General features: G+C 39.0%; 2 protein-coding genes across 4 annotated transcripts in view; both read right to left on the reverse strand.

The window, feature by feature from the left end:
• Positions 1-21265, reverse strand: part of pleca (plectin a) — a 148861-nt gene extending 127596 nt beyond the window's left edge. For 2 of the 3 annotated variants that reach the window (XM_067426698.1, XM_067426697.1), the window contains exons 1-4: positions 21109-21265; positions 20241-20278; positions 9673-9960; positions 3905-4097 (exon numbers count right to left, since the gene is read on the reverse strand). In XM_067426698.1, the coding sequence (XP_067282799.1) occupies positions 3905-4097; positions 9673-9960; positions 20241-20278; positions 21109-21265 (676 nt within the window). Of the gene's footprint in view, positions 1-3904; positions 4098-5511; positions 5695-9672; positions 9961-20240; positions 20279-21108 lie in introns of those variants that run through there. The other variant, XM_067426701.1, reaches the window with a different exon arrangement.
• Positions 21266-24245: 2980 nt separating this feature from the next.
• Positions 24246-56078, reverse strand: eif3eb (eukaryotic translation initiation factor 3, subunit E, b). Its single transcript, XM_067425804.1, has 13 exons — positions 55964-56078; positions 55067-55184; positions 53785-53902; positions 53617-53659; positions 53426-53530; positions 51460-51585; positions 50927-51051; positions 39399-39525; positions 36640-36741; positions 34870-34979; positions 28895-28997; positions 25084-25218; positions 24246-24633 (listed from the first exon to the last, which is right to left on the reverse strand). Exons 1-13 carry the CDS (start codon positions 56051-56053, stop codon positions 24595-24597), a joined length of 1341 nt encoding a protein of 446 aa, XP_067281905.1. The 5' UTR covers positions 56054-56078; the 3' UTR covers positions 24246-24594.
• Between the last annotated feature and the right edge of the window lie 16011 nt (positions 56079-72089).

Raw genomic sequence — 72089 nt, forward strand, 5'->3', positions numbered from 1 at the left:
ATGCATGCACTTTGACAAAAGACAACATTTTGCCCACATATCTAAATGTAGGAAAGAAGTTGAATAAGCCCTATTTCTAAAAACGATGGAGTGTTTCTTTTACCGATGATATTAGCTGCAGGGCAGGGATTTCCAGTAAAGTGGTTTGTGGGCTTTTGTAATTTGCTTCTTATATTTCTCTTTTTATAACAGACCACACTTAACACCCCAAAACCCTAGAACCCTAGAACCCTTTTAATCAGAAACCTACATACAACAAATCTGGTTTTAGTTGTTAACACACTATAACACTACTGAAAATAAAAGTTGTATACAAAATATACATGACGAGTATTTATAATATAATATAATATAATATAATATAATATAATATAATATAATATAATATAATATAATATAATATAATATAATATAATATAATATAATATTACAAAGCAGGGCATTGGGTTGGATTTATTATCTTGTGTCTGTTAACTATAACTCCATGTCCCCCCGTCAGTTCAGTGTCAGAGTATGTTATGCTTGCCTTTCCATGAAACCTATAAAATTAAATGAAAAAAAGAGAAAACAACACCCCTCTCACCTTTCTCTGGTGTCTACACAAGTAAAATTCCAGACATTCTGCCTTCTCTAGGGCTCACACTAGCCAGAGGCAACCGTGTGAAACCTGACCCCTGCAATGGGACGGCAGGGTCAGAAACTTCAGATCTGGAGTTAAAAATATAAAGAGCTAAGAGTCACAAATTAGATTAGTGTATTCAGATGCAAAGTATAATGCATTTCAGCATGATACATCTAATATTTTGTAATTTATGTATTCCTAGATGAAAAATGAATGCATTGGCAATATTTATCCCAATAATAAAAATCTGAAAAATAATTGAGGTTAGAATAAAGGCCACTGTGATTAATGAATCAATATTAACAACTGTTACTACAGTGTCAAGAAAGTATTTTGGTCATAATTGTCCAGCTCTACAATGAATACAAATGAAGCATTTAGCAGAGCAAAGTGAGCAAGCAGATCTGCTGACTCACTCTTTTCCACAGCGCCACAGGATGGCAGCCAAGTGCAGATCAAACTTGGAATATTATCAAAACATCCTGTGGTAATCGACTTGAGGATAAATGTGATTAATACTAGAAACGTGGTCATGTTTGAAAGAAAAAAGGAAAAATCTGGTAGAGCAAGGAAGACTCTAGCAACCCCAAAGTCGAAATGCAACCCTTAATGCACTGAAAATCATTTTGGAAAAGCGTGAGCCAAATCCATAAACATTAAATGCTTTAAAGTTTCCTGAAACAGTCTCAAAACACTCAAGGTCTATGAAAGTATGGATATAGTTCATCCAAACTATACATCAGCATCCTGCTTTCCGCTGTGAGATAAAGATGTCAGTAAATCAGAAGAAAATTCTCCACTAAAATAAGACATTTATGGCACAAATGAGGAAGGAACATAATAATCTTCTTATAGTGGCAGAAACTTCTCTTCGTGTGCATGATGCAGATCAGAAGAACTATATGAGATAAGAGCACTGCAGTCCTCCGACCACACCCTTGCCTAATATTGTGCGAGTGCTGTGTGTGTATGGTGTGTTATGCACTCACACACAGAATAACTGCTGCATCAGACCTATTGCAGCATGGCAGGGTCACAGGGAACAGACTTACTGCAGGTTACCACCAGATATAAATATCCACACAAGCAGCTTTTTATATAACAAAAAAACGGCAGACTGTAACATGCTTCTGAAAGTTCTTAATGCAGTAAATGTTCTATTTGAATATAAAACCTCAGGAAATCCAGAATGCCATGGGGTGTTTCCCTCCCAAGCAAATAGTTAATATCCTGGAACGGTTTGGTAGTTCTCTAAATAATAGCGCAAACACACACACACAGAGAGAGAGAGAGAGAGAGAGAGAGAGAGAGAGAGAGGAGAGAGAGAGAGAGAGAGAGAGAGAGAGAGAGAGAGAGAGAGAGAGAGAGAGAGAGAGAGAGAGAGAGAAGAGAGAGAGAGAGAGAGAGAGAGAGAGAGAGAGAGAGAGAGAGAGAGAGAGAGAGAGAGAGAGAGAGAGAGAGAGAGAGAGAGAGAGAGAGAGAGAGAGAGAGAGAGAGTCTTCTATACGGAACTTCAACGACACCTAAGCAAGTAATACTCCTTGTACATAATGGACTCTAGGTTTGAGTTTATGATAGAAAACAGTGCATTTGTCTATGCTAACACAGTTAGTGAAGCCTCTGACACTCTAATTCCATCTGTAAATATTTTAAATGACTATATGAATGTAGAAGCTATATGAATGGATGTTAAGATGTAAAAGCAACCGGCAGAATTATAGACAAACTTGCTGAACAATGTGTCATGCGGTTATGTTGAAATAATGCCATAATTTCTGTGTGATTTCAAAAAAGATATCAAGATACACTATATCATCTTGCTGCAAAGAGCATCTTTCTCCATAGACTGCAATTCAGAAAGGCGTCATGAACTCTGACTAAGGCCGTTCACATTTTCCATTGTTCTGGTGTTTTCACTTGTAAAATGCAGTAATTGTGAATTTTGCAGTTTAATTTGGTCATGCAGATTTGCTACATTTACAAGCAGAACTTGGTTTGACTTCTGCGTGAGCTGTGTTTCATACATTGCTACACTACTGCTACACTATTGCCCATGAAATGTCACTGACATTTGAGCGCAGCTTAAAAAAAATATTATGGAAAATTCATTTGGAAATTTCCTTAAATGATAGTAGATTATAGTTGCAACTTGCAAATGGCTTTTACTGCATTTAAAAACACAGATGACCTATAATGCTGTTTTACACTTTCAACTTTCTTAGTGTGTAATGCAGCTGTTTTGCTGTGTGTAAGGTCCACTTCAAAATGAGTTAATTTCTATATCAGTAAGCACTGTTTCTGAATTCCCTGAAATGCCTAAATTGTCTTTAGTTTTCTTCCAGGAACGTATACATCACTACATTCCTCATTTAAATAATTTCCAGGCCTCTATTATTTAAATTTTTAAATAATAGAGGCCTGGTTTAGTTGTGCTAGTAGTGTGTTGAGACCATAGACTGTAAAAAAATATGGACGTAGTGTCCATGATGTCAACCATAGGATTCTGAAGAGCAGTTTTGAAGCGTAATGTAGGGTCAAGCTGGCCGTTGCCATCTTGGCAGTGCGTCATCGCGTGTCACTACTGGATAAATGGGCAAAGAGGCAGGACATGGGCGGAGCTGAGGTGACGTGATGACTAACAGACAGCGGATAAATGGTTATCCACCTGTCACTCAAAGTGACCACGCCCTTAATAATGCAGAACTTCAAAGCGTTATATAATGCAAATTAATGAGTTCAACCCCCTCACAGTTGTCATGAAGGGCAAAATTAGTCATACCAAAACCACAATTTGTACCAGGCTGTAAACATGTTTTTTTTCTGCTGTAATAGTGGGCATTTCAACATGGGCCTCAATGAAATTCTGCTCCCAGCTGGAGCCTGGAGGCCAGTCAAGGAATTGCAGTTTAAGTCACTTCCATATTGGCTTCAACAGAAACAGGGGGAGGTTGCCGCTTGGTTGAAACACATGGTTATGGTAAATGCCGTGACATTTCCGAAACACTTTCGAAGAGGTTGACAAATCACAGCACACTGGTAGAGCCGACCAATCAGAGCACACTGCGCTTTTCAGAGGGAGGGGGTTAATAGAGATAAGAACTAAACAGTTACTTTAGACTGGGATAATGCTGCAATAATGTAAAATATGTGAAAAAATAAGGTGTTTTTTGAACATTAAAGAATGAAAACCTATTCCAGTAGACCCCAAAAACAAAATCATTAATCTTTAAAAGTAAACTCATGTTGTTTTAAGTTTCTTTGCTTAAAATGTCAAAACCAGACCTGCAATGCGGATGACAGCTCTCTCTGCGGCGTCCAGGACATCTCCAGAGGCCGATTTGGAGCGTTTGACACGCTGGTGTTTAGCGAGGTTCCATGGTAAGGTGTCTCCAGGAAAAGATGAGGAGCCCAGGTCACTCGCGCTCTCCTCCGATGCAGACCGCTCCAGTATCCGCCGACGACCCCCTGACATGGCCTGGGAATGGTGAGAGCGTAAACGTAAGTGTTAGAGATGATACAACATTATTACACAATGCAGAATCAGACAGCTGACGCTCCTCAGGAGGATGTGGAGGTTTCAGTTCTGCTAGGTCACTTAGCAGCCGCTGGCTGTTTAGAGTCACTAGAAGACACTACAAAACTCTCTCACAGCACATCATCAATTATAGACTCAAAACATAATGTAAATATTTATTCATAAAATCTTAAGAGACTACACCACAACAGTGCAATAAACAAATACGATTGTATATTGCTATTTGCAGTGTGTAACAGAATTTAAACCTGTGGAAGTAGCTTGTAGTATGTGCATATAATGAATGTTACTTAAACAAGAAATTGAGACGTTTCTGCTGCCTTTCCTGGAGAGGGCGGAAAACCTTGTCTGAGACTGATTTGAGGGTAATTGATTACTCACAAGTTGCTAAGGCAACATGAAGGTGTTGTGAAGAGCATGTTTCAGTGGCCCCAAGAGGTTGGTCTGTAGAGACTGACAAGAGTAAAATACAGGGCGGTGATTTAGAGAGGTTTGAAAAGGTTAATGAATATAAAGACTGGACCTACCTTTTTCTTTTAGTAAATATTTTGCAATAATAGCCTACTATGGATTTTCATTCAGCAAGGACTAGCAACATTACATTAATAGTAATGTTACAATAGATTTATATTTGCTGTTCTTTATGCTGTTTTTGTCCACATGAAAAACTTACCAACCCCAAACTTTTGAATGTAATTTAGGCCTATAAAACAAACACACCGCACATATTTGTTTTATTTTATAGTTTAGACGATTATTAGAGTAGTGAGTTTAAGTATCCAGTCGACACATTTGGTTTACCGTAGTATAGGCCTGAATGATTTGATTACTCCATTCGCATATTTACTTCACACAGCTGTCCTTCGTGTGCATAAACTGCCATGGTAACACTGTGGATGACATACATAGGCTACGACCTGAACAAACGCAATACTAACGACTTTTAAACCATCTAATTTACTGACAGAAAAATCCTGTCCTTGTTTACGTTTCACGTGCGCTGCAAATTGAATCGTTCTCAGCATGTCATCGCGCGCAGAAATAATTTCGTCATCATTGCTCAGCAGATTCAACTATGCGGCAAACACACCGAGCATCCTCTGTCTAAACAACTGCTTTATATCGGTATCGCGACTCTTTTCACAGCCCATCTACAGCATCCAGCGGTTTGCCCTCCCATGATCTGTCAAAACCCCAATGTCAGTATCGCCGCCCCGCATATAACGCTCCAGTGAAAAGATGCCAAACTTAAAGCGTCCCGCCGGCGGATAACGCATATTCAGTGAAGCAGCCTGACTGCAAGATGCAGCGATAAGGAGAAATGTACCTGCAGACAGTGCAGAGTGGAACTTACCGGAGAAGAATCCAGCACGAACGCGCCCTAGTTATGAATGTCAAGTGATTATACCGCTGGATGCTCTGCTGTTTGTCCGTGGAGATGACGGTGCAAAATGCTGTGGATGATCACTGCTGGAGAGGGGAAAGGTGATCAGATCTGATCTGATCTGATCTAACTCCGTGTTCGCCCTGTAGTGCTTCACTTCCACACAATGGTGGAATGTCACTGGGTGTTCTGCACAATGCAACGATAGATTTGATCTATTATGTGGGGGAGCGTTTATTGCCTCCCCATGAACAAATGTTCCTCTGTTTGACAAACTACAGTAATGCACCCCAACTACCCCCTCAACAGTCAGTGACTGAAACATTTGTATTTGTAACAACTTGTAATAGGAATTGTGTTGCTAGATATTGTTTCAATAGACTATAAAGAAGTTCATGCCAACTTAAAATGAGTTACAATGAGTAAAAGCTAAGCACCGTGCAGTGGCAAGGTGAGGTCATGCGTTTAAATCTCACAATTAGAAAGTAATTGATAATTACAGCTTCATATCTTCACCTTTCTTAAACAATTTTCTAAGTAATTTTTGACAAAAAAAAAAAAAAAATATTATATATATATATATATATATATATATATATATATATATATATTGCATAAGTCATCTTATGCTAGCCACCTCTGGTAAAATCGCCCACATCCTCAGTTGAACAGATCATGCAATTCCACCCCTGTAATATAATGGCCTATGTCAAGAGTGTGACTAGGCTATTTTATTTTGCTTTGACTTAGCCTTTTGACAATGAGACTTTTTGAATTTTAGAAGCTTTTCAATATGGCAGCTGCATCAAGAAGAACAAAAATCTACTCAACTTCATTTATTGTTTCAGTTTTTGTGTTTTCTGAGAAACCTGAGAAAACGACGGGCAATTATTTTAGGAAAGTGACGATATATGGACTTGGCCTTGTCCTTTGCAGCTATAACAGCTTCAACCCTTCTGGGAAGGCTTTCCACAAGGTTTAGGAGTGTGTTTATGGGAATATTTGACCATTCTTTTAGAAGCGTATTTGTGAGGTGAGGCACTGATGTTGGACGAGAAGGCCTTGCTTGCAGTCTTCACTCTAATTCATCCAGTGCCACCACTCCCACCACACGCATCACACGCCGCGCGCATCACACACAGTGCTAAGGGGGGCACCACAAGAAAAGGGCATCATAAAGTAATGACGCTTAGGGCATCAAGACGCTCAGCGGCGGGACTGAATTCATCCCAACTTTGAGGTCATCCAAATCAGGTTGAGGTCAGGAGGACTCTGTGCAGGCCAGTCAAGTTCTCCCACACCAAACTTGCTCATCCATGTCTTTATGCTTTGAACACTGGTGTGCAGACATGTTGGAACAGGAAGGGGCCATCATGAAACTGTTCCCTCAAAGTTGGGAGCATGAAATTGTCCAAAATGTCTCATGTTTGCTGAAACATTAAGAGTTACTTTCACTGGAACTAAGGGGCCAACACTAACCCAGTCTGCATACCTAGATGCTTGATTGTATACACCTTTGGCCATGGAAGTGATTGGAACACCTGAATTCAATTATTCGGAGGGGCGTTCCAATACTTTTGGCAATATAATATATGTATATATCTCTTATTTTGCCCACAGGTTATATAAAATCAAACACCTAGGCATGCAGATTAAAAAAAAGAAATGTAATAGGAATTCGGTTTCTAGATATTGCTTCAATAGACAAGTTAAATAAAGACATTTATATCGACATATACAGCTCTGGAAAAAAATAAGAGACCACTTAACATGCATTTCTCAATGGTCTCTTAATTTTTTCCAGAGCTGTATATTAGTTTTAACTAACATTAAAAATGAGCTAGAATATATATCTGTTACAGAATTTATGAATATTTGCTACCTTTTAATCAATCAATGACAGGTGTTCTGGTTTCATTATTAATATTATTAAATATCTCCTTGGAATCTATGTGTCCTTAAATGTTCATGACAAATTAAAAATACCAAGTATTTGTGGATCAAACTATGTCTTTGTATTAAATCTGAATCTGAATCATTATTTTACACACATGGGCAATATATGCAGCAAGCATTAAAGGCATTGGATTTAACGTTTCAGTGTCATCACATTTTGCAAGCAAACGTAGATAACAGAGCTCAGGCTTGATAACATCTTACATAACAGAAGCTTTTATACCACTCAATGGCTTGTAAGAAAAAAAGAATAGCTGTTGCCATTGGCATGGGCCCGTTGAGGGAGGGGCTGCTATTTAACACAGCGCTAGTCTCAGTGCCAGCTTCAGCCTTTGTGCACAATGAACACTCAAATTAACCCTCCACTGCACTTCATTATGCTTGCAGCTGTGTATTTTTTTGTTGGAAGCTGTTGGGTCGTCCCGACAAAATACTGAGAATAAGCTACTAAACTTTATAAATTTCACTTATTGAATTTATCAATTTAGCAGATGTTTTTTTTTAATCAAAACTTACAAGACTAACTTCAATGCTTTTACATGACTCATCTTGAATGCAGCACCTTATTTCAATTTGTCCAATTGAATGCTCTATACTCCCATCTCCTAATATCAGTTGCTACCAATCAACACTACCAAGTGGCAAATCATGGTTCATGGATAATGTAAATTAAAAAAGGCTCTTACGTACAATAAAGACAAGCCATATAATGCCCAAACTTTCTGTTGCAAAAGGAAATATGCCAATCCTGAATAATAAACATATCAGTTTCTACAAAAATTTTGTAGATAATGTGACACTGAAGGAGTTATGGCTGCTGAAAATTCAGCTTTGCAATGTTCACAGGAATTAATTACATTTTAAAATATATTAAAATGTATTAAAACTTATTTTAAATTGTAATATGACCTTGGAGCACAAAACCAGTCATAAGTCATACATTTCTTTTGTGGCAAAAATCATTAGGATATTAAGTAAAGATCATGTTCTATAAAGATATTTAGTAAATTTCCTACCATAAATATATTAAAATTGTATTATCAGTAGTAATATGCATTGCTACAGACTTCCTTTGGGCAATTTTAAAGGCGATTTTCTAATTATTGCAACCCTCAGATTCCAGATTTTCAAATATATCTCTGCCAAATATTGTCCTCAATGGAAAGCTTATTTATTCAGCTTTCAGATGATGTATAAATCTCAATGTTAAAAAAAAAAAAAGCTGTATGACTGGTTTTGTCCAGGTTCACATATTTCACAATATTACTGTATTGTTAATCAAATAAATGCAGACTTGGTGAGAATGAGACTTCTTTCGAAAACCCACAAAAAAACTTACAAACCAAACTTTTAAACAGTATAAATAAAATATTGAAATGTATGTGTTATTTCATATTTGCTACCGCTATTGTTATTTCATAATGTTATTTCAAAGCAGGTGTCAACACTGTAAAAATATATGGTTGGTTTAACTTAAAAAAGTAAGTAACCTGGTTGCCTTAAAATGTTGAGTTTATTTAAATTAAAAATTTGAGTTGATACAATGAAGGAAATTGGTTTAATAAATAGAAAATCGAAATATTATTGTATCTGAACCACATAAAAAATGTGTTTTACATTTGGCATATTTCACTGCATCATCACAAATAAAACACACAAGATTATTACACAATCTCTTAATAATATTTGAACAAAGGTTGTCAATTCTCAAAAATGTTCATTGAATTAACTCAAATTTTTCATTTCAATGAACTCAAAATTTTAAGGCAACCAGGTCACTTTTTAAAAAAAAAAATGTTTTACAGTGTGTAACATGCCAGTTTCCTAGGGAATACAGGACAAAAAAAATCCTTTCATTAAGTTTTTAAGATCCCAAAATAAGATAAAAAAAAACCTTCATGTTGCTTTAGTAATTTAGTAACTAAAAGCTTGTCATTTTTTAAATCTGCTAATCTGTTCATCTTTTCATGGTCTCTATATATAAATAAACAAATATTTTAATTTAAATGTTTGTCTTTTATACTGACATAAAAGACAAACATTTAAATTAAAGTATTTGTTTTGAGCAGACACCAAAATAAAGGTTAAAACCACCCTCTGTTTCTCAAAGTGCTGCTGCAAATTATACAATATAATTTTTCCTGGCTCTCCTAGATGACATTAGCCTGATCTCACCTGTTCAGCAGATGCTGAGATTACGGTGCCAGGTGCGATGGTGACTTTCAGGTGCCGTTTGTTTCTTTTCCTCACTGTTGTAGAAGGCTTCTCTTCTTTCCCTTCCTCTTCCTTCTCACCCTTTCCTTCCTTCTTTTCTTCCCCTTCCTCTGTCGTTTTCCCGCATTTTTCCTTCTCCTTCTTCTTCTGTTTCTCTTGAGACAGAGGGGTTGCCAGTTTGATCACCCCGACGATCCCCTCATTTAGCAGAGCCGCAGAGACACTCTTGTCCTTCGGCTTCTTCTTCCGCTGAAAAAACAGTGAAATCAGAGTATTCATTTGAATGCTGCAATAAAAACTGCAACACGAACCACCTTACAAACATATGCAGGTAAAAGGGACTTTAGATGGATCCAAGTGGTCATATAAGACAATGCTGAAAAGGGGTTATTAGTGAGTTTAGTGTCTGTTCAGCTATTTCTGACGCCCACTGCCTGGATCACACAAAGGAGTCCTTATTCCACAGCCTGTGAGTGTGATTGAATCTGTCAGGTACACAATTAAAAGGCCATTTCTATCAGTCAAATCAGTTTTTACATAGAAAGCAGGTACAAGAACATCATTCACAGTTTAAAGCCACGAATCAAGGCATTTTAATTACCCAATGTCCATTACCAAATTAGATTTTAGTGTTTGTACATAGAACTTACATCTTGCAGTGATTTAACATCCATCCTCACATGACTAAAAAAAGCCACAAAGCCCAACCTAAATAGACTAGACTTTATGGGATAAGTCACAGCACTTACATATTATTGTATATTGATTGTTTGTAGGCTTCTATTGTTCTTCTAATTTTTAAGTCACTTTGGATAAATTATTAAAGGTCCCGTTCTTCGCGTGTTTTCAAAGCTTTAATTATGTTTACAGTGTGCAATATAACATGAGTTCATGTTTCGCGTGTAAAAAAACAGTATTTTTCACACAATTTACTTATCTGTACACCGCTGTTTCCTCTGTCCTAAAAACGGCCTGATGATTTCCTTGTACTATGAAGTCCCTCCTTCAGAAACACGTAACGAGTTCTGATTGGGCCAGCACTTCCCGTGTTGTGATTGGACAGCAGCTTAGCGCACTTTGCCCAGAAAGGTCCCGCCTCTTACCATAACGGGGAGATGCAAGCACTGAATGCACGCTCTTCTCCACGTGGGAGAGCAACAAGACCACGTCCCCTATTTTGCATGTTCTTGTGGGCGGAGGGTTAGTCAACAAACTGTTCTAGTGACGTCATTCCTGCAGGAAGTGCAGGGGTGTAGTCCAAACCATAGACAGTAAAATAAATGGACAGAGCTACCCCATAGACTTCAATGGCGGAAAAATGAGGCCAATCAGAGGCACTCACTTCCTGATGGCTGAGCGTACTGCGCAGGCTCGGACTGAGCTTGACGACATAGATGTGACGTGAGCAACCTGTCTGACAGTTGTAGGTCTTCTAGTAGTTGTGGAAAATGAAATCTGAATCACGCTGTTTAAATATTTTCTGCCGTTGCTTTTGGCTCCCTATTGGCTTCTCCCCATTCTTCTCCCCTGACTTTATCGGACTTTATGTTTCCACGTCCCCCCGACTGTCTCATAGACAGTAAAACAATGTATCTGAGTGTCTCCTCCTGTCTATACAGTAATTTCTCAACTGTGCGACAGAGTCGCGTTGGTTATGATGCAATCATTAGCCTATTTTTACAAAAACAGCTTCTACGGGGCGATAGTGTAAGATACAAGGTAATGGAGCCTTTTATACATTGTCGTGCTTTCCGAATGCTAGATTACCCCCTTGGTCCAAACCGGCCGTTCGCTGTAGGCTTTGAAAGGGAACTTCTGAGCATACTGAGCTTTTTACACTGTTAAAACTTGGATTCCCATCCTAAACATAGACAAAGTTTCAAAAAATAATGTTGGACGTTTGATGGAGTATTTCTGCGTCAAAAATACTCCTTCCGGTCTCTCACAAGTTTATGAGAGTTTTTTTCGAGTATGGGTCCGCTTGACGTCGATAGAGCGGAAGGTCTTTGTATGGGCCGTACGGGCTCTTCTCCCGGCAGGGTGTGCGCGCATGTGACCAGAGGCGAGAGGGCAAATGCACGCCCATAAACACTCGTTCAGCTGCAGATCCACTCGTCCATGAACACTTATGTCGTTACAGTCTGCGCCGCGCTTCACTTTATTCCTATGGGTGACATCAAGCGACTTCAACGCTTCAGCACAGTATTCCTGGAAGGCAGCGCTGCATTTGAACTGATTTGAACGCAGAAATGACGGGAAGCTTCACAACATCGCGGATCTCCACCGTCAATGCTGTCACAGGACTTCACCAAATCATACCAAAGAAGTGTGTTTTTGACGGAGCGGTCCAAGCGATAAAGGTTCGGTCCTGCTTTGAAAACAGGCGGTGAGTTAAACTGCTTCAAATGTCTATGTTGTTGGCTATTGTCGCGTGAGTAAACATCAGTAAATGAAACGATCGTGTATAGTTAATTTATCAATGGAGCATACGATCTATGGTGTGTGTTAAAATACATATGACCACTAACGTTATAGGTGTCAGTAAAACCACCCAAACATAAACCTAGCATTCTCACAAAGCGTGCTTCGTCATTTAAATGCGCTAACGGCTACTCCATTGTTGTTCTATGTATAACGTTACACTAGTCTGACGTGCAAAACCGTTTTGTTTGCTACTGCTAAGGTTTAGTCGTATACAATAGTCCATAAACCGAATCATGTCCTCATAAACTGCGAGTAAACACACACAAATGTTGACAGGCCACTAAATACAGTACATACCACAGAGACGGACGTCCTGATGTTGTTGCTTCTCCTGTTCAATTTATTTCAGCCTCCGGATCTGAATCTGGATCATATATGTATTAGTTGAATCTGATTGATAGCCATTTATTAGGGTAATGTTTTCTTCTCCACGCTTGAGGATGTCAGCTTTCAGAAGCTCTCGTGCTGTAGCTGCGCACTCGTCATTCTTTAGCTCCGCCCACATGATACGCCTCCAGCCGCTTGTTTTTTTCCGGAAAGACTCGGTACAGCCTATATTTCTTTTATAAATATAATAAAACTAAAGACTTTTCGGAGATATGAAGGATGCTATACTACTTTATAGGTACTCGAGAGTCAAGATTGACATGAGATTGACTGAAACTGAGTGTTTCACCCCCCCCCCCCTTTAAATAATATCTCGCTTGGCATTGAACTTTGAGCTTTATAATTTTACAGGTATTATTTATGCTCTAACAGCAACATTACACACTAACTAAAGTTTGAAAGATAGAATCGCGAGTAAACAGGACCTTTAAAGGTGCAATCTATGTATGATTTTTGTGTAGGATCCAAAAACCACAAGGCCAGGGTTACTTTGTTCAGTTGAGTTTTTACAATATTCCAAATGTTTCCATTATTTGTAAATTGTGTTAAAATTCCTATTTTAACTAAGGACCGGGACAGATGAGGGAGTCATCCGTCCTGTGTCATATCTGTGATAACCTTGTTTTTTTCTTACTGCAGTGTGCAACAAGTGTCACAGCAGCCGCTGAGCGAGCGCACATAAAATAGTCATAAAATATTTTCATAGTAACGTGAGTAACGTCATAAAATAATAAAAAAAAAAAAACATGCATCTAATATGATAATACTCATGACCGGAAAAGCGGAAAACCAGCCGTGTGTTGCGCAACAATCACTCCAGCGGCCTTGCTCAGCTCTCACAACACTCAGTCCTGCTCTGCTTTACACTACAGTAACGTTAATAACCGCATCCATGAACATGATTTCTGCCTGAGTCCTATCCTGTTTCTTTTCCACTGGCTGTGAGGTGAAAACCACATTCTTCTCCAACACATGAGATACAGCCTCCAAAAAAGTATTTGGACAGTGACTTTATAATTAAAATCTATTAAAAGTGGGGTAAGTGTTATTTCAAAAATGCTTCAGTAAAAGTGTCTTGGGCCGAGAAGCAAAACAAACTTGTAGCCAATCAGCAGTAAGGTGTGTCTACTAATGATGGTGAGAACGACTAACCAAGCAGTGTCTGCAAAGAAATTTAGGCCCCACTTTATATTAGGTGGCCTTAAGTACTATGTACTTACACCAAAAAATAAGTACAATGTACTTACTGTGTTCAAATTGTATTGCAAAACACCTTTTATGATATTGAGGTGGATACGGGTAGGGTTAGGGACAGGTGTGGTGGTATGGGTGAGTTTAAGGGTAGAGTTAGGTGGAAGGGAAGTGCCAACTGTGTAATTACAAATGTAACTACAGAAATTAATTACAGACGTAATTACATGCAGGCATTTTTTAAAATGTAAGCAAAATGTAAAAACATGTATGTACACAATAAGTGCATTGTATCAAATGATCAATTACAATGTTAGTACGTAGTAGTTAAGGCCACCTACTATAAAGTGGGTCCGTAGATTTCATTGTTGTTTTTTTTAATATTTTTTCAAATTCATACAATATTTGTGTATTCAAAATTTTGTAAAGTGTTCAATTTATTTTTGGCTATATGCAAGGTATTGCACTTCAGAATCAACACAAAAATGCAAGAAAATGTATAGGAAATTAATTTAGTTTAAACATTGCTGCCATTTTTTTGAAACTTCAATCCAGGTTCTGACCATCTTCTCTGTAAATTGCACAAATAAATCTAATTCATAAACTTTATCTGCCTTTTCTTTCAGGCTGTGCCTGTGAGATAATGACATTTGGATCTGTTTTTCTCTCTGTCCACTTGGAGAACAGAGAGGAAACAGGCTTTTGTCTTCCTTTAACAGCGAGCAAAGACAAAGTGTCTCTATTCATGCAGACAGAGCTATCACAGACAATCTCTGTCCGGCAGTCTATCAAACCAGCATGAACACAACAAACCTGCACTGACGACTGACCCATAGACTCGATAATCTATGCCATATAAAGCAATTATTATGTACCCAGTAATTGTAAACCATAAGGAAGAATGCTCAGCTGTGTTTTACTGTGTGCATCCATTAAATAAACCTTTGAGATGTTTTTACAAGCACATCAAATCATTTACTAGCATATTTAACCACAAACAATTCTACCTAAATATTTGCCCACACGATAGCTTTTGGATCTAAACAGTTGCTGAAAAATGCCCAATAAAATGTCATCAAATGGCTTCTTTTAGCCTACAATACTGGCCTCTAGAGGCTGCTGGGTAAAAAGTATAATTACTACTGTTTGGATTGGCATAATACTAGCATGCTAATATTACTATTTATGCAGAACAGTGGTGTAAAGTATTTGAGTAAATGTAACTTTTTGGCTATGTTGTACTTTAACTGAGTGTCAAAGATATTAGCAACTTTTACTATTTTACTGAATTAATAAGTATAAGTGCTCTTTACTTCTATACATTTGCAATAAGTAATGCAATTAATTTTTGCATGACACCAAAGTTTTTCTGCGGCTGTTTATCTCGGTCACAAAACTACACTCGATCTGGTGTGTTTTGCCTTTACCTAAACTTGTCCACTGGGTGCTTCACAATTCTTATCTGTGCATCCTCTTTTCCTTTCCTCGCGCGTCCCTCCACCCCTTCGCAAGGAAAAGATGTGAGGACAGATTAATTTAATCAAATGATGAATGATAAATCCTCGCTCCCTTTACTATCACTTCAAAGCCGCGTTAATTAATGATGACTCTACGGATTTAGCTTGCACATTAGGATTCTTGAACATTAGAGATTATTATTTATATTGTAATAGTTTCAACCTCTACAAAATACCACATTTGTCCGTATTTTCTTTTTTATATTACTTATTAGCTAATTATTATTAACAATGAAATATTCCCTGTTATTAACTGCTTTTTATTTGTTGTATAGTATTACAGTTTGTTTAATTTTTTTATTGTTTTATTTTCTTGTGCTTTTATATAATTCTGTACTAGAGTGGTTGTAATTTGACAAACGTTTGTGGCTTGTACATGTAAACAATGATGATAATTATAATAATAATAATTTTAATAAACTGTGGCAAGATGTGAAGGAGGAGGATAATTTATACATGCGTCACATTTGGTTGATAAAACACTTCCGCAAAGGATACACTTGTATATCCTCACTCATGACTCCTCAGGAAACCTCCTCACTCCTTGATCCTCGCCTCCTCGCAGCCAAGTTATAGAGTTGAGATGTCCTACAAGATGGCTGAGCTCCATCGGTTTCTTGGTCATAGGATGGAGGACGGAGGAGTGAGGAAACAAGGAGGGATATTGAGAAGAACCCCATGGATGCGACTGTGTTAGCAGTTGTAGCCTAGAAATCTAGACGCACCCTAGCGGCAGCAAATCTAATCTGACGCGAGTGTTGTCTAGCAACTCTCAATACACTTCTGAGCTGTAAAAGCCAAACTCTGGTCGGGCCAATCACATTGTGTATAGAGTCGGTGGGCGGGGCTTAACATAATGACGGCAGAGTTTCACTTGCGTCCTACTAATAAACACAGAAGCTGAAAAACAGCGGTCTTTCGAATCAGCTTTGACCGCAACTCTGGAAGACCTGGAGATAAGCTTTTCTCTGAGAAAAGAACAAAGAACGGCACTGAAGTCATTTTTAAGAAGGGAAGATGTGTTCGGAGTTTTGCCGACCGGATACGGCGAAAGTTTAATCTGTCAACTAGCTTCGCTTCACCTTCGTTGCTCTGGTTGGTTGTAGCGCTATCCTATCGCGTGCAGAGGAAGTTTGTTATCCCGCCCCTCAGATTGAGCCCTGTCAATGGTGAGTGCCCAGACCAAACATCTTGATGTGGGTCTGGCTTGTCAGGCTAAGGTAGTTTCTGAATCACAGGTGTTTCATTTATGAGATAAGTGTAACCGGTCCTACTCAACCCCCACATAGCAGAATTCCAACCGTGGTCTCCAGCGTGGGAGGCGACGCTCTAACAAGGAGGCTAAAGACCGCAGCCTCTATAGCGTCAGTCGCCAGATCACCTCTTGAGATCAGAGGAGTGAGGTTTACATGCACAGCTCTTAATGGCCAGCTCTCACCCCCCTAACCTCACTCCCATCAATCATGAAACCAGATGTAACTGCTCCTACTCAGTCCGCCCAAGGTTTTGTGACAAGCAAGTCAAGTCAGGTCAAGTCAAGTCATAGCTTGGGTCAAGCACTGGCAAGTCCTATAAATGTTTGATGACTGAACTGAATTTATATATTAAAAACCACACATGTGACTTGTTACACATGTGCAAGTCACAAGCAAGTCTCAAGTCTTAACCTTTAAGTCTCAAGCAAGTCCTCCCTTACATTTTTACATGTACAAAAAGTACATTTTTGTGACAAGCAAGTCACGTCAGGTCAAGTTAAGTCATAGCTTGGGTCAAGCAAGTCACTGGCAAGTCATACAAATGTTTGATGATTGAATTGAATTTATATATTAAAAATAGCTACAACTACAGTGGTTATGGACTATAGGGGTTTTATGTGCAACAAAAAGTGCAATATGCATTTCTACCCCAAAAAGTGTCCACATACAGCGGAGTTGTTAATACAATAAAAATCTACAAATTCAAATTAAAAAATTTAAAATACATAGCCTAAAATGGAAATGTAACTGAAATTAGGCCAATATATTGGATGAGATAAATTCTCTTTGTATTATTAGAATGTTTCTAGTCCTGTACAGCGTGACCAGGTGATGACTTATATTATGACTAATAAACTTAAGAGAACTCAGATTGTGTTTGTGGCTCACACCCTGACGAAGGCTCATTAGCCACAACACATATAGGTGTCTGTTACTTGTCGCCCGTTTTTATGAAATAAAGGCTTTTTACATTTCTTAAATAATATTTTTGTGCTTCAGATTATTTTTATCAACATGTCCAGACAAGGCCGTAGCCATAATTTCAAAAGTGAGGGGGACAGAATGTCAAGTGTTTTTTCTGTTTCTGTTTGTTTTTTTGTTGTTGTTGTTGTTGTTGTTGTTTTTGGCCTAAAATATTATTTCTGTAAGCTATCTGGGTCAAATGAAATAAAGTTTGCTGGGGAAATAAATAATTAAAAAGATAAAATGTATAGCTAATATTACTTCCTTATGTTTTAGTAAAATGTGTGCAGTTTTGGCTGGACTTCAGCATTTTTATTTATACAATTTCAATCAATGGGACTATGGGAGAGAATTAAATTACTTTTTGTTACATAATTTACCTAAAATCAGCTCCAATGCAGAACACACACAGAAATGGTGGAGTGACTTTAAAGGAACTGTAGGTAAGAAATGTATTTTAATTTATCATAAAATGACCCTGATATGTCACTAGACATTAAAGGAGTACTTCAAGCGCTGGAAAGATGAATCTGTATTTAAACTGGGTCATTAATGTAGTAGAAATGTGAAATTATTTTTGAATTTGGTGCTTTTTAGACTGAGAAAAGACCGAAAATGTATTTTTGTCTCATGGGGATGAAAGACAACAATTCCCAGAATGCTTCGCTGCCCTGTGAGGCCATTCCCAACGCCACCGCTACTGAATCACTTTTACTTTCCCACCACAGCGTTCATCTTCATAAAATCAGTTCAGTTAGAGAAGAGACACTACAATTAAAAACTGAAGGTGTGTGTTCAATATATTGTGATTTAGTTGCTGAGTGACTGTCACAAACGCAGCAAGAGTAAGATTTCGCATCGTGATGAATGAGCTGAGGTAGGAGCTCTCGTGATGAGAGCTGAGGTAACGTAAATCATTCAAACGATCATTCGAATATACTCCAGGGTTTCTACCATAGACTGTAAAAAAATATGGACGTAGTGTCCGTGACGTTACCCATAGGATTCCGATAAGCCGTTCTGAAGCGTAAAGTAGAGACGAGATGGGCGTTGCCATCTTGCGAGCGAGTCATCGCGTGTCACTCCCGGATAACAGAAAATGAACAAAAAGGCGGGATGTGGGCAGAGCTTAGGTGACGCAATGAGTATAGACGGCAGGTAAATGGCAATCCACCTGTCACTCAAAGTAACCATTCCCTTAAAGGGTTACTACATACACACACACACACACACACACACACACACACACACACACACACACACACACACACACACACACACACACACACACACACACACACACACACACACACACACACACACACACACACACACACACACACACACACACACACACACACACACACACAACGCTTTCGAAAGTTGAAATGCTCACAGTAGATGTCTTAAGCAAAACTAGGTAATTATTCAACAAAAGAAATATGCAGTTACCCATTATTGTGAAAAACACAAGTCTGATACCACATTTCAACTTACTGTGCTTGACTGTTTCGTTGTCAAGTTTTTTTTTTTTTTTTGTGCAACTTTGAACTCATTGCTGAAAATGATGGATACAGCGTGACCCGAAACCGGCCAAATCTGGCAACACTGAGCGCGAGTACGAGGCAAGCATGGGCATGCGGTGATCCGTAGGTGACTGATTATCATGAAAACTTGGCGTAGGTAGCGCCCTCCATGTTCATTCACGACTGTCTCCATGTCCCTCGCCTGGTTAGATTGCGGTGCGTTCAAAAAACGATATTTACTTACAAAAACAAGTTATTTAGAGTAATTTAGCTCAAGTCCAAGTCAAGTCTCAAGTCTTGACTATCAAGTCAAAGTCGAGTCGAGTCTAATATTTGTCAAGCAAGTCTCAAGTCCTAAAATGTGTGACTCGAATCTGAATCAAGTCATGTTACTCGAGTCTCCCACCTCTGCAATCTGCTCAGAGCAGGATTCGAACCATGGTCTCCGGGTTGGGAGGATGACACTATAAAGCTAAAGACACACCAAAATGACGCCAAATGATGCACTAGTACTGATGAAAACCGACTGAGCTGTCGCCTTGCGTCACCTCCGTCAGGAAAAAAAAAACTGCACTCTGCTCAAGTTAATAATGAAAACAGTCGCACAGTTGAATGCGAGGTAAGGCTTTGCTCTTGTTCTCGTGCATTGGCTTGTTTGCTAAACCGAACTGCCAAAGTTAGAGTTCTCTCTCTCACCAACGGCCCCACGCCAATTGTTGAATCCGCCAAAATAACCCATGGCCGACGCTCAAAAACAATTGACCAGCCTCTAGCGTCAGTCGGTAGAAAGCCTCCTGTCCTGAGATCAGGGGAGTGAGGTTTAAACACACAGCTCTTACTGGCCTACATTACACTCACCCCCCTAAATCTCACTACCATCCGGGTCATGGAACCAAATGTAACCGGTCCTACTCAGTCCCCTCTGAGCATGATTCGAAATGCGGCCTCCACTGTGGGAGGCTGAAACCGTGAGAGTCAGTTTCTAGAGGATCTCTTGTGATCAGGGGAGTAAGGTTTACACGCACAGCTCTTACTGGTCTACGAAAGTTACATAAGGACATCGATGATGCTCAACCAGACGTGGAAGCAGGCTTCCAATCTTACCAAGTAAACCAATATTCTTCCTAATAAAGGTCTTAAAAACGAATGCACTTGGACAACCATCATATCGGCATCATTAATATTGTAATAGATTGATGACGTACCTGGCTCTGGTGTTTTATCTTTGATGGTTTCTCCGTGGCTGAAACAGAAACACAGTATTAAATTACATAAAGGAAGACCATGTGGAGAATATTAAACTCTATGAGCTATGGCCAACTAGTATACTGATTATGTAGCATGATATTGATTGAAACATTTCCATACACATTTTTTGAAGGATTGTGTATTTGGTATATGAACAGTCACGTATGTAGGTTCAGTTTGTGTCCAGCTGTCAAAACTCCTGTCACTGTAATCACTCAAACAGCAAGTCAGAGCCTGTTTAGAACCTCGAACCAAGAAATAGTCGAGTTATGGGAACTGATTTTTCACTCTTTTAAGCTCAAATGCAGGACAGACCCTCAATGTTTTGTGGTTGCTACATTTGTGGAAATCTACGAGAATGTTTCATTCATTCAAAGAATACATTGCTGACAGTCTTCACCTAAGGCTACAATTAGTGTCTGATTTAACAACAATTGCTTTGTGGTTTTGAAATAACTTTCCCAAGTGGTTCTTTTTAAAGCAATCCAGCTTGGTTTGGAAATGGTCAAAATCTGTAAAGGCTGCCATTGCGTAACATCCCAGGGAACATTTAATTTAGGGATTCTGCTTAAAAAAAATGGTACACTGTGATTTGAGGATTCAGAACGCCCCATCAGATGACGTCAAGCGTGAACACACAACTCAACCACTTTAACATCCTGTGCCCACTGAATGCAGTCAGTCATGAAAAACCGGCATATTGTTTCCACTGTAAAAACTTCTTCCTCAAACACTCTAGAACTTCTACTGATCTCGAAAGAGCTGAAGAAATCAGTAAGAACTGATTGCAGATCAGCTGAGTGAGAATAAAAGCAGCTGCATTACCTGAGAGATATCTTTCCAGAGGGGAGGCGGAGCTTTGGTTACCCCAGCAACAGAAGAACAAGCTCCAGACCAGGACGGTGGCCAAAACCAGCACAATCACCCAGAGTAGCCGGGCAAGAGCCGGGTACGCCAGGGCCCAGTCCTGCAGCGCGTCCATACTTAGCCACTTTTCACTTTTCCCTCTCTGACTACTCCCTCTTTCCTCTCGTCTAGCTCCTGTAGCTGCTTCTCAGTGGCAGATGGGCAGCAGCTGTACAAGGCCACAGCCCACGTCAGCTCTAGAGGAGTGTGTATACGAGTGTGTGCGGCTCTCGCAACCCTGCCTGGAATATCCAGCAGCCACTCCCAGGGCAAAACATCTCTCTCTCTCTCTCACACACACACACACACCCTCATTTCACTCAGGCTCCGAGACCTGTTGGTTAATGGTAGGTAGGAGCAGAGAAATGCACCCGAGGCTGTTTAAAACTACAACAGAGTACACTTACTAGGTGAGCATGTACAAACACAGACATAATTGAGGGAATTAATGTAAACAGTGTCCTCAAAATGTATTTGGACACTTGAGTCACACTTATAAAAAATATATTGAAGGAAATGATTACATACATCCACTAAAAAAAAGACCCCAAAAAAAAAGAAGAGATTAGTCATTGCTAAAATGATTGCGAAAAGTGAAGTTAGTTCTGAGAAGAGGTCTCCTGAATCATTTGCACATTTGTAAGCGTGACTTCCGTGGGCAAACAATTTTTAGGTTTACCATATTCGTAATGAGGCAATTTTGAGCCATGTTTAAAGGAACACTCAAAAAGGCTATTTATTCTTCAACTCCCCTAGAGTTAAACAGCTGAGTTTTACCGCTTTTAAACCCATTTGGCCAATCCACGGATCTGGCAGTAGAACTTTTAGCATAGCTTTGCATACATCATTGAATCTGATTGGACCGTTAGCATCGCACTCAAAAATGACCAAAGACTTGTCAATATTTCAATGTTAAACTTTTCATTTTCCGTCGGTCTTACACGATGTAACTAAAGAAGAATCAAGTTTTAAATAGGAAAAATATCGAAAGTCTTTGGTCATTTTTGAGTGAGATGCTAATGGTCTAATCAAATTCAATGATCTATGCTAAGCTATGCTAAAAGTTCTACCGCCAGATCCAGAGATTTGGAAAGGGTAAAAATCAACTGTTTAACTCTAGGGGAGTTGGAAAACAAAGGTAAAAAAAAGTGGAATGTTCCTTTAACAACTATATACACTCAAAAAAAAAAGTAAATCTTTTTCAATATTTACACAGTTCAATTAATAGTAAAATTCCATCAAATTGAAAAAAAGGTACATAAAATAATCGTAGGCGCAATATACTTATTGTGTACATTATGCTGTATTGCAAAACACATTTGCTACTACACTTTAAAAAATGCTGGGTTAAAAACAACCCAAGTTGGGTTGAAAATGGACAAACCCAGAAATTGGTTTGTTTGAACCCTGTGAATGGACCCATTCAAACAACCCAATTTCTGGGTTTGTCCATTTTCACTCCAACTTGGGTTGTTTTTAACCCAGCATTTTTTAGAATGTATTGAAATGTGATATGGGTAAGGGTAAGTTGAAGGGTAAAAGAAGGGTGAATTATTTAATTACAGCCATAATTATATGCAGGTATTTTTTTTACCTGTACACAAAACGTGTGTTGTATCAAATTATTAATTATATAGTAGTTAAAGACACTTAATCTAAAGTGGGTCCACAAATTTATGAGAAAATGTTGTTTGCTTTCCCACTCAAAACTATATTTGATTTGATTTGATTTTAGCTATATAGTTAAAGTTATACATTTACAGTCTCTATTTTGAGTAATGTACCAAATAGATCAGCTTCCAGGAAACGTGCATCCAGAAAGCAGAAAACGCACACTTTCCACAAGCATTTTGTCTGTACTTTGGATGAAATATAAAAATACCCAAAGGAAAATCGTATTTATTTAGAGGAAGCTGGTCATTTATGAGTCACTACAGGATCTTTCCATCTCTCGGTTTGTTTCTTTGACAACACACACCCTGTGTTTTCAACCTCTGGCCCAAAATTACCTGGTCCCCCTCAAAATCAAACACAGATGCAAAACATTCCTAGGTTTCAGCTTGTAAATACACTGCAAAATCAAGAAGGCTTTAAGAGACGATGATCCGTCAGGAAGCTGGTAATGATTGGTTTGTGGCCGTTGATGGGTGACTAGCCAAACAGTGGAGGAAAAACTGGTCTCTGCTGCCACCTAGTGGAGAAAACCATTCCTGAAAGATTTCATTACAGAACAGGGTTCCCACAATTTATGACCAATTAATTTGTCATTTTAAATGACTTTTCCAGGTGTCTGTGATGATTGTATATCAAAGAAACGCTTTGGGTTACATAATTGTTCAAAGATTTGGTGTTAGCAAGTTTTTGTTTTGAAATTAATTAATAGTTTTATTCAGCAAATATGCATTACATTGATCAAAAGTGACAAATAATACTGTTGTTATTTTGAACTTTCTTTTATTCAAATAATCCTAAGCATATATAACATTAAGCTGTAATAACATTTTGTAACCTTTATAATAAGAAATAATTCTTGAGCAGCCAATCAGCATATTAGAATGATTTCTGAAGGATCATGTAACACTGAGGAAATGGCTACAAAAATTCAGCTTTGCCATCACAGGAATAAATTACACTTTAATATTTTAAAATAGAAATAATAGGGTTTTTTTAACAGTATTTGATCAAATAAATTCAGCCTCGGTGAGCATAAGAGACTTATTTTAAAAATCTTACCCAAACAATTTAACCATTGTGTATATTAGTTACAGAAATTTCAAGGAATTGTTAATATTATACATTTCCATAACTTTTCCAGGCCTGAAATCAAACAATTCTCTAATATTTCAGGACTGTAGGAACCCTGTTGATAGTGAAAAGTGTGTCATTTTTCGGATGTTAAAATACTTTTTACCGTATTTTCCTGGGCACAGAAAACTTTGAGATAGCCAATAAAAACGTTGCTGAGTCTGAAGCGAATGGAAAGCCGCCGAAAAATTACACAAATTACACACTTTACCATTGACCATTAAATATTTCACAAGTATGTTGTAGAGTCCTTAAAAATGTGTGCAAAAACACACTTTCATTGTTTATTGTGGTGTTATGATGTTCAAAACAATGACTCGCATAAGGAAAAAAGAACAATGTCCTTTGAGATTACACACAACTGGAGTAATTCATAAAAACTTGCCTGGTAAAATCCTTTCTTCATACAGAATATATAATTTACAGAAACATCCCAAAACTCCATAGCTTTGTCATGCTGGAAATGTCGGCAATAGTCTTTCGTAAAATGATCCTAATATAAAACAAGGCTAGATAAAAGATGTTAGTTAAATACTAAGATGAGGCTGAGGAGTATATCAGTTGATCCACTCTTTGCCTTTTTTTTTGTGTGCTTCCGTTCTAATAGAAACCAGTTTCTTGACCCGCCCAGTTCGGTGTCTAAAAAGGAAATGGAGGATCATTAGTGGAATAAAAGATGCAAACTTAAAACAATTTCCATTAAATGTGTTAAATATAACATAAATATTTCAATGCTCTGACTCAAGCAATGTCTCCAGAGTGAACATCAAGCAAAATACAGGACAGCAGAAGAAGACATATGACATGAATTACTTCGCTGACATATTTTCCGATTATTCTGAGATTACGCTGTCTTAAAGTCTGGGCTATGATTTGGGAGTGTGCGAGATATTTAAGGGAACTGTATGCCAGCTAATGCTGGCTAATGTTCAGTTAAGGAAAAAAATGCTTCAACTCTTAAAAGCAAAAGTTTCCCGGCACACTCATTTCATGACGAAAATGATTCCAATGAGGCCTGGATTAAGGAAAAACGTGTTACTTCGGTCCACCCCCCCGAACACCCCGTTTTATTTGCTTTGAGTCTGGTACCTCATTCCTGCTGCTGTGACTGATCTTCTTCTCGATGTTCATGGCCAGCATCTGACTGCGGAACGACAGGCTCTTGGTCTTCTCGATCACTTGTTGATACGGCGACACGGCGTTGTTGCCCATCACCACGTGACCCTGAGAAGAAAACACCCATTATTGAGGAGCAGGGAACCGTATAAGACTAAAATAATGCGTATATGAATTATCAAACAACTTTTCTAAGTATTAAGTACTCTCTATAAGTTAATTATGTACTTCAGGGGATTTGGGGCTTCAAAGACACTTTGGCAAAGCTTCAGAGTCAGACAACCATTATATTGCTAAATTACAGTTCCTATTAGGGGTGTACGATATATTTAGTCTCTGATAATATCCTAATTGTTCTATAGACCTACAGTGTCTTATTATTCTAATTGAATGTATTGGTTAAATGTAATAATGACAATAAATGATGCATAGGCTACATTTAATACATGCAAGAAAATATTACCCTAAAAAAAGGTAAAAATCCAAATAAAAAGGTTAAATATGAATACATGCAAACATCCAATAATTAAATGTTAAATAAAACTAATATATTTATGCATTTAATCCACCTTTATTTCGCTATGTCTTGCTGCTACCCTTCGATGATTCAGTTAAACCATGAGCAAAAATGACTAGATTGTTTCGTTTTTATTGGTAAAACATTATCCAGAACGGCAACACAAAAGTAACAAAACATTACTTTTCTTAAAAAGTAACTAAGTAACTCAATTAGTTACTTTTTAAGGGAGTAGCACAATATTGTAATGCATTATTTTTCAAAGTAACTTTCCCCAACACTGCTCGTTTCCAAAATAAGTAAATGTATTATGTAATATATTGCGTTATATTTTGCAGAAGACAAAATAGACAAAATCCCAGAAAATATAGAGATATTATTTTTTGTCAATGCCACAGTTCCTATTTCATCCTCTAATAAAATTAAGCACAATTCATTAACAAAAAGGCAGGTAAACTAAAGTTTGCTTTTCCCTTTAAATCCCACATCTCAAGAAGAGCTCTAATCGACTAGTCGATTTTAATGCTCTGCCATGACGCTTTAAGCTTGCAACGACCATAGACCGTAAAAAAATATGGACGACTCGACATCATCCGTTTCTGCTTGCCATATTTGAAGCTTTCAGGCGGGGGTGCACGGCGCTGACATCTTGGGACCGAGTCTGCGCAGTAGCGATTTCAGGACCAGAGTTGCGCAGTAGAGAGCAGGAAGTACAGCTGCGATATCAAAAGCCCGCCCACACTCTCGCAGATGCAGAAAAATGTATTATGTTGGTGTGAAATAAACAGTTATGGAAATGTAGAAATTAAAGCTAAAGTTCCAATCTGCTCCCAAAAATTCCGAAAAAAGTCCGTTAGTGCCTCAGTGACAACTTCACTCAGAGAAGACGTCAGTCTCAGCTGTCAATCATGACGTCACACCCCCCGTTTTTAAAGCATCAGATAAATAACTAAAACTAAACTAATTTTAAAAACGAACTCTTGAAATCAAATCATCGTGATGATAACTGCCTTCAATGACAAACTCACTTTGGGGAAAAAATATTTGAAGTGTAATTTTATTGTTTAGTTTGTCTCGCGTCCATAAGAAAACAGAGAGGGGCGGCTATACTGGGACCGGTCACCGGGGGGCGATCGAGGCGCGAAAGCTTCAGTAAATGAGAGGGAGACTGCAGGCTTGACATCGACTAGTCGCTGGCCTACAGAGGGCGCAACAGGATAATCCATTTCCTGACACACACGCTCCATTTTCAATAATTAAAATGACAAACGCATACTCAGAGAGCTCTCCGCATGTTTCATTATGCCATCTGGATGCTCAAAATGATCAGGAGAATGCAGGTTTAAAACGTTTGTTATACACGCAAGTTAATCTGCGTTCTAAACTAATGCATAATGCATACATTGTAGCGCACACACATAGCTCGCACATGATGTGGAGATTACGAAAACCACACACAGATTCACTCGGTAGCGAAGAGATGTCAACACAAATTTCTGTGTTGGCAAATTTCTGCCATTATATATTTCTTGAAAACTAAAACCCACAGCTTCACTATTAGTAGCGAGACACTGCCAGGTAGAATTAATTCTAGGGATGTCCCGATCCGATCACGTGATTTCAGACTCAATCGGAATCGGACATTACCTCCCGATCAGGACTCGGATATGTATATTCTAATTTTTTTTTTAAACACATCAATAGTTATGCGGTGGCACAGAGTTAGACCCTTTTAACTCCACACAGAAACAGCAACGCGTTCGGGCATGACGTCACTTTTGTTGTTTAAATCAAGCCTGCAGCACTGGTGTCATGACAAATCCTGTCCGCCTGTGAAATCGTGTCCGCTGGTAGCGGTTTTAAATGCCTGATCAAAAGTTGTTATACATGGTTCTGGACAAGCAATTGTTTAAAAATAAACTATGAATTCATTGCCATACTAAGTACACACTTACACACGCAACACATTTATTTGAAATATGTAATTGATTGCTATAATGACAGCAAAAACATGTTCTGAATTATTTTGACTGATAAACTAAGTACCAATACAAAATCAAAATCATGACATAGTAATGTACCTATAATGTAAATAATAAAGAATAAAAAAAAATACAGCAATATAAAGAACAGGTGCACAAAATAAATAGATTATATACGAGATATGCTTGTATATATCTTATATACTTATATAAGCACTTATAGCTTCAGTTAAATAGTACTAGTATATGAAACATATGATTTGTAAGACATTAAAGACTATTTTAACACAATTTAAACAGCAAAAATTAAAACACGCTTTTGTAAGAATTGTAATCAGGTAATTTTAAATACCTATTAAAATGTATTTTTCTTTCAGCCAATAGAATCGCGCTGGGGGTCCTTGCGGACACAATTTCATAGCGGACAGGATGTCATGACAACTTTCACTTTTTGAATGGAATAAGTGAAATAAATCAACTTTTTGATGAAATTCTAATTAAATGACCAGCACCTGTATATGTTACTTACCTGTATATGTTTGTACATTACTTAATGCAATAGCTTTCATGAAAAAAATTACTATTTTTTTTTACTGCGTTTTTTAATCTTAAATGGTAATTTCTACAAATAAAATTTTACAATTATAAATTAACATTATTATGAACAAACAAGAATTACCAATGAATAATAGAATATTTATAAATTAATGGTAACCTAGATAAAATTAATGGTAACCTTAATGGTAGGTAACCATTAGGTAACCTAATGGTATTGGTAACCTACCATTATAAATTAATGGCAACCTAGATTAACAGTTTAAGTTAAATAAAAAATAGTTTTATTTTTATTTTTTATAAGTTTTTAAAAAAATAATTTGTATCCATGCTTTTTTTTGATCATTTATTTAATAGAGCAGCTTGGACATTCTGCTAAACATCTTTTTTTTACTTACAATACTGCCTTAAAGTATTTGTTAACACATTAACTATAAATCTATTAACTAACTATCAATCAGCAATATATTATAACATTTATAACAACATTAATATATTGGAAATTATGAACTATCCCTTTAAGGGTCATATTCAGCTAAAAATAAATAAATAAATAAAAAATATGAAATGCAAGACTTGCAAAAAAATTAAAAAACTTGCTTTAGGCTATATGCACCTAATTTAAAAATGTACAAACAAACAGCCTTTCACTGTCAGAGGGAGTCTAGTGCGTCTCAAACTAATGGGCTTTGTGTTTGGACATGTGTTTTGCACCCCAGAGTTCGCTCACCAGTTTGGAGTCGATTTTGGCATCCAGTCTGGCATTGCGGATCAAGTTTACGATCCATCTCTCAGCCTCCTCGGGGGTCATATTCAGCTTATCTGCCAACATGCTGCCCAGAGACAGGAAGAGCGATGGATGAGAGGGAGAAAATGAGAGTAATGAGAGAAAATGCAGAGATTGCCTAAGGTGAACAATGAGCTGTAACTTTTGTCTTCAAACCAGTTCACACATTCTCAGCAAAAATCAATCAGTGTGATAAACACTAGCTGAAGACAGGAATTAAGATGCACCACCACCACGTCTATGATTAAATGTGAACGCAACAGGATTCCTAAGTAATGGTGTTCAAAGAAACTTTCAAAGGGGTACTATTATGCTTTTTTTACAACATTCCTTAGCATGTAAATTTGTTGTTTGAGTATGATCTGCAAAGTTAGAAAGAGCAAAGTCCACTCCAGTGTGCACTGTTTCTGAACTCCCTGAAACACCTCGATTGTAGTCTTGAGTTTTCTTCCAGGAACGTACGTCACAATATTCCTCATTTAAATAATTCCCACATAAGGCATACAAAAAAAGTGGTGAGGCCTGGTTATATTGTATTAGTAGTGTGTTAAGACTCGTGATCATGGTAAGGGGCGTGGCTTTCCCAAACACACTCGAAGCGGTTGACCAATCACAGCACACTGGTCCAGCCGATAAATTACAGCACACCGCACTCTGATGAAGAAAGGGCTTCATAGAGACAGGAACTAAACAGAGCTGCGTTTCGAAAAGCAAAAGCCTTTTTTAGTAGATACCGAAACCAAAATCAAGACTTGAATGTCATAACAGCACCCATTTAACCCTTAAAGATCTAGAATATTTTGAGGGCACCGGACTCGCCTGAACTTTTCTTTGATTTTCTAACCCATTCTAGCAGTCCGCATCAAGTGCCATATATCACTCTAAACAGGAGAACTGGACGTTTCAATCAAGCTCATTTAAAGTCCCAATTTTACATTTATTTTGTGTAAAAGTTTGCTGTTTTATTACTATGTGAACTATGTATAACTAGAAAGTTATACATGGATGTTCTAGATTTCCAGATGAAATTGTCTACATGTAACAATCCTTAACCAAGTTATAGCCATTTATTAACATTATTATAGGCGCTTTTAAAGTAAATTCAAGTCTTCTATTTATTTATATAGCACTTTTTACAATGCAGATTGTTTCAAAGCAGCTTCACAGTGTTGAACAATAATGCAGCAGAATTTGATTCGGCCATACACCCGCTCCAGAGAAAACGGTGATGCCATCAGCTCATTTTAATTATCATAAAGTGAAAATGTGGGCAGATCAGTAATTTAGTTTATATAGTTAATTTAGTTTACTAATTAGATTAATTTGGATATTTTAGTTGAAAATTTGAGTCCCCAACTGAGCAAGCCAAAGGCGACAGGTTCAGTGAAAAGGTTTTTATTTTTTTATTTACTAACCATAGATGTGTCCAAAAAAAGTTCAGGACGTAAAGTAAATAGAAACATTGGTATATAATAAGAGTTAAAAATGATTAAAAGTGACTTTCTTCCACTGAATCATTTCCACCGGGACAGTGTAGCAACTCGTTTGAAAAAAAAAATGTCAATGCCTCATCCGATCTGTACTGATGTTTTATACTTGTTTTTGATGTATTATGCTTTGTCACGAGAGTGCTCTCCTGTTATTTTGTGTTTGTGTTTGTACAAATTTCTAAAGGAACATAGCCTGACAAGCCAGACCCACATCAATATGTTGGGTCTAGGAACACAACATTGGCAGGGCTTAATCTGAGGGGGGCGGGATAAACAGTTGTCTTTCAAACTCCCTCTCTACGCAATAGGATAACAAAGATGGTGAAGCTGATCTCGTTGATAGATTAAATATTTGACGTATCTGGTCGGCAAAACTCTGAACACATCTTACTTTCTTAAAGGGGGGGTGAAATGCTGTTTCATGCATACTGAGCTTTTTCCACTGTTAAAGACTTGGATTCCCATCCTAAACATAGACAAAGTTTCAAAAACTAATGTTGGACGTTTGATGGAGTATTTCTGTGTCAAAAATACTCCTTCCGGTTTCTCACAAGTTTCGGAGAGTTTTTTTCGAGTATGGGTCTACTTGACGTTAAAAAGAGCGGAAGGTCCTTGTATGGGCCGTACGGGCTCTTCTCCCGGTAGGGTGCGTGCGCGCGTGACTAGAGCACGCTGTAAACAGTATCTCAGATGCAGATCCAGTCGTATCTTATGTGGCGCGCCGCGCTCCACTTTATTCCTATGGGTGACGTCGAGCGACTTCAACGCTTCAGCACAGCATTCCGGGAAGGCAGCGCTGCATTTGAACCGATTTGAACGCAGAAATGACGGGAAGCTTCACAACATCGTTTCAGTTCCGTCTCAAAATGGATTTACACGCCACTGCTGTCACAGAACTTCACCAAATCAGACCAAAGAAGTGTGTTTTTGACGGAGCGGTCCCAGCGATAAAGGAGCAGCCGGTGAGTTAACTTAGACTGCTTCAAATGCCTGTGCTGTCGGCTACGGACGCATGAGTAAACATCAGTAAACGACACGATCGCGTGCTTCGTCATTCAAATGCTCTAACGGTTAACGGTTACTCCATTGTTGTTCTGTATAACGTTACAGTATTCTGACGTGCAAAACCGTTTTGCTTGCTACTTCTAAGGTCTAGACTTCGCATACAATAGTCCATAAACCGAATCATGTCCTCATACACTGCGAGTAAAGACACAGAAATGTGGAGAGGCCATTAAATACAGTAACTTACATACCACAGAGACGGACGTCCTGATGTTGCTGTTTCTCCTGTTCAATTTATTTCTCCCTCAGATTTGATTCTGGATCATTATCTGTATTAGCTGACATAGCGATGGGTTCCTCCACGCTTGAGGACGTCACCGCTTTGCGCGCTTGTCATTCTTTAGCTCCGCCCACACGATACGCCTCCAGGCGCTCGGTTTTTTCCGGAAAGACTCGGTACAGCCTATATTTCTTTTGTAAATATGATAAAACTAAAGACTTTTCGGAGATATGAAGGATGCAATACTACTCTATAGGTACTCAAGATTGACATGAGATTGACTGAAACTGAGTGTTTCACCCCCCCTTTAAGAATGACTTCAGTGCCGTTCTTTGTTGTTTTCTCAAAGAAAAGCCTTTTAACTCCAAGTCTTCCAGAGTTGCGGCCAAAGCTGATTGGAAAGACCCCCGTTTGCCAGCTTCTTTGTTTTTAAGTAGCACGTGGAACTGCAGCAAATCTGCTGTCATTATGTTAAGCTCGCCCACCGACTCTATACACAATGTGATTGGCCTGACCAGAGTTTGTTTTTTCCAGCTCACAATCCAACGGCGAGTTGCTAGACTACCCTGGCTGCAAATTAGATTTGCTGCCACTAGGGTGGGTCGATTTCTAGGCTAAAAGAAACATACTAACCGGTGGATCAAAAGACCAAAACCTATGTTTATTGGTTGAGTAGATGATGGTTTCAACCAATCTGGACACGGGGGTGGGTCTAAGGATCAACAATCATTCCTGTTTGGCTCAAAGGAACAAACCGTGTTTCTTTGACAAATCAATGCTGATCCGAACTTGATGACGTAATTATGTTAACTAAAGAGCCTCCGAATCAGACAAACGTGATACCACTGAAAAGTTGGGAATCTCCACTTTACAAGACTTTTTAAAGCATACAGATGGGATTAACATTTATTTTTAGCTGTGGGCAAATGTCTTTAAGGATTAAAGGGATAGTTTACCCAAAAATGTTAAATTTTATGTTTATCTGCTTACCCCCAGCACAGATATGTATATGTAGATGCCTCAATCGAACGCTCCGGGCACGTTGATGAGCCGCCGTTTTAGAACGGTCAACACCCGTCAACACTTCAGATGCTGTCAATCATCACTCGCTTAAAAAAAAAGAAAAGAACACTGCGCCTGCGCAGCCGCTGTGAAACTGTAAAGCACGGCGTGATTTAACTTCCCGAATAAACCTTTCTCAGGTGAGACATTTGTGATAGTTTAGCAATTATAATGTTTGGATCTACACAAAAACACGTAACATTAACAGGCTTCATTTGTTCTTGAATTTCAATTCCCAGTATTCAAGAACTGGAAAATGTATGTGAAAACAAATTTGACCCTTTGAAAGTGTTTAAATCAAACTAAATGTAAGGGTATTTAAAGAAGAGAAACCAACATATTTCTGCTGTTCTATGAGCATGTCCTTCTGTCAGCGAGTCTGTTGTCTATTTTTGCCGCGATGCTCGCGCTGAATTCTTAAAGCCATGGTGCATAGTTCTTGATCAACTTGACCTGATAAACATGAAAGATAACCGATTTCACTATAAAATAATGTAGTGCAGTGTTCCGTGTGTTTCACAGTCACCACATAAGATCCAGTGCTGTGAAATAAATAATAAAATTACACATCTACACATCTAAATAATACAAAAAACACATCACTGCCAGAAGATTTTGCCCAAACTTCCAAGGCCTGTTTAAATGATTAAACTAAGCGTATCTTAACTTTAATGTTACATTTATTAAGTGAACCACTTATATACAGCATATTATAAGCATGTGTGTTTGGGAATGGGGCATTTGCAGCAGATATATGCTGCCCGTCATAAATCATAGCACATCTCGGAGGAGAACACCGGCAAATGTGACAGAACGGACGATATTATAGTCTGTATTTGTAATACACGTTTTAGGTGCGAGTGAGCAGCGAGACAAGCGCTGCCAGAATGCACAACGGACGGGCGTCAGGCGTCACAAAGCGCGTATGCGACCGGCTTTGACCGTTGATGGCGGATGGCTAACGTATAGCGGCCCATAGAAACAGTCGCTAATGAGGTATCTACGTATACATAACTATGACCCCCAGGGCTGACCCCAAGATGTATGTATGTTTATTTCTTCAGTAGAACACAAGTTAAGATTTTCAACTCCAACCGTTGCTGTATAATGCATGTCAATGGGGTGTTTTTCTATGACAGTAACTATGAGAGTAAAAACACATAGACATACGAATCCATATTAAACACAGCCGCTAGTGGCAATACATTGATGTGTTAAGACAAAACAATCGGTTTCTGTTATTTTTTACCCTAATAGCAGACGAATCTCATCTAATATTCCCAATGCCATTACTTCCGCCAAAGAAGGTCAAAACCGTTGATCCCGGCGTTGTTTTGAACTTCTTCGGCGGAAGTAATGGCATTGGGAATATTAGATGAGATTCATCTGATATGAGGAAAAGAAATATACAATATATATCTTGCAGATAACCGATCATTTTGTGTCTTAAGACATCAATATGTCGTCACGAGCTGCTGTGTTTAACATGGATTCGTATGTCTATGTATTTTTTACTCTCATAGTGACTCACAGAAAACACCCCATTGACATGCATTATACGGCAACGGTTGGAGTTAAAAATCTTCATTTGTGTTCTACTGAAGAAACAAACACATCTTCTTGGATGCCCTGGGGGTAATCAGATAAAAATCTAATTTTCATTTTTGGGTGAACGGATAGTTTAACAAGCATCAATGTAAAGCCTGTAACTGTTATTAGTGTGTTAGTTACTAATAACTAAACCATAAACATTTCTTACTTAATTTCAGTTCAATCAATGTTAAACAGACACACAAAAAAAAAAAAAAAATTTCAATGAAAAAAAAAAAAAAACGAACTATAAATAACTAATAGTATCTCAATGATACTAAAATAACATGTAACACTCTATCTAGCTATCCTTAGCTCGTTCTTCAGAATGTACACACTGTGATGTCTCTCAGCTTTTGTCAGATTTGGCTGGGGTCCATTGATCCTGGCAGAGCAGTGAATCCTCGCAGCACGCTACGCTCTTTTTACAGCGCTAAGAGGATTAGCGCACACTAGTCTATCAGGATTCATCCTGGAAGGGGGGGGGCTACCTGATGCTGATGCACTGATGGATCCGGCAGAACGTCTCAAAGATGAACAGCCGTGCGTTTTCAATGAAATCTTCCAAGCAGGCCACCAAGAAAAAGTCGTTCACCAGCACCTTGAAAACAAGTGTCCATTCAAATTATGTATTTAAGTAGTTGTGTGAATATGGTCGACTAAAAGGCTTTTAGACTGAACTACGTAGGCTACTTTTAAAACTGTTAAAAATTAAAAACATTTTCCATTAAAAACAATTCATATTTTTTATAGAAAATAAATGCTTTTTCTCCAATAAACTTTTACAGTACAGTAGCAGAAACAGATCACCAAAAATAATGGTCTTAAGACATTATATATATATAGTATACACCGATCAGGCATAACATTATGACCCTAATAATGTGTTGGTCCCCCTATTGCTGCCAAAACAGGCCTGACCCGTCGAGGACCCGTCTAGACCCCCAAAGTTGTGCTGTGATATCTGGCACCAAGATGTTAGCAGCAGATTATTTAAGTCCTGTAAGTTGTGAGGTGGGGCCTCTATGAATCGGACTTTGTTCAGCACTTCCTACAAATTCTCAACTGCATTGAGATCTGGGGAATTTGGAGGACAAGCCAACACCTCAAACTGGTTGCTGTGCTCCTTAAACCATTCCTGAATCATTTTTGCTTTGTGGCAGAGTGCATTATCCTGCTGAAAGAGTCCACAGCCACCTGGGAATACTGTTTCCATGAAAGGGTGTACATGGTCTGCAGCAACGCTTAGGTAGGTGGTATGTGTCAAAGTAACATCCACATGGATGAACAAGACCAAAGGTTTCCCAGCAGAACATTACCCAAAGCATCACGCTGCCTCCGCCGGCTTGCCTTCTTCCCATAGTGCATCCTGGTGCCATGTGTTCCGCAGGTAAGTGACGCACATGCACCCGACATGATGTAAAAGAAAACGTGATTCATCAGATCAGGCCAACGTCTTCCATTGCTTCTACGATGCACTGTTTATTCTGACACTTTTCTATCAGAACCAGCATTAACTTCTAGAGCAATTTCAGCTATAGTAGCTCAGTAGGGAAGCCTTCGCTCCCCACGTGCATCAATGAGCCTTGGCCGCCCGTGACCCTGTCGCCAGTTCACCACTGTTCCTTCTTTGGACTACTTTTGATAGATACTGACCACTGCAGGCCGTGAACACCCCACAAGAACTGCATTTTTGGAGATGCTCTGACTCATCAGTCTAGCCATCACAATTTGGCCCTTGCCAAACTCGCTCAAATTCATCCACTTGCCCATTTTTCCTGCTTCTAACACATCAACTTTGAGGACAAAATGTTCACTTGCTGCCTAATATATCCCACCCACTATCAGGTTCACCTGACTTCACCTGTCAGTTGTCATAATGTTATGCCTGATCAGTGTATATAGCTTTTACAGACACAAATCCCACAGGCACAAACTGAAACGGCGGTGAAAAGGCAGTTGAGATTACGTTTTCACAGGTCTGAATGCTCCCTCTGACCCAACTAGGCCACGTCTAAGAAAGGAGCTGCTTCATAGCTGTAGGTCTGAGAACTGACAGCAGAAAAGCCCAGTGGGAAACAGCATTAAATTACAGTAGACAGGGATTTGCAGTGGGTGAATGGACCTATGGCTCCAAGCAAAAGGATGAGCGTTCTTCTCAATGTATGCCTCCATATGATTCAAACTGAGGGAAAACAAGTGTACAATGAAAAATCACAGGGATGACAGAACGGGTAGCTCACAGCGGGTGGTGATCTTACCGACTCGCACTCCCTCAGTTTTTTCTGTGCGCTGTCGAAATCAAAGTTAACATAGAGGCACTCCACAAACTCTGTGATGGGATCCTTGTATGTGTACGACTCCTGTTGAGAGAGTGAAAGCAGAGCGAAACATTAATCTCGTGCTAATTTGACAGCGAGTGCCAAAGTCGTGGGTATAAAATGCGCTGTCGCCCCAAGAGGCACTTTGACGAATACATTTAAAAAGAGACGCTAATTCACAAACTCTGAATCAATGCTTAAAAGGAAATGCATCTAGTATGAGTGTAATGTAATGAGATGGCGCTTGTCGAGATAGAAACCTCAGAGGAGAATCTGTGAGCTCATTCAAAGGGGACAATCTTCAAAACAACCTGAACTCAAATAAACTCTCTCGGCTCAGATGAACTTTCATAAAAAAATATTGTTTTTATGCATATTACCATGCGTCATCGAGGAATGGTCCACTAGCTGGTTTATCTAGATTTTTTTATCTAGTGTGTATTTTAGGTTTAACATATAAAGCAATGTTGAAATTGATGTAGTTCATTACTATATTAATTACCAAAACATTATCAATATGATGTTTCTTTTATAATTCAGCCGTCAATATCTGAACGCATCATACATAGCTGTCAATAATTCGCAGGTCAATGTATAAACAACCCGCACCCGACGTTTTCAGCTAACCTGCCCACAAATCGGACCGCAAAAAAGAAAATATTGTAACATTACCCGAACCGCTTCTGACCCGCATTTTTTGAAAGAAGGCTAGTAAATGCTCCCTGGCATAATATCCCAAATCGCGAATTGTTCTTTTTTCTGAATGATGTACAATATAGCTGTTGTGTAATAAAGGCTTGATTTATTCATTTATTTTGTTTAGTTTTCTTAATAATTAAGATGCTGCATGTGTTTATCCTGTCTAATCGAAGAGTGTGTTTTTCCTTCGACTTTCCCAACAAAAATCCATGGAATGTATATGCCAAAATGAGTTTTATGCACGCGTTTTTTCCCACTTTATGCCGTATTATACGCACAAACCACCCACCCCACCAACCCCATCCTACCCAAGAGCGTGTCATATACACGCCATAAAGTGCGTATCATATGCACGCCAAAAACTGCGTAGCATATGCACATTTCACGAGATTGCACACTCGTACTATTTATACGCATTACCATGTGATCGTGTTGGACATCACTGAGCTAGGCTATATGCGTTTAAAAAAGGATAGACTATTAAAAAGGTACAATTTCTCAATCAACATGTTGGGAAACCGGGCATTTTGTCCTGTGTCATCTTTATTTCAAACGACCCGACCAACTGCGACCCGAATATCATTAAAAATATTTTTGGATGACTCGTACCCGCTCGTTTTGGATCAACCTGCACATCACTGATAGCTGTCATTGGTCTAGACAATTTGACATGAATCAACACAGTAAGTATTTATCACACAACACCTAAACCTAGCAAATTCATTGTACAAAGGATCAAAACATTACATTATATTTCGTTCGTATATGGCTAACAAACATGGCTGGTAGAGACGACCATAAACCAGAATAAAGCGGTGGTCAAACTAAACTTCTCATACTACTGACTTGCATTCAAACGCACAAAAGGGAGGGAGTCCGGAAGCTCATGCTAAGAAGTTTCGGAACTCCATCTCTGCATGTGTGCAGTTTTGCTTGCATTTGGGAATGTAGAGGGCACCAGTTACGCATTATTTTCATAATTTCCATAATTTTTATTATTTTTTTGCAGGAAGATGATTACAGCATTTTCGAGTAACGAGCGTTTGTAAATCTGTTTTTATAGAAACGGTGGCCAAAACAGTTACCGCCAAAATAAAAAAGTCTAAATAAAAGCTCAAGGGTTTATCCCTTGCAAGTGTAGAAATTAGGACAATAATATACTTGTTTTATTTTACATTGCATTTGTTTTACAATATATGGCTACTACGGCCATAGAAAGGATAATATAAATTTGTTATTATTATAATATTCTAATTGTTTGGTTTCCTAAAACATCAGTGTGAATGTAAATGTAGACTGAGACACTATAACACTATGTAACTAAAAAGAGGGTTGAGGGGTTTTTAATTTAAAGTTAAAGTACCGATTATTCAGCAACTTTTTTCTTTGTTCAGTTTACACACTTAAGGGTTATTTCACCCAAAATTGAAAAATCTGTCATAATTTCCTCACCCTCATGTCGTTCCAAACCCGTAAGACATGTTTGTTCATCTTCGTAACGCAAATTAAGATAAAAAATTGTTAGACGAAATTGTTGAATAAAGTCATTATTATTGTTTTTTTTGCTCACAAAAAGTATTCTCATTGCTTCATCAAATTAAGGTTGAACCACTGGAGTCACATGGACGATTTTAACAATGTCTTTATTAACTTTCTGGACCTTGAAAGTGTTCGTTAAATAGGTTTGGAACAACACGAGAGTGAGTAATTAATGACAGAATTTTTATTTTTGGGTGAACTAACCTTTAAGTTGAGCTCTTAATTTTGACCTCTCAAAGTGCACAAGATCGATGAATTTTACTTTAAAATGTACAAAAATATACGGCTGTATGCCCCCGGATCCCTCTAGAGAAACCCACCACAGTCTAACAAAATCCCGTGGGAAACATCATATCACAACCGTCGCAACATCCATAGAAATTTCATGTGAAATTTCCATGGCACAACTATATATCCACTAGCCATTCAGAAAATCCACCGGCCAGTTAAATCATGCTAACCTGTTGGATGACTTTGACCAGGTCTTTGAGGACCTGCCGTCTTTTCCTCACGTCCTTGTTAGTAATGACGGCCGTGGTCAGGTAGCGCAGAATGTGGGGGCACATGGTCTGAATTGCGTTCAGGTACCTGAGAAAAAGACAACACCCATCAGTAAAGCATTTTTTTTAATTCATAGCTTAAAAGTTTAGGGCCAATACTTTTTTATTATTCATTTAATTTATTCAGCAAGGATGCATTAAATTGGTTAAAAGTTATATTTTTAATGTTAAAAAAAATGGACCAAGTGTAAATAGCAACTAGATTTTATTCACACTATTCATTCACACTATCTTTATTCACAAAAATACCGTATCATATTTTCTTAATGATAATTGCTATTTACACTGAGTGCAAATAGGAATAAAGGCTATTTACACAGTGTTAATAGCAACTAGATTCTATTTACACTCAGTGAAATCAACATATTCTCTTAGCAATAGATGATATTTACAATAAGTGCAAACAGCTGTAGATTCTAAAGTGATAATAGTGATATATTCCATTCACACTACATACACGTAAAGTGCAGTTCTTTGTCATTTAAATAGTAATTACAAGTAATTTATACTTTCTTTTGACAGATACATACTATTTTTACCTCAGTATTGTTGTACTTTACCAGGATGCAATAATAACTGTGTTGTGAATTCTTTACTTATATGGGTTTCAGTATTGTATACAGCTATATTTGATATATTCAGGGTTATTACGTAAACTACTTAATACATAAGTTAGGAACGTACTACGCAATTTTTAGTGGATACCGTTTTTGGCGTAAGTGATGCGTTCTCTGTTACGTGCACGGAGCTGTAAATATATGACGCATTTTCCACCTGTGCAGCATCTCTGAGTGCAGGACAAAGTTATTGACGCCGTAAGTTCATTTCCTGACTGTAGTATTGGTAATGCTAGCTAGATGTTTATACTGCTGAGACTGTCTCTAGTATTAAGCCTCTTATTCGCGGGTGTTTCGCGATCTTTATGATTATTAGTTTGCCACGTGAGACGCACATGGAAGTGCCGCTAGCATCGCGTCTTAACCTATTGATATTGTTATAACCCGTTATGAGAAAGATCATCAGATATTCTATATCTGTTATACTTTAATACCATAATGAGGATGGTGTGAGGTATATTACGTTGAATATATGCTCTGTTTATATGGAGTTTATTTCCTTGTCCTTATTCTGCTAAACGGAGTATGAGAGAGCTGTTAATATTGTTTAGTTTGTAGTTTGCTGTTTTATCACAACAGTAAGTGGACGTTTAAGTTTGACATTCAGTTATTAATTCTGTTTAATTTGTTTGTTACAGAAACTACCTCAGTTGTATACTGCCACGTGTACATGGTTAACTTGCACTAATAAAAGGTGGAAACTATCTGATGACTCCTCCTCTCTGATCAGAGTGCTGAAGTGGTAAACACTATTAAAGAATCGGCAATCAGTGGGGCAATCCCCAACAAATGGTCCTTCGAGCCGGATCTTTACTGCTTCAGAATGTCATCAGATGGCAAACCAACCTCCCCTCCCCTTGCTGAAACACGAGCAAGACCAGCACGACGATGTCAGACCCCCAAGCGCCTTGAGGATTACATCCTTGACTTTCATCACCGACCTGCCCTTTCCTCCAGTCCTGTTCAGAGGGAGTCAGAGGAGCAGAGAGGAGCAGCAGCCGCAGTGTATACTAGTCAAGCGGATGCAACCCACAGTCCAGGTGGACATCGAGACACGCCCAGTCCGAGTCAAGCAGACATACTAAATATGGACTCATTGACACAACTAATGGAATCCATGAATGCGAGGGAGGAAGAGGAGACAGTTGAAATGGACAAACTTCTCAGAAAATTAGATCAGCTTAAAAAACGTAAGCACCGTCGAAACGAGATGAGGGAACACATCAGATCATTCTTGAGAGAAGAAGAGGAAAATGAGGAAAATGAACCTTCACCAACACCTAGTTCATCAAGCCCTCCGCCCATACCCTCACATACACGTGACACAATGTCACATGTCAGCAAACAGCCTGCTGTAGGCACAACGGTGAGACATGAAGAAAAGACACAGAGGACAGATACTGGTTCTAAAGCAGAGGTAGAGAGTCACAGTCTTGGATTCACTCCAATCCAACCAAATCAATCAAAACCTACAGGCATACTGTATTCTCCCATCTCCTCTGGCACAGCATCACCCGCCTCTCATCTGTCACCACCAATACCACTATCTGAGCCTGGTCCATCTCATTCTGCCAGATTTCTTCCCCTTTATGAACGAACTGTAGTAAACGAAGCTGAACGATTATTCCAGCCCCTTGAGCAGCAGCTGATGTCACCAGTACCAGTTTATCAGCATCCCACGACACCTTATGGCTATCTTGCAACACCACATTCAAAGATACAGCCAGTGAATGCATCAACTTCATTCAATTATATCCCTCCTTGCCGCACAATGATGCCTTCCGCATTACCCTCTCAAACCATGATTCCTGGTTTACTCCCTTCAGTGAGCCCTGCTGCAGTTGTCATTCCTCCACATCTGGTACCATATCAGACTGCAGCTCCACCGGGTGGTAGCATATCTCAGCGGACAATGTATAGCCCCCCTAAACCTAAAATTCCTGACTTCGTAAGTGACAGTGAAAGGGAATTTGCAAATATGAAGCTGGCACTGGACAATTTGCTTGAGCCTTACCCCGAGCTAACAGAGAAATATAAGTATCATGTACTGTTGGAACATCTTAAACTGCCTGAAGCTCAGATGATCGCGCAGTCTTGCCGGCATCACCCATATCCGTATTCAGCAGCTATGCAAGCACTTCAATTACAGTACGGTCAGCCACATCAATTGGCTCAAAGTGAGATAGCAGCCATCCTCACATCACCAGATGTCAAGCCCAATGATAGCCACAGCTTTCAGAGCTTCGCTTTGCGAGTTCACCTCCTAGTCAGTATGCTGCTGTCACTAGAGGGACCCAGGGGGATGGAGCTTAATTGCTGCTCACATGTAGACCGCCTGCTTAGCAAGCTACCAAAGTATTTACGGGATGGCTTCATTGAGTCCCTTCAACAGCAGGGAAAGCTCAACTCCATTAGTCTTAACCCTTATAATCTACAGGACTTTGCTGGATGGCTGCAAGTCAAGGCACAGCAGCAGAGACTGTCTATTCGGTTAGTGCAGCGATACCAGCACGAGAGACTTCCGGGGATTGGTAAAGAGAAAGCCCAATCTAAACCAAAGGGACCAAGTCTAGTTGTTTATCATGGTGCATCCCCTGCCGAGACTGTGCTCTCTACCCGTCCCAGAGAGCTCAAGCTGAAGAAACCATTCAAGGTACATTGCCTCTTTTGCAACAGTAAAGAGCACTACATTACACGCTGTGACAACATCAAAGAGCAGACGGTTGCTGACCTGCAGAAGTGGGTTACTGATGGGAAGCGATGCTGGCGATGTGCACGGTTTCACATACCTGATATATGCAACCTCAAAAAGCCATGCAGTGACTGTGGTGGAATACATCTCCAGGTTCTTCACCGTATAGCCCATGATGATCCAACGAACGGTACATCAGGTACGTCAGAGAGTCGTATTTACCTCACACCTGCTAATACGAGCAGAGTGCTTCTTAAGGTGGTACCAGTGTTGTTGCACAGCAAGTTCAGGTCAGTGGAGACTTACGCTGTGCTGGACGATGGAGCGCAGCGAACCATGATCCTGCCGATAGCCATGCATGAGCTTCAGTTGGAGGGTGAACCTGAAACACTGGCTCTACGCACAGAAAGATCCGACATCACTCACCTTTCTGGGTCCAAGATTAACTTGGAAATCTCTCCAAAGAGTGAACCGAAGAGGCGCTTCTAACTACTTGGGGCCTTCACAGCTTCAGGTCTGGACTTAGTAGAGCAATCATACCCAGTGCAGAGACTTCAGAAACGGTATGCGCACCTCCGGGAGCTTCCGTTACAGTCGTTCCACAACGTACGTCCACTGGTCCTGATAGGATCAGACCATGTCCATCTTATCACAGCAGATAGGCCAGTCCGCCAAGGAACGAAAGGTGGTCCGGTTGCAGTGCACACAGCCTTGGGATGGGCCCTACAAGGGGCTGAGGAGAGCACACCAAGCCAACACTGAGTGCAGCAGTGTCTTTTTGTGTCAACTGGCTGCTCCAATGACTTGCTCTGTCGTAATGTTGAGAAGTTATGGCAACTTGACGTACTGCCTTATCGAAATGAGAAACTGGTGATTCGCTCTAAAGAAGACCAAGAGGCAATCAAACTTCTTGAATGCCGAACGCAGAGAATTAAGGTTGAAGAAGTCAAACGCTATACCACCCCCCTCCTGCGCAGGCCTGGTGCTCCAAAACTCATAAGCACGATTCAGTCCGTCATGCCTAGTCTGAGGAGCACAGAGCGGAAACTTCAGAGAGACCCAGAGAAAGCTGCTGTATACTCTGGTGAGATTAATAAGCTCATCAAGGCAGGTTATGTTACTAAGCTCCAACCTGAAGAGGTTACCAAGTCGGAGGAAACCTGGTACATTCCCCACCACCTGGTGTGCCACAATGCTAAATCAAGACTGGTCTTTAATTGTTCATTCAGGTATCAAGGTCTTTCTCTGAATGATCAGCTTCTGCCAGGCCCTGCACTCGGCCCATCATTGTTGGGGGTCCTTTTAAGATTCAGGCAACACACAGTGGCTGTAAGTGCAGACATTCGCGGAATGTTCCATCAGGTTCGCCTGTTGCCTGAGGACAGACCGCTACTCCGCTTCATCTGGCGAGATTTACATTGTGAGAACTGTCCAGACGTCTATGAGTGGCAGGTCTTGCCGTTTGGTACAACCAGTAGCCCATGTTGTGCCATTTTTGCTGTTCAACAGCATGCTCGCAATAACCAAGAGAGTTATCCAGGGGCTCTACAAACAGTGCAGCAGAGTTTTTATGTGGACAACTATCTGGCAAGCTTTCCAGCGGCATCTGAGGCCAAGCTCACAATCGATCAACTGCGCAATCTGCTGTCAGAGGGTGGATTTGACCTCAGACAATGGGCTAGCAATCAGCCATCAGTGATAGCACATTTACCTACGGAAGCAAGGTCCTTAGCTGCAGAACAATGGCTGGTGCAGAACAAGACTGATCCAATGGAGCCAACTTTGGGTCTAAGATGGAATTGTGCTGCTGATACCCTAGGATACCACTATCGTCCCATTAAACATGCCGCATTAACGATGAGAACAGCTTATCAAGTGCTAGCAACGCAGTATGATCCCTTAGGCTTCATTGTGCCTTTCACCACGCGAGCAAAAGTGCTCATCCAACAGCTGTGGTCCAAAAAAAGAGATTGGGATGACCCAAACTTGCCGCCAGATCTCCATGCTGCCTGGAACTCCTGGGAAAAAGAGTTAAAGCATCTTAGTGCTATAACCATTCCTCGCTGTTACTCATCAGTCCCTCAGGATGTGCAACGGAAATATGACCTCCATGTGTTTTGCGACGCATCCGAGAGGGCGTATGGGGCTGTGGCTTACTTAGTAGAATACACAGAAGATGACGTTCATACTTCCTTTGTCATGGCTAGATCGAGAGTTGCTCCCAAGAGGCAGCAGTCCATGCCTCGCTTGGAACTGTGTGCAGCATTGGCGGGAGCCCAGCTAGCAAAGCTTTTGAATGATGAGATAACACTCACTATCCAGCAGACAATTCTCTGGACAGATTCCACAACTGTGCTGGAGTGGCTTCAGTCAGACTCTTGTAGGTTTAAAGTCTTCGTTGGGACACGAGTCTCAGAAATACAGGAGTTGACAGAACACAGTGCGTGGCGGTACGTGGACACACAGCAGAACTCAGCAGATGATATTACCAGGGGTAAACCACTCTTAAGTTTTACAGTGCCTGGTCGCTGGAGTCAGGGACCATCATTTCTAAAACTGGGTTCTGAGCACCGGCCAAAGAGACCTGAACGGACAAAAACAGAAGAGTTACCTGATCTGAAGAGTCTCACTATCTGTTGCTTAACCACTACGGAACCAGATCGAACCCGTCTAGATGCCTCTCAGTTCAGCACATGGAAAGAGTTAGTGGAAGCAACTAGACAAGCATGTCAAAAGGTGACAGAGGATTCGTCAAACACTCAGCTCATCGATCATCGCGAAGCAGAATTGGTCATATTGAGAGAGTGTCAAGCTCAGAGTTTTCCTGAGGAAATAGCAGCCCTCAGAACACACAAACTTCTACCAAGCCACAGTCGACTGATGTGTCTAGCTCCAGAGTGGGATCCAGGGACGAGTGTACTCAGAGTTGGAGGACGATTACGGAGACTGGAAAGCCCAGATGTTGAACAAATTCATCCAATAGTGCTAGATCCACAGCATCCAGCAACAAAGTTACTCATTAAAGACTTTGACGAGCGCTTGTTGCACCCAGGTACTGAAAGAGTGTATGCGGAAATACGGAGACAATTCTGGATCTTGCGGGGACGCCAAGCTGTTAAACACCACCAGATTAACTGTGTATCCTGTCAGCGATGGCGAGCTCAGCCCAAGGTACCACAGATGGCAGATTTGCCACCAGAGCGGCTCAGACTTCTCTGCCCACCATTTTATTCGACAGGAGTGGACTGTTTCGGCCCGTATCATGTCAAAATAGGCAGAAGGATGGAAAAACGTTGGGGTGTCATTTTCAAATGCCTCACCACAAGAGCTGTTCACATAGAGCTTCTCAATTCCATGGATGTGGACGCTTTTCTGCTGGCTCTTAGGCGATTCATAGCCAGACGTGGCAGACCAAAGGAGATCAGATCGGATTGCGGTACAAACTTTCGTGGTGCTGAACGAGAACTGCGAGAAGCCTTTGCAGCGATGGAATCCCAATTAAAGGAGCAGTTAGCAGATTACCAGATCCTCTTTAAGTTCAATCCACCTAATGCTCCTCATTTTGGTGGTGTTTGGGAGCGAGAGGTCCGCTCTATTAAAGCTGCTCTCCAGGTAGCAGTGGGAAGTCAGTCCATCTCTGAAGATGTCCTGTCTACAGTCTTGGTAGAAGTAGAGGGTATTTTGAATTCAAAACCCCTAGGATACATCTCATCAGACATTGCAGACCTCGACGCCATTACACCAAACCTTCTCCTCATGGGGCGGCGGGATGCATCACTTCCACAGGTGGCATATGCCTCAGGAGAAATTGGACGACGCAGATGGCGACATTGTCAAAACCTGGTGGATCAGTTTTGGTCTCAATTTACAAGGAACTACTTACCCACGCTCCAGACACGCCAGAAATGGCACAAACCATCGGACAATCTGACAGTAGGCTCAGTGGTCTTAATTATTGATCCACAACTTCCCAGAGCTCAGTGGCCTATTGGGAAAGTGGTTAAGACCGTGGTCAGTAAGGATGGATGTGTAAGATCAGCAGATGTCCTTGTCAGGGGCAAAGTGTACACCAGGCCGGTTGCCCGCCTCATTCTGTTGCCTGCTCTTGAGAAAGACAACAAAGACTCTTAAAGAATTCTCTTAACTGGCACATTTGCTGCTCAAATGTGGGGGCGGCTGTTGTGAATTCTTTACTTATATGGGTTTCAGTATTGTATACAGCTATATTTGATATATTCAGGGTTATTACGTAAACTACTTAATACATAAGTTAGGAACGTACTACGCAATTTTTAGTGGATACCGTTTTTGGCGTAAGTGATGCGTTCTCTGTTACGTGCACGGAGCTGTAAATATATGACGCATTTTCCACCTGTGCAGCATCTCTGAGTGCAGGACAAAGTTATTGACGCCGTAAGTTCATTTCCTGACTGTAGTATTGGTAATGCTAGCTAGATGTTTATACTGCTGAGACTGTCTCTAGTATTAAGCCTCTTATTCGCGGGTGTTTCGCGATCTTTATGATTATTAGTTTGCCACGTGAGACGCACATGGAAGTGCCGCTAGCATCGCGTCTTAACCTATTGATATTGTTATAACCCGTTATGAGAAAGATCATCAGATATTCTATATCTGTTATATTTTAATACCATAATGAGGATGGTGTGAGGTATATTACGTTGAATATATGCTCTGTTTATATGGAGTTTATTTCCTTGTCCTTATTCTGCTAAACGGAGTATGAGAGAGCTGTTAATATTGTTTAGTTTGTAGTTTGCTGTTTTATCACAACAGTAAGTGGACGTTTAAGTTTGACATTCAGTTATTAATTCTGTTTAATTTGTTTGTTACAGAAACTACCTCAGTTGTATACTGCCACGTGTACATGGTTAACTTGCACTAATAAAAGGTGGAAACTATCTGATGACTCCTCCTCTCTGATCAGAGTGCTGAAGTGGTAAACACTATTAAAGAATCGGCAATCAGTGGGGCAATCCCCAACAAACTGTGTGAATTATTATTTTTTTTTAAATTATTAAATGGATGCGCCTTAAAGGGATACTTCACTGCCTTTTCATATTAAACTATGTTATTCCCTTAACTTAAACGAGTTGATACATACAATATGTATATAATGTATGGCGGAATAGCACTTCTGAGAGTACTTCGGCTAGGCGCATGCCAAAGTCCCGGCCGAAACATCTTCCCTCACATCTCCCTATTGACAGAAATGAGAGAGTGAGGGGGAGGTGTGAGGAAAGATGTTTCGGCCGGGACTTTTTACTGCGCCGAGCTGAAGTACTCTCAGAAGTGCTAATCCGCCATACATTATAGTTCTCCTTTTTAATCCGATTAGAGAAGTACCACGTTTTATTTTGTCACCATACTTGATCGTTCAACTACTCATGTAACTGTATTTAAATAGGGAAAAGATGGAGGTGTTTGGTACTTCTAACTTGATCTCTGTTTGGTACCATAGTGAATGAACTGGGCTTAGTGGGCTAAGCTAAATGCTATCAGATCATCACCGCGCGTCAGAGAGATTAAGAGCACGCACTGAGACGAAAGAGGTATGCAACAACTCGTTTTAGTTAAGGGAATAACATAGTTTAATATGAAAAAGCGGTGAAGTAACCCTTTAAAGGAACACTATAAGCCCTCCTTACACCTATCCCTAACCCTACCCAATAAATGCTTTCATTATAATTAAACATTTTGTTAGGCACTTTATTTCCACATTTAGAACATTTTCTTAATTTTTATTGAAAATAAATGCCTTTCCGATGTGATTTGTGATGAGAAAAGAGAGAAGAACAAGCTCTGCAAAAGGCAGATTTGAACCCGTGTTCCGGATTCAAAAACAATGATCCATTAGCCATACACTTTACTGATTGTGCCACTGAGGATTTTGAATTATGGGCGTTTTTAAAATCTTGTTTGGCACAGCCAGGCATTGTTAGGAGGAGCTAGTGCGAACAGGGCTTGCCAACAAGACACGCAATTTGCACTTAGTGTGAATAGACACTCTGTTAAAATAAAGGCTGCAGTGAATAGGGCCAATGAGTTTGAAGCTCAATAAAGTGCATTATAAAGCTTAGAAACATTTTTATTAGGATATTTTATAAGATATTTAATAATATGACGCTGATTGTGTTTATCAGAAATAACGGTTATATACATCTAGGATTTCTTGAGGGTGAGTAAATCACAGGGTAATTTTCATTGTAAAGGGCATCTATCATGCCCCTTTTTACAAGATGTAATTTAAGTCTCAGGTGTCAACTGAGTGTGTTTGAAGTTTAAGATCAAAATTCCTAACAGATCATTTAATATACCATTTTGAAAATGCCCATTTTTGAGTTTGAGAAAAATTAGCCGTTTTGTATGCGACTCCTTTGAATGTAAATAAGCTGCTGCTCCCCGCTCCAGAGGGAGGGCTGAGCCTTCACAGCACGTGAACGCGCAAAGGAAAACTGAAACACACATATATATATATATATATATATATATATATATATATATATATATATATATATATATATATATATATATATATATATATATATATATATATATATATATATATATATATATTACATAAATGTTTGGCTTTGATTATCATCTCTATCACAGACATCCTCATGTGACATTGTGGTTCTTCATCATCATGAAATATTATCATTTGCAAGCGTTATAGCCACATAACTCTCAACTTGAGCACACACACACCTGACACATGTGCACAGAGAGCTGGATGTCAGCATGTCCTTGAGTAGGCTGTTAAACTAGACTAGTTCTCGTTCATGTGTTATTGCAATTAAACTGTCAAATGCACACAAGGTTATGTCAGAAACACACAAAGTTCACATGAAAACAGCTGGTTATGCCTGTGCACGTTCGAGCAAGTACAGAAATCCTGTGTGTGTGTATTAGATCTGTGTACTAAACTGAAAGCAGTGTAATATACAGTACCTACTGTATCAGTCTAACCTCAAAGTATCAGAAATGCCTTTTATTGTGGTGGTGGTGGTGGTGATAATAGGCAAGACAAGTCCAGTGCTGATTTGAGAGACTAAAGCGCTGGGTTACCTCACTGTCGGCCGCTAGCCGCTTGGTCATCATTTAAAAAAATAAAAACTTTAATTTAACGAACAAAAAAATGCGCCAAACATTTTTCTAAATTAACTTTAGAAACAATAAATAACTACTTTGACATTAAAAAAGAAAAGTATTTTTATGGCTGCAACAATGTGTAATAAGGAGGATAAATAAATAAAAACACAGGCTGGGCTAGGGCCTAGATTTGAGTTTCTTGTCTGCAAGAGTTTCTTGTCGCAAAAGAAAGTAAAGCAAGTAACAAACTCATTTAAATTTCAGTAATTGTAATAGCGATACTTGATTAATAAAAATACATAGTTACATGCATGCTTAGTTACATACTGCTAAAAGTAGTGGAATTACAGTAACACATTACTCCCAACACTGCTAATATGGACACTGCCATCACGAGTGAAGGAATCTACAAACAGCTTGTTCTGAGACACTGCTTATGATTTATAGGGATTACAAAAAGGAGTGGGTGGATTTATACCATTATAGGGTGTTTGTGTACACACACTGCCAACACACATTTATGTTCAAACAGCATGTAAAAGTTAATTTTGCATAATAGCTGCCCTTTAAAGTGAACTAATCCTTTAATGGAAACAGCGTCAATTTGCAATCGTTTTTTATCGACGTTTAGAAAAAAACTACGCAAAAGTTGCGCTCAGATCTGTAATGGAGGCACGGCTACTGTGGTCTTTCAAACACTCAACACAGAGCGTGTCATCTTCAAAGTGCTCAGACTGAGCGACGCTCATTCTATGGTCATCCAAACAAGCACTCTTCCCCCTAAAAAACCAACCGCTTTCAAAAGCAAATCTCATTAACAGAACATTTTCCAACTACCCTCTCTGAAGTAATTTCTGTAAAAACAACACACACTTCCTTGAAAGTCCCTTTAGCAAGTGACAACAAACATTTTATGCAAATGTGGTGTGATGCATTTCTACATTCTTTAATGAGCAATTTGAGAGTGCTTGTATTAGCGGAAGAGGGAATTGTGAAGTCGTACTCACTGGGGCTGATAGAGGAACAGCTCGATGATGTTGTCTCTGCCTTTGGGGTGGTTAAAGAAGACAAACAGAGACCAGTGTATGAGCCACGTCCTCTGCTGCAGCGACTGAAGAGGGGAACTCACCGACTGAGCCGTGGCAGGAAAGAAAAACATGGTTTAATTAAAAATATGTCAACATTGCTTCAGCCTTGTCATACCGTTGATGTTACATTACAAGCACGGACTAGCAAAGCAAACAAGGCCGCAGTAAATCCACACACATCCATCTTAACTGCACCGCAAATAAAAATGCCAAGCATTTACTTCTCAAAGATGATGCAATGTAAATGTCATCTTGGTCAATTTTGTGTGTATAGTTGATCTAATGCCTGATGTCTGCTAAAGAACTGTTATATCTGAGCTCAAAGGAACATGGGCGATACAGCAAATTAACCAGTGGGAAGGATATTGGATTTCTCCAGCTGATGAAATAGAGCTGCAAAGCTTCTATTATACAGGGGAGACAGAGGCTTGAAGGATGCCAGACAGACGTACATTGTTGTCGATGGTCTCTCGTAAGCGGGTCAGGTCTTCCATGGCTGCCTCCCAGTTCTGCATGAGGATCTCGGACGCCAGTTTGCCCCAGAGAGAGCTCAGAGCATTCCTGTCCGTGGAGGGAACCTGAGTCATGATGACAACAAAACATTTTATCATCAATTCTCTGCCAATTTCCACCATGAAATTGAATTGATCCTGCTCCCACAGCTATACATTTTTCAGACATATTGTTGCTTCAGCATTGATGAAAATTGTCACGTCTCAATTGGTTAAGACACAATTTTGAACCCACAAATCTCTTTTATTTGTGCTCTATTTCATGGTTTGCGTTCTCGGGCCACCAGGTGCTATCGCCGTGCGGATGGGGTCCGGAACGCATTGGGGATGGTATTGTTTAAATAACACCAAATTAAATAACTAATCAGATTTTACAACAGAAATTAATCAGAAACTTTTCATTAAAAACAAAATACATTTCCAATTACTACTGTAAAGCTTCTTTGAAGCAATCTGTGTTGTAAAAAGCGGTATTTAAATGAAGGTGACTTGACTATTAGAAAAACAAAAACATTTTGCACATATAAAAATATATACAATTAAAAGATTAGGCGTAAGATTTTTAAGTGTTTATGATAAATTATGTAGATTTTTTATATAGATTAATGAATTAATAGTTTTTTTTAGTTTGTTTTTTTTATACAAAATATACAGTTAAATTAAATATTACAATTCAAAATAGATATGCAAAATAGGCGAACTTCCGTCCACATAACCAACATGACAACCTGCTTGCACAGGGAGCATGCTGGGGACTATTTTCAGGCGCAGCATAATATCATTGTGTCGCTGCACCCATACGACAGCAGGTTCCTGGATTATTACGCAGGAATGAGAGAATAGTTCCTAGCCATATCGGTCTAGAAAATCTACAGTGAATGAGCTACAGTCCCAAAAAGTTGGCATGATCCTTTAATTTAAAGTTAGCCTGATGTCGCCATACTCTAGTCAGATTCTAGTCAGAATATAAGTCTGATACTGCTCCAATGGGCTGTGATTATGGGGCAAAAATGCCCCATAATCACAGGGGCAAATTATGGGGCAAAAATGCCCCATAATCTGCACTTAATTGGATAGACCTACAACCAATCAGAGCATATGTTGAGCGATGCATAGTTGTCAAAAGAACAACTGAACAACTGAATGTGCGTTGGAAGAAATTGAAGAAGAAGATAAGTGTAAATGATTTTTGTTGGTGTTGTAAAAAGATTTTAAGGATACACGGAGTACTTGTCAACACGATCATCGTTTTTTGAGAAAAATGGTAAAGGTGAATGCAAACGAACAAGTTCTGCGTTTAGGATTAGAACGAATTTAACCCAAGTGCTCTTTGGTGACGTGAATGATTACGTTACTGTTGATCATCTGTCCATCATCCTATAAAGACCGCTATCAAAATTGACAACTGAATTGGTCCGAACAGCTCTGGTTCAAAATAGTTGTTCCATAACGGATAGTCCAGACCGAACTTACTGACCTTATACCTGGGATAAGTTTGGCTGGCATCCAGGCTAATATTTATGTAATATTTTTGTTGAAACAGTTATGCATTTCTTTCAGGGAAAAAATAAATAAAAGAAAGGCATTACATTAAAATATTTTGTAACATTATTACTGTCTTTACTGTCACTTTTGATCAATTTAACGCATCCTTGCTGAAGAAAAGAATACATTGTTGCAATAAATAAAAAATCTTAATTGTCCTAAAAGTTTGTATGGTGTGCATATATATTGTTCAAAAACAAAACACTTTAATGCCGTTAAAAGAAAACACTCAAATGAAGAAACAAATAATTGTGTTTCTACTTTCTGCCAAAGGCAGTAATTTCACACTTCACAAAACAAATAAACCAAAAACCCAGAATAAAACACTAGCAGTTTTGCTTACATGAACAAGACCACTTACTAGCACACGGAAGAAGTAGAGATACTCCGCAGCCCCAGAGTAGTTGCCACACTCATACTGGAACTTGGCATAACGGTACAGCGTATCCAAATATTCCTGACGAAACTGAAATAAAATATTCAATGACGTAATAAGCTGTTAACTAGCTTTGCAACATTTGGTTATAGTTTGAGGTATGTTGCAAAACTTACGCCATGTTTATCTGCTAAATATTCAAAGAGCATCCTCCCATCTCTAAGGGAAAAAAAGAAGTGCATGGTAATAGTGAATTTGCATATGTGAAGCCACTTACATAACCACTAAACACACCAGATATTATATTTCAAGGTGCAGTAAACCGTAATATGATGACAGCAGACCTGGTGGACTGCATTTGTCTCTGAGTCTCTGGATCTTCAAACATCTTCACTATGGGTTCAGTCTCAGACTGGAGCTGCTTCAGCTGGGCCACCACTGTCGTTCTTTTCTCCCTTAAGGCTACACGGATCGAAATTAGTGCATGCATGAATATTATATTACGTGTCCTTGTTACATAGGTTACATGTATTTACCATAATAATAACAACAGTAAATTATGCAAACTAACCCTAAAACAAATCCTAATTAATTAATTGTTTGTTGTTAATTAATATTACTTAGTACTTAAATATAAAATTTCATATTAACAATGACACCTTAAAATAAATTGTAACCCCAAACCCTATAGCAAGTACATATACTTAATTAAAGGATTAGCTTTAGTTAGTAATTCAATGAAATTATCCCATGATTTGCTCACCCTCAAGCCACCCGAGGTGTATATGACTTTATTCTTTCTGATGAATACAATGTGAATTATATTAATAAATATCCTGACGCTTCCAAGCTTTATAATGGCACTGAACAGGGTTCACGAGTTTGAAAAAAAAAAAGTGCATCCAGCTCAAATAAGTGCATCCATCCTTCATAAACATCCACACGGCTCCGGGGGGTTAATAAAGGCCTTCTGAAACAAATCAATGGGGTTTATAAGAAAAATATCCATATTTTAAACATTATAAAGTAAAATATCTAGCTTCCACCAAACCGCCTTTTTGCCTTTTGTCAACTTCTAGAAAAAGCGTAACTGACACGATGTATCACTGGAACTAGGGCAGTCTGGCAGGAGCTAGATATTATATTTTACTACCTGGATCTGTGTGTAGTACCGTACGTTTATGAAGTATGCGCTTTTTTTGAATTTCAAACTTGTGAACCCTGTTCACTGTCATGCGTGAGAATGTTTATTAATAGCTATAACTCTGATTGTGTTCATCAGAAAGAAGAAAGATTCATTTTAAAGTGAACTAGCCCTTTAATATCAGTACTAAAATGTATAATTACACTGTAAAAGGTACACATTAAAATAGAGTGCAACCAAAATATAGTTATACACTCTTTTTAATGTGAAAATCTTTCACATTAAATTCATTACATTTAATTACACAATTTCAAGTGCAGAAAAACGTCAATAAAAGTGCTTGTAAAAACTGTGCCAGGTTACATTTACCTCAGGAATGTCATTCAATGGCCATAAACTCATTAGGTAGCTAGAAAATTTAACTCTCAAGAGGAGCATGTTTTTATTTAAAATTATATTTAGGTGAGAGGACAGACACTTACAATGTGGAATCTCTTTGTCAGCATAGAGGTTCTTATATACGTCCATTGCAAAGTCCACCATGTTTGTGTCACTGAGAAGATCCAGCTTCCCTTGGAGAAGTTCTTTCTCATTGTAGATCTAAGGTGACAATAAACCATATCAGGATTTCTGGATATATGACTGACTGTAAACTGAAGAGGAATTAAGGAATTGTTTTTACTCATTTGTATTTGTTTAGCCTGTATTTGTTTGCTAATGTCTTGTATAAGTTTTTTTATTTATTTTTATTGTGTTGTATTTTTTATTAAATTTTTTGTTCTGCAGAAAAGGAACCTGCTGGATATCAGGTCCGTTTAAATTGTACCTTAAATGTTACTTTTTTAACTTTCATGTATAATAAATAAATGAAATGAAGCATAATAACATTATATAACACTGAAATCTAGATACATTTTTCATGTATCTTACACACAACAAACAAATACTTTCGTTGTCCCAAGTGATTCCGTGGTAATAGTATTTTAACATATATGACAATAATTAATGATGACAATATTCACGTATTTATGGAATGACGTTATGTATTACTTTTATGAATATCATAGTGTTATTATTACAACAATAATAAAACCATTTCCAAGTTCTAATTGTGTTACAGTAGAAATAGAAAGACAGATCATCGCTACGGAAGAATTCATGCTTTAAATATAGCTGATCTGTCAAAAATAAAAATAAATGTTAAATGCAATTATCACTATAAAGAGGAAATGTCTCCTGTATTATTGGCTAATAAAATGTATCCAGAAAAACTGACTGTCCGCCACACGTGGCGCTGCCCGATAAGCAACCACCAATCAATTAAAAATATAACCGATTAACGAAGCATTTATATTACACTACTGCGGTTTATATATTACCTCCTTGACAGAGAGAAATTCCAGCAGCGGAAAGACCAAATGCCGATCTAAAAAATGCGCGATCTTGGTGGTCAGATCGTACTCCGCCATTTTGGAAACAGAAATGAGCTTTAAAAAAAACTTTATTTAAACGATGAAGAAAGGTACAGTGGTGATCCACTGCACTCTCAACAACATATCTGTGCTCAACAACGTGCAAAATCCCTTAAGTGGATTGATATGGTTATTATTACTGTAAAACTGTACATTCAGTGTTTTCCTCTGTAAAAATTACGTTATTTATTTGAGGCCATAAGCCACAGTTTTAGCACGAATTCAGGCTCTTCCATGGTTATAGAGGACATGCACTTTTTTTTAGCTGACAGGCTTGTTTTAGATTTTAGAGATTTATTTTTATTCCAGCTGGGAATGTTTGCAAGGTTTCACCATGCTAGCGCTTATTGGAATATAAACTTATTTTGGCATTTAAGTCTGACAAATTTTTGTCATAAATTAATATCAAGACACCTTTAATGGGGTCAAATCAGAATTCTGTTATGAGACATGCATCATTTTTATACACACAGTAGAAGACACCAGGACTTGCATCATGCTTATCAGGCATTTAAGAGAGACATAAGTAAATAGGGAAGAAATTATACGACAATATTTTAATGAAATATGAGATATTATGATGTTGCCACAGTATTACTATCATTATTATAGCTTCTTTTTTCATTATGTTGCCCAAAGCACATTAGATACGAAGAACGCATTAATATGCAAATTAGAGACAAAATAAATAGATACTCTTAATGGGAAAACATAGTTTGCACGCATTGTGTAAAGTACCATCCTCTGATATCTTTCAAACCATAGTTGAGAAAATTTGTACAAATCTTTGTGCGTGTTTGGTAGAAGTTTCCTGGAGCTGTCGAAGTCCTGAAAACCCTGATTTACATTGACACCTAATGCAGGCACTATGCTTACAAAATGCATAATATTTGCATTCTGTTTTACAGAGGACAACTTAGAGAGGAAATAGCCTGGAACCTAAAAATTGACAGTGTGCGTGTGTATATATATATATATATATATATATATATATATATATATATATATATATATATATATATATATATATATAAAAGAGAGCGAGAGAGAGAGAAAGAGAAAGAGAAAGAGAGATACAGTGAGGAAAATAAGTATTTTGAACACCCTGCTATTTTGCAAATTCTCCCACTTGGAATTAATGAAGGGGTCTGAAATTATCATCGTAGGTGTATGTCCACTGTGAGAGACATAATCTAAATGTAAACAAATCCAGAAATCCCAATATATGATTGTTTAACTATTTTTTGTATGATACAGATGCAAATAATATTTAAACACCTGTCTATCAGCTAGACCTCTGACCCTCAAAGACCTGTTAGTCTGCCTTTAAAATGTCCACCTCCACTCCATTTATTATCCTAAATTAGATGCACCTGTTTGAGGTTGTTAGCTGCATAAAGACACCTGTCCACCTCATACAATCAGTAAGAATAACATGACCAAGACCAAAGAGCTGTCCAAAGACACTAGAGACAAAATTGTACACCTCCACAAGGCTGGAAAGTGCAACGTTGAAATTGCCAAGAAGCTTGGTGAAAAAATGTCCTGTTGGAGCAATCAAATGGAAGAAGCTAAACATGACTGTCAATCTCCCTCGGACTGGGGCTCCATGCCCCAGTATGATGAGTGATGAGTACCATCCCAAGAACACCATTCCTACTGTGAAGCATGGGGGTGGTAGCATCATGCTTTGGGGGTGTTTTTCTGCACATGGGACAGGGCAACTGCACTGTATTAAGGAGAGGATGACCTGGGCCATATATTACGAGATTTTGGGAGAGACGGTGTTAACATTAAGTGACATGGCATCTGACGCACAGGAGCCAATGGCACATGTCGCGACACACGCAGTGGCACTTCCGGTTCTCATTGGCATATGTCAGTGGATAGTGACATGTCGCGACGTCGCGACACCCGCGGTGGCACTTCCGGTTCTCATTGGCATGTGTCACTGACACTGTCACGAAACGCTGACACTGGCAGTGACACTGAGTCGCGGAAAATGTCGCTGTATGTGACACTCACTGGCAGATGAGCTGAACAACTATACTCACGTAATTGTGGCACAAAAGCCAAAATAAATATCCTATTTTCGTGACTTTTCCCCCCTCTTAAATAAATGTTAATCTTACTTGTTAAATTTAGTAATATGTGTTAGTTTGTGACAAGCAGTATCTGAGTGGCATGTGCCACTGAATGATTTATGCAATGCCAATATTGGTGCCAATGTTGTTGATCACGCAAACTGCACGTCCTAGAAAACACGTACAAACCATCATAAGTCATTACAAGCATCCGTTACTGTAGTAAAGCTTTAATTTTGCATCATGCTGCACGCTCTCCTCTAGGTGTCAGTATAGCCAGCGCAAAGATACACCATAACTTAAGACAGTTGAGGAACATCAACTGGTGGTGCATTTGACATTTTGTCTGCAAGTTTGATGGTAGCAAAAACAGTATCTGATAGTATCAGAGTATGATATGTTAAGGCAAATTTGTAAATACTTTTATCAAATTTATTTTTTGCATACTTAGGCCTACTCAGTCATGGCTTTAATATTTCACAACTAATTTTGTGGAATTATGTAATGAGAAATAAACACAACTTTAAAAATGTGAACGCATTCCTTCTGGAGTTCCCTAAACGTTACACCATGGCAGACAGCAGCATGTGTAGGCAACTGGACGTGACACAACCCTATGGACACAATACACAGCGACATGTTCCGTGACAGTGTCAGTGACACATGCCACTATCCACTGACACATGCCACACATTCTAGTGACACATGCCATTATCCACTGATGTTAATGTTAATTAATTAACGTTAATGTTCCTCAACTGTCTTAAGTTATGGTGTATCATTGCGCTGGCTATACTGACACCTAGAGGAGAGCGTGCAGCATGATGCAAAATTAAAGCTTTACTACAGTAACGGATGCTTGTAATGACTTATGATGGTTTGTACGTGTTTTCTAGGACGTGCAGTTTGCGTGATCAACAACATTGGCACCAATATTGGCATTGCATAAATCATTCAGTGGCACATGCCACTCAGATACTGCTTGTCACAAACTAACACATATTACTAAATTTAACAAGTAAGATTAACATTTATTTAAGAGGGGGAAAAAGTCACGAAAATAGGATATTTATTTTGGCTTTTTGTGCCACAATTACGTGAGTATAGTTGTTCAGCTCATCTGCCAGTGAGTGTCACATACAGCGACATGTTCCGCGACTCAGTGTCACTGCCAGTGTCAGCATTTCGTGACAGTGTCAGTGACACATGCCAATGAGAACCGGAAGTGCCACCGCGTGTGTCGCGACACATGTCACTATCCACTGACATATGCCAATGAGAACCGGAAGTGCCACTGCGTGTGTCGCGACATGTGCCATTGGCTCCTGTGCGTCAGATGCCATGTCACTTAATGTTAATACTGCTACTGGATTTTGGGGAACAACCTCCTTCCCTCAGTTAAAGCATTGAAGATGGGTCGAAACTGGGTCTTCCAACATGACAATGACCCGAAGCACACAGCCAGGATAACCAAGGAGTGTCTATCATTTCAACCAAGGAGTGGTGGAAATCGTGTTCGCGGGGGCACTGTAGTGCGATTGAAAAGGGCACTTTCACTTTTAAAGGGACAGGGGTTCAAGCTAACCACAGGTGCACTAGATGGGTAATAATGAGACAACCCCCAAAACAGGAATGGTTTTACAGGTGGAGGCCACTGAATTTTTTTCCCCAACTCATCTTTTCTGACTGTTTTTCGCCAGATTTGCATTTGGCTGGGGTCAGTGTCACTACTGGAAGCATGAGGTGATACCTGGATTGCACAGGCAGTCCAACTCCTCCAAGATGGCACATCAATACGTGCCATTGTTAGTAGGTTTGCTGTGTCTCCCAGCACAGTCTCAAGAGTATAAAGGAGATTCCAGACAGTTACTCTAGGACAGCTGGACAGGGCTGTAGAAGGTCCTTAGCTCATCAGCAGGACCCGTATCTGCTCCTTTGTGCAAGGAGGAACAGGATGAGTACTGCCAGAACCCTACAAAATGACCTCCAGAAGGCCACTGGTGTGAATGTCTCTGACCAAACAATCAGAAACAAACTTCATGAGGGTGGCCTGAGAGCCCGACATCCTCTAGTGGTCCCTGTGCTCACTGCTCAGCACCATGGAGCTTGATTGATATTTGCTATTGAACACCAGAATTGGCAGGTCAGCCACTGGTGCCCTTTGCTTTTCACAGATAAGAGCCGGTTAACCCTGAGCACAAGTGACAGTTGAGAAAGGGTCTGGAGAAGCCGTGGAATTATGCTGCCTATAACATCATTCAGTATTACTTTTATAGTTGGGGGGTCAGTTATGGTCTGGAGAGGCATATCCATGGAGGGATGCACAGAACTCTACAGGCTAAACAATGGCACCCTGACAGCCATTAGATATCAGGATTAAATCCTTGGACCCATTGTCAGACCCTATGCTGGTTCAGTGGGTCCTGGGTTCCTCCTGGTGCACAACAATGCCCAGCCTCATGTGGCAAGAGTATGCAAGCGGTTCCTGGAGGATGAAGGAATTGAATGGCCACCACACTCACCTGACCTAAATCCAAACGAGCACCTCTGGGACATTGTGTTCCTGTCCATCCGACAGCGCTAGGTTGCACCTCAGACTGTCCAGGAGCTCAGTGATGCCCTGGTCCAGATCTGGGAGGAAATACCCCAGGACCCCATCCGTTGTCTCATTAGGAGCGTGCTCCGACGTTGTCAGGCATGCATACAAACATGTGGGGGCCATACAAACTACTGAGTACCATTTTGAGTTGCTGTAATTAAATTTCAGCAAAATGGACTGGCCTGCTGCCTAATTTGTTCACTTTGATTTTCAGGGTGTCTTCGAATTTAGTCCTCTGCAGGTTGATCATTTTCATTTCCATCAAACGATGTGACATCCTTTCATTCATAACACATTACCTACACTGTAAAAAATTATTTAGAAAAAAAGTTACCTGGTTGCCTTAAAATTTTGAGTTCATTGAAATTAAAATTTTGAGTTAATACAATGAACATTTTTTGAGATTTGACAACCTTTATTAAAAGATTATTAAAAGATTGTGTCAGCATATTGGGTAATTATGTGTGTGTTATTTCTGATGATGCAGTGAAACATGCCAAATTGTGCTATTTTCATGATTTATCACATTTTTTATGTGGTTCAGATACAAAAATATTTTGAGTTTCTATTTATTAAACTAATTTCCTTCATTGTATCAACTCAAAATTTTAATTTCAATAAACTCAAAATTTTAAGGCAACCAGGTTACTTACTTTTTTAAGTTAAACCAACAAAAAACAACCACAAATTTTTTTACAGTGTAGTCCATATCAGTAGATATCCAGCATGATATGTTTCCCCATTGATATCTGATGTGTTTTCAAAGTGTAATATTTTTTAAGCAGTGTATATATAAACATTGTTTTGATCATAAAATACGCCAATTTTTTCTTATACCACAAACGGAAAAATAAAAAAAAATAGTACCTTTTTTTTCTTTGGGTCTCAGGAGGGTATAGGAGTTACTTTAAACAATTTTCATTTAATTTCTGATTTTGTAGACGGTAGTTAGTAAAATAACTGTGCTAGTTGCCTATATGGGTCGTTCAGTTTATGCAGAAAATTTGTTTGTTTAGTCATTTAAGAAAGCATTTTTACAAAACGAATCTAAAAATTTGAAAGTAATGATCAAGCTCTGGCACATTAGTTTTAATAATTATAACTTGACACAATTAGCACACTTAACAGGATGCAAATGAAGATATCAAGTTGAGAATTAGCTTAAATGAGAGTTATTGAGATCATGCATGTAAAATAAGCAATCTGGTCTGGAAAAAAAAAGGTTAAAAACACTTCCCTAAAAAGATACTCTAAGCAAAATTAGGTGGCCTGTTTTTCCTTTCCCAAAGGAATTTGGTTGTGCTATACTTGCAGTGTGGGCATGAGATTTTGTCCTCCAGAACTTTCTGTGATTGTATAGATATAAGGTTCATACTAACATGGCAAAATTTGCAACATCTTATATTGAGTAATATAATTTACATCGGAAGATTGTGAGTGAGGAAGGAATTAAGGACTTTTGTCAGAAAATATGGTTTCCATGGTAATTATGCAAAGGTTATTTATTATTTCAATGTAAAAGGATACCTAAATGAATAAAGGAAGAAACAGATCGAGTCATCTGACTCTCAAGAAGAGAGTGACTCTCCTCATGATAGACATATCATCATTCTCAGTTAATTGCTAAATTTGTCATGCTACTCACTCTGTTAAATGCCACAGTACATCTTTTGATGTTTTATCTAGCATTAAATTAAAGTATGGCAAAACTTTAAAGAGCTGATTTCAATGCGTCAGTAGAAACAAAAGGTTTAGCAAACGTACTAACACTCAAGGCTATGTGCACATTACAATTAATCTCAAACAGGAGGTGATCTAACCAAATGGTAAAGTGGACTAATAAAAAAATACTCAAGATAAGAGCAATTACAGACAGATATAATCTGTGGTTTATTTCATATAAAATATCATTAGCCCAGAGTGATAATATTGGGCAGTTTATCAGATCAAAGGCTAACAACTGAGACAAATTAAAACATATTATGTGAAAATTAAAAAAAATTCCACAGTCTTTCAGTGTACACATCCTGTGTAAGATTTCAGTAGCATATTAGTCATCACAATGAATATTTCAACCCATGCTGACTGATCTCTAATATAGTCTTCAGGACTATCATGCAGAGATACAAATTTATTGCAGTAATCGTGCTGGGTATGTGTACAATATATTAAAATTACATGGATAAATCTTCATAGGGCAACTTATTATTGTTATTATATATTATAATTATTATTATTATTACACTAAAATGATTTTTCAAAGATGTAAATAAAGAAAAAAAGATTATTGGGGTACTTTATTCAAGAAAATACTATTTAAGTCTTTCTACTTCAAAATGTTCATGTTTATATCAATGTTATTAGCAATAAGCAAAATGAAAACTGTTTATTTGTTTCATTATACTATTAATAAGATGATTAATTGGACGATGTTAGCATCAGCCAACGTTTAAGCATTTAAAAATGTATTTATTGTATTTTTTTTTATTAAAAAAAAAGTTTTTTTAATTGCATATTTTAAAAAAATGCATATTTTTAGCCAATAAGGAAATAATAATAAATAATTTATGTTAATTTCCATATGTGCAAATGTATTTTTGTTGTTATATTACAGTAGTAGCATTTATTTATTTGATATTTATTTATAATTATATTTATAAATAATTTAATATTAATATTAAAATATTAAATGTCTTTTGATTCGTTTTTCCTTCTTTTAATGGATGAATTATGGTATACGGTGCCAGTGGACATTGACTTCAAGATATAATTGTGATGTGGAACAGAAAAAAATCTCCATGGTAACTCTTGGTAACTCATGGTAACTCAGTTATTCTGATAAATGTGACAGATATCATCCATAGCCTTGATAACAGCGAAACAGCAGACCCACTTTTAATCGTACAGCAGGATGAGGGGGCGAGTAATTCAGTATTCACAAATTATATAGCAAAAAGGGGCTCATTTAGCAGAGGGAGCACGAGAGAGAATGGAGAGGAGACAGTGTAATCTTCATTATAAAAAAGGTCGGCTTTAACTAACCTGTAACTGAGCCATACTAGATAGTGTCAGTGCTGTTCCACACCATTAATCTCACTTCTGTTTCAAATCCATCGTGGGTATTTTTACACTGGCGATTTTATCACTGCTTTTCCATAGCATTTTTTTTTTTTACTACGCCTCATAAAAGCAGAAGTTTGACTGATGGCTTCATTTATTGTGGACAGCTTTAGAAGCAGGTTGAAGGTGCTCCGGAAACCAACCGATGGTGGGGGAGCTGCTTGCCTGGGAGTTGTGTGCATAAGATTTTGTCCTCTGGCACTTTCCGTGTGCTTGATGGCTATCACTGATGGAACATCATCCTTAAGGGACAAATAAATAATCCATCCATTCATTTGTTTGCTAGAGCGGACTGACTCTTTGGGGGAAATGGTTTGTCTGCCTTGCTTGCAGATCTCAAAAGCCTAGCGGGTCATGTGAGTCATCAGCCAAAACAGAAAAGATATAGGGATCAAAAGCGCTGACTCTGAAGCAGTGCAGTCTTTTAATCCAAATCAAAGGAGACTTGGTGACGTTTTTGATCAAGCATATTTCTATTAAAGTGGTTTTATACATCACGGGATGCTGAATTTGATCTTGCGCTGGAGAAAAAAAGATCTCTGTAACTAAAACGTGTAAGGACTTGTCGCATCTAAATCATTAAAGAATGAATCTGAATATTGTTTGTTCTGTGGACTCAAAATACTTAACTGTATTTCTACATCTTTAAAGAACTGATCAGTCATTTTCCCGCTCATTAAGTTTCACATTTAAAAATGAACAGCGGTCCTATATGTAAAGGGGATTTATTAGGGTCTACTAGAAAAGGTTTTCATTCTTGAATGTTCAAAAAATCATTATTTTTGACATATTTTACATTGATGCAACACCTCTCTTCCCAGTCTGCCAGTAACACTCTGTTTAGCTCCTGTCTATATTCTCCTTCTAAAAATGCACAATGCTCTGATTGGTCAGCTGGACCAATACGTTGTGATTGGTCAACCGTTTTGAGTGTGTATCAGGAAATGTCACACTATTAACGGAATTTCAGGACCAAAACAGCTACAAAAATAGGCTTCGCCACCTTATTTTTGCATATGCCTTGGGTGGAAATTATATAAATGAGCTTGTGACATGAATTCTAGGAAGAAAATTGACTATAATGGAGGTGTTTCAGGCAGCTATAGAAAATAACTCCCTTTGGAGTGACTTTGTGCTTTGCAACTTTGCAAACATTTTCATGCTCAACAGCAACAAGACATTTTAGACCTCGTTTCCACCTGTATTTATCTTCGTCCACTTGTTATCTAATCAACCAAAACTTACCAGGTGTCAACAGGTATGTGTCAGAGTTCCAGATAACTCAACACACCATAAATAATGTAAACTTCAGCTGCAGTGGTTGGGAAAACGTAAAATAAAATTAAAATGTCCATGTCAGTTTTTTCTCCACACAATATGAAGGAACACAGCACGAGATGTGGTGTCTTATTTATGAACAGATGACTCTTAAAGGGTTAGTTCAACCAGAAATGAACAATCTGTCATTAATTAATCACTTACCCTCATGTTCCAAATCCTTAGACCTTCGTTCATCTTCGAAACACAAATGAAGATATTTCGGATGAAAGCCAAGAGGTTTCTGAAGCATATGCAGAAACGTCATTGCAACTTGGACCAGAAAGGTAGAAAAGATATTGTTAAAAGAGTCCATGTGAATACAGTGGTTAAACCTTAATGTTTTGAAGCGACAAGAATGCTTTTTGTGCGCAGTATTTCACATATTGTGACCGTTGCTTTCTCTGTAGAAATTATGCATGCTCAAAGTCTAGTGTGACCGCATGGCATTTGGAACAGACCAAAATTAGCATGAACTTGTGTTTCCTGTCTCAGTGAACGTACAGCATGTTCCTGGATCAACATCTTTGCTGATCCTGAAACAACATTCCAATCAGCCAGAGGGACAAGTTTAAAGTTTCATGTTAAAAGCTTATAACCAGGGTAAAGTGTTTCTACATCAATGTTATTCACCAATCATTTAACTCTGATTTTAGGGATAAGTTATGGGCAGGGTTAGGTGTAGGGATATGGTTAGGACTAAATTTTCAGACACAAATGTTGTTTCATGATCAACAAAATATGTTGATCCAGAAACATGACTTACTTGGCAAAATGATGGTGACTGTTCAGACATACTCAGTCAGTGAATCATGTGGAGCAGAGGCTGCGTCCAAAAGCTGAAAAATGGGCAGAATATGGAGATAGGAATGCAACAAGGCATGTCTGAATCCAATGACAGTGTCACAGACTGTCTTACTGAGATGCCTTCATATACTAATGTTGTAGTCAAGACCACCTAATCCGATTTGTGCTGAGACCGAGACAAGACCAAGACCAGACCAGCACTCCTTAAATTCATAGATCTTCTGAGAAATGACTGTGAGCTACAGAAGTGATATAGCCTGTTTAAAACCAGACCATTCTCAGTAGTAACTGAGTTATGGTCTGGCAAAGCTACATAGACCAAACACGATCACATGGTAATGCGTATCAATAGTACGAGTGTGCAATCTCGTTGAATGTATATGTCAAAATGGGTTTTGGCATACATATGCTACGCAGTTTTTCGCGAGCATATGATACGCACTTTATGTCATGTATATGATATGCTTTTGGGTAGGTTTGGGGGTGGTGGGGTGGGTGGCTCGTATATATAATACACAAGTGCGTATCATATGCATGCGAAAAACCGCGTATTATGTGCAAACATTCCACGAGATTGCACACTCGTACGACCAAAAGACAGCGACGGAGAAACATCTGAGACAGCAATTCTCTGTTTGTGATTTGGAGGAAGATGTTGCAATGGCTTCTGACGACTTTTGCCGTTGTTGTAAAAGAAATATGATAATAGCTGCTGTCCACCACCACTTCATTCCAAAATTTGGAAAACCTAAGCATCTCAGACCGACTGAAACATCTCGGATTGACGGTCGAACAGAAAACATCAAGCTCTGATCGCATTTGCCCCCGTTGTAAGGCATTTGTATTGCAATTAGAGCGCGATTTGCAATATTTTGAAAATAAAATAATATTGAGGAGTCTTTGGAAACTTTATTCAAATTCAGTCATTTCAGATGTGTTAGAACATTTTCAGAAATGAGCATAGTTAGGCTAGTTATTCATTTACAATTATTACCAGATCTAGTGTGAGGAAATAAGCATAGAAAGGCCAGATCCAGAGATGCTGTGTGGTATCCAGAGGTCTTACGGGTGTCGAACAACATTAGGGTAAGTAATTCATGACAGAATTTTCATTTTGGGGTGAACTAACCCTTTAATAAAAAAAATCAGGCAATGCACTGGCAATTTAGTAATATCCCAGCAGTTGTGGTCTTGAGTGGTCTTGAAACAAAATCCCAAGTCCTCTTAGTCTGAGACAGAGACAAGACCGAGTACAAATGTGGTTGAGACTGAGATAAGACCACAACCGTCAAAAAATGGTTTTGAGACCAAGTACTACAACACTAGCATATACATTTGTTTCAAGGAACTCTTGTCACTGTGTTTTTTTGTTTTTTTTCATGTCTTATTTTCAAGTTTATTTCATAGTCATGTTTTCTTGCCATGTTCACTGTCATGTTTCTTACCCGGCATCCCAATTCGCATACTATCCATACTAAATAGTATTCGAAAATAGAATTAGTATATCCCAAATCGTCATAGGCCCTGTCCCAAATGGCACCTAAACCCTCACGGTCTTCCTCTGAGTCCACACTTTCACAACGTAATGCCACTTGGACTGCTGGGAAGAAGTCTGCCACGTAACCCGCACCAGTGCAGGCTCGGCAGAAGTGCACATCGAGGGCGTATATCGACTCGGGGTGCACATTTCTGAGACCTAAAATGAAACGGGACAAATTGGACAGCTTGCGTTCTAGTGGACTTAGCGGACACGCGCACGCAGCGGCCAATGTAAGTCCAATGTAAGACAAAAGTGCACATGAAGTGTGCCATTTGGGACAGGGCCTTAGTTTGCTTTGTTCACTTTCATGCACTTTCTGGTCATGTGATTTCCTTGCCCTCGTGTGATCCTGCCTTGTGCTCCCTTGTCTTGTGTTCTTTTGTCATGTTCTCATTGGCTAATTGTCTCATCAGTGTTCCTGAATCGATTTTTAGAAGGCAGCATAGATGTATCCTTCACTGCCTTTGATACAATCATTGGCATTGGATAATGGCCGCTTGGTTAAGGTACGGTGTGTGCACGGGGATGTGGTGGATTATCCGCTGGTGACGGTCACAATTTCGGGGTCAAAAACAGTGGAGGTGGCAGTTAGTCCGCATCTCCGACATCCGCTAATTTTGGGGACGAATTGGCCAGCATTTGGTAGTCTATTGGGGTACTTATGTGCAGATGTCTCTTGGGACAAAAGAAGGCGGGGAGAGAGAGCGGTTGTACAGGTGGGAGAGGCTGAGCCGGGACCAACAGGGACTGTTGCAGAGGAACGGAGCAGTGTTGAGAGGCTGAACCTTACTGACCGCGATGATTTTCCTCTGGAACAGTCCTAGGATGAGTCACTTAAAAATGCATTTGCGCAGGTCTGATCAAACGATGGACGGCTTCTCCATCCTGAGCAGACGCTCTCGTATCCTTATTTTGCCATATTAAAAGACAGGTTGTATCGAGTGACCCAAGACACTCAGTCCAAACAGGATACAACGGAGTTGTTAGTTCCAAAAAGCTGTCTGGAAATGCTTTTCCAGGCGGCTCATTCTAATCCCATGGCTGGTCATTTGGGGCAAGCGGCAACACTAAATCGTTTAATGGTTCGGTTCTTTTGGCCGGGCATTCACGAGAACGTGCGCAGGTGGTGTGTGTCTTGTCGTGAATGTCAGCTGGTAAATCCACCGGCCTGCCCAAAAGCGCCATTGCACCCTCTACTGCTTATGCAGGTCCCCTTCAAGAGAATTGTCATGGACCTCATCGGACATTAGAGCGATCCGCACGAGGTAATCGTTTTGCATTGGTCCTGGTGGATTATGCAACACGATACCCAGAAGCAATTGCCCTCCGTAGCATTTCCACAAAGAGTGTTGCGGAGGCATTGTTTAGTTTAATCTCCCGGGTGGGGATCCCGAAAGAGATCCTCACTGATCAAGGCACGGCGTTTATGTCACGGACGTTACGCAAACTTTACGAGTTGGTGGGCATTAAATCGGTCCGCACCAGCGTCTATCATCCACAGATGGATGGTTTGGTGGAACAATTTAATCGCAAGTTGAAAACAATTATCCGACAGTTCGTACAGGAAGACGCCAAAAAATGGGATAGATGGTTGGAACTCCTATTGTTCGCTGTACACAAGGTCCTGCAAGCCTCCACCGGGTTTTCCCCGTTCGAGCTTCTCTTCTCTTCGCTTGCTTTGTTCACTTCATGCACTTTCTGGGCCTGTCATGTGATTTCCTTGCCCTCGTGTGATCCTGCCTTGTGCTCCCTTGTCTTGTGTTCTTTTGTCATGTTCTCATTGGCTAATTGTCTCGTCAGTGTTCCTGAATCGATTTTTTAAGGCAGCATAGATGTATCCTTCACTGCCTTTGATATCCCACAATCCTGTGCTTTCCACTCAGTGACAGTTGTGCTGGGGAAAAAAGATGCAATCCCAAAGTTGCGTTTGCTGGTCAGTTTGTGTGCAAATGTATGTTTTCTGCCATTATTTTCCAATTTTGATGTCATGTCTAGCAATAAATTACTAATGTAGTAATTAAATATGTGTTTAGTTCTCACCAAAGCTCTCTTCATTTTGCTGTAGATCATTAAACTGTTACACTGCCTTTGAAATCTGTCCGAAATTAGTTTCGTGAGATGCCTTCATGCACAAAACGCTGCGTTACAAGGCAACGAGGCAACAAGTCAGCTGCCTAGGTTTTGTTTTTAAGCCCTCATGTTTGTCATAGTCCTTGTCTCGTATTGACGTGGTAACACTGTTTGGTGAGTCAAGCCAAGTTTGCCAAGCCAAGTCTTTGTTTTATGTTTGGATTTTGAAATAAAACTGCACATGGGTTCAGTAAACTTGCCAGTAGATGTCCATATTACACATATCAGCTCATTTGTTTTTGGTATGACAAGGTGTAATTAAAGATTCTCAACAGCGTCTTTGAATTAACGACTGGTATGGTATTCTAAAGAAATATGCAAATAATTTACAAAAATATGCATTTGAAATATTTTTCTAACATTTATTTTAAAATATTCCTGAATATAATTTTTTATAGTATTAAGAAAACCCCACATTGTGTCAGGGAAAGCAGGTCACAAACACTCTGGTGTTTAAGACTTTAAGTACCAAAGTGTTCAGAGCACTTAAAAAACTAGATCAATACAGAATGGAAACTTCTCATCTTCTTGCCTCAAGTCTATTGACGAAGCCTGAGAGGAACCTAGCGTGAAGTATAATAGCAGCATAAATCAAAAGAGAGTAAGTAAAGCTTTCCCACAGCGAGATTAATCTCACTTTGCTCTCGGTGTTAAATTATGCATCTCACAGAATTATGGGGTGTAGGTTATGAAGTTCCCGTTTCGATGCAAATGTCCACCTACACCCTCCGCTTTTGAAACTCCACGCATGATGATGCCACGAGTCAGCGTTTTTCATTCTCCGCATAAAAGAGAATGATTTGCACACACTGTCTGACAGTTCACCTGGCCTGTTCATAAAACCCCAAAAAGACATCACTGTCTCCAATATTGTGCGCCATCCATCACTGTCTGGAGTCCATATGCACATTAACGAGTTCTCTGAAGCAATTCCTCACTTTAATTCAGTGTCTGGTAAACTGTAGAAGCGGTTTCACGGGGGAAAACATCATTTACGCTATAGGTCTTTTTATAATGGATGGAAAACAACAACCAGAACTTGTTTTCTTTGAGGCTTACAATTAGGAGTACGAAGTTAGACAACGTTAACTCAGCAGCAAACCTCAGCAGTATCGACTTCACAATTGATGTTACACATATTCAAACCTCAGCAGGGTTCTTTCCTTAGCAACAAGGGAAACTTGGTTTCTATGGATATGTGCCCTTAACAGGACAAGAGAGAGAGAGAGAGAGAGAGAGAGAGAGAGAGAGAGAGAGAGAGAGAGAGAGAGAGAGAGAGAGAGAGAGAGAGAGAGAGAGAGAGAGAGAGAGAGAAAGGGACACTGCTGTGTGGGCGATGCAAACACGATCCCAGCTGGCTCTCATTAACTCACCAGCCAATCATTGTCGATCTATATGTATACTGTGTAACAACAGGCACAGGAAGTCAACAAGGTGAGGCGTTCCCTGGCGCACAAATACTTGCAGGATCTTTACAACTGATACTAGCGTCAATTTGAATTTTAATGTTTGAAAAGAACTTACTCTGGCAGACTTTTTTTCTTTTCACAGAAAAAAAAAAGTGATGTGCCTTCGCTTTTTGCATTGTTGACGTCTTTAGTGAGGCACGGTCCTTTTGTTTAAGCATCACCTGACACCCCCAACTCTTCTTTTTTTTCTCTGCTGGCATGTGAAAGGTGCTGCAGCTCTCATGGGACTCATTACCCGAAGACTACGGGTAAAGAAATGATTCTGGAAATCCGTAAAAAGGTTTCTCTGCTCCCCTTACATCTTTACCATCTCAGTCAGAAAATAGCATTGTTAGAACTGAAAGGAAAAGCTCAGTTTTGATTGACAATATTAAAGCACCTCACACATCATGTTTCCAATTGCCATTTAATATTAATTTTATACTGGCTTAGATGTTATGGTTATAATTAGGATTGTTGATTATTGTTTACTCCTACTTCATAATAGCCTACTTTAACAACACCCCTAAAATAAACTGGCTTGTTTACCTGTTGGAATTAAGTCAAGTTAAAAGATATCACTTAGAGGTTGATTTCTATGACTATAGAGAAAGTGTGCATAGCAATGTGCTGCAGCCACTCAAAACCAACACAATCTCATGGCAATGTTTATTTACAATTGGCGAATTAGTAGCTAATTCGTATGAATCTCATTTGTACATTTTTTAATGATATTCGTGATACATCAAACAAAGTCACCAGTTATGTTTCCCCATGAGATCGGGTTGCTCAAAACACCCTAGAAACCTGTGGTTATTTTTAACCCAAGAGCTAGGTAAATATAGGACAGAACAAATGTTAATTTTATTTTACTAATTGTTAAATAATATGTCATTGTGGCAGAGGTTGACAAAGTACAGAAATCTATTACTTGACTCAAAGTAAAAGTATTTTATATACTGGTCAAATATTACGCCTTTACAATTGA

Source organism: Pseudorasbora parva, chromosome 19 (genome assembly GCF_024679245.1).
Source record: "Pseudorasbora parva isolate DD20220531a chromosome 19, ASM2467924v1, whole genome shotgun sequence".
Classification (NCBI taxonomy): domain Eukaryota; kingdom Metazoa; phylum Chordata; class Actinopteri; order Cypriniformes; family Gobionidae; genus Pseudorasbora; species Pseudorasbora parva.

Coding starts and splice junctions, on each gene's coding strand:
- eif3eb (XM_067425804.1), bottom strand. CDS start 56,053: ATGGCGGAGTACGATCTGACCACCAAGATCGCGCATTTTTTAGATCGG. Junction 53,660..53,784: donor AGACAAATGCAGTCCACCAG/GTCTGCTGTCAT, acceptor TTTTTCCCTTAG/AGATGGGAGGATGCTCTTTG. Junction 34,980..36,639: donor AACTGAGGGAGTGCGAGTCG/GTAAGATCACCA, acceptor CTTGTTTTCAAG/GTGCTGGTGAACGACTTTTT.